General features: G+C 37.3%; 4 protein-coding genes across 18 annotated transcripts; 3 read left to right on the top strand and 1 right to left on the bottom strand.

Annotated features, from left to right (window-relative positions):
• The first annotated feature begins 19,017 nt into the window (after window positions 1–19,017).
• LOC104896153 (heat shock protein 90-5, chloroplastic) lies at window positions 19,018–27,232 on the top strand. Of its 2 annotated transcripts, none has more exons than XM_010682863.4 (19): window positions 19,018–19,408; window positions 19,868–19,941; window positions 20,562–20,687; window positions 20,784–20,877; window positions 21,003–21,086; window positions 21,182–21,325; window positions 21,660–21,776; window positions 22,616–22,660; window positions 22,736–22,810; window positions 22,944–23,048; window positions 23,143–23,283; window positions 24,386–24,478; window positions 24,612–24,689; window positions 24,782–25,036; window positions 25,357–25,459; window positions 25,576–25,750; window positions 25,836–25,941; window positions 26,481–26,570; window positions 26,689–27,232. In XM_010682863.4, exons 1-19 carry the CDS (start codon window positions 19,139–19,141, stop codon window positions 26,887–26,889), a joined length of 2,376 nt encoding a protein of 791 aa, XP_010681165.1. In that variant the 5' UTR covers window positions 19,018–19,138; the 3' UTR covers window positions 26,890–27,232. The 2 variants fall into 2 exon arrangements, with proteins under 2 accessions (XP_010681165.1, XP_010681164.1); XM_010682862.4 differs by having other exon boundaries at window positions 22,733–22,810.
• Window positions 27,233–36,660: 9,428 nt separating this feature from the next.
• LOC104896154 (DNA-directed RNA polymerase 1B, mitochondrial) lies at window positions 36,661–48,823 on the top strand. The gene is made up of 19 exons (XM_010682864.4): window positions 36,661–37,772; window positions 38,687–38,887; window positions 38,990–39,123; window positions 39,226–39,295; window positions 39,430–39,488; window positions 39,841–39,958; window positions 40,078–40,191; window positions 40,272–40,403; window positions 40,501–40,917; window positions 41,830–41,880; window positions 42,833–42,903; window positions 43,426–43,510; window positions 44,272–44,424; window positions 45,337–45,411; window positions 45,951–46,040; window positions 46,132–46,179; window positions 46,336–46,450; window positions 46,542–46,645; window positions 47,854–48,823. The coding sequence occupies exons 1-19, from the start codon at window positions 36,960–36,962 to the stop codon at window positions 47,962–47,964; spliced, it is 2,961 nt and encodes a 986-aa protein (XP_010681166.1). The 5' UTR covers window positions 36,661–36,959; the 3' UTR covers window positions 47,965–48,823.
• A 9,760-nt stretch (window positions 48,824–58,583) lies between these two features.
• On the bottom strand, window positions 58,584–67,432 carry LOC104896155 (putative pentatricopeptide repeat-containing protein At1g68930). 13 transcript variants are annotated; one of them, XM_057395605.1, is made up of 4 exons: window positions 64,732–67,432; window positions 61,857–63,419; window positions 59,160–59,654; window positions 58,584–59,062 (listed from the first exon to the last, which is right to left on the bottom strand). In XM_057395605.1, exon 1 carries the CDS (start codon window positions 67,325–67,327, stop codon window positions 65,096–65,098), a length of 2,232 nt encoding a protein of 743 aa, XP_057251588.1. In that variant the 5' UTR covers window positions 67,328–67,432; the 3' UTR covers window positions 58,584–59,062; window positions 59,160–59,654; window positions 61,857–63,419; window positions 64,732–65,095. The 13 variants fall into 13 exon arrangements, with proteins under 13 accessions (XP_057251588.1, XP_057251590.1, XP_057251586.1 ...); XM_057395607.1 differs by having other exon boundaries at window positions 59,568–59,654; XM_057395603.1 differs by having other exon boundaries at window positions 58,584–59,654.
• Window positions 60,072–63,413, top strand: LOC104896157 (putative U-box domain-containing protein 42). 2 transcript variants are annotated; one of them, XM_019250263.2, is made up of 3 exons: window positions 60,072–61,088; window positions 61,361–61,670; window positions 61,822–63,413. In XM_019250263.2, the coding sequence occupies exons 1-3, from the start codon at window positions 60,072–60,074 to the stop codon at window positions 63,411–63,413; spliced, it is 2,919 nt and encodes a 972-aa protein (XP_019105808.2). The 2 variants fall into 2 exon arrangements, with proteins under 2 accessions (XP_019105808.2, XP_057251585.1); XM_057395602.1 differs by having other exon boundaries at window positions 61,819–63,413.
• Window positions 67,433–72,089: the final 4,657 nt, after the last annotated feature.

Raw genomic sequence — 72,089 nt, 5'->3', positions numbered from 1 at the left:
AGTACCACCATGTACTCCAACTCATACAATTCTAACACTTCAGATGTGCACAAGTCTAAAACTTATTGTTATTCACTTTTCACTTTAAGTATTAATATTTATTTATTGTTGAAACTTACAAAAACAAGACAGCCAACACAACAAGCATCATGAATACACAAAATTCCAATCTTTATCTTAGGATTAAATGTTGTGATGTGATCAAACAACTTAATTAATCCAAGAATAATCCCTTTCATTAATTATGATGTTAATAACCATCCAACCTTTAATTGTTGACTTAAATCAACAACCAACCAACCTGTCAATAGGTGAATACCCAACTTTACTAAACAAGGCCCAGGGTCCTTATGAAGTAAATAATATACTAAATCCAAGGGAACAACATGATACATTTCATGATCTAATAACAATACATTTATTAATCCCTTGTGTGAATTAATAAAATTAACATTCCCAACCCACATGCTTGTATCAATCATCCATACAAACATAAAATACTTCATCATAGGCAACATGCTTCACATAATGGTATAAAACATGCAACTTCACTTAAATATAAGACATATGAACTATAAAAAGTTCCCTACACATGATGCTATATCGATCCTAACCTTAGGACATGATACTAGTCTAATAACACATAGGTATGTACATACCTTCTGTAGACAATTTGAGATGTCACTTTCTCAACCTTTTAAAACACTCAAAGTAAAGTCTCCGCCTACCAATTATCAAAACATCCAAGTATTAATACTCTAATAAAACTACAGCAACTTTAAAATAATTTACACTCTCTTAAAAAGTGTTTTAAAACTCTTTTAAGCCTTAAAACTTCAACCTATAATATCTCTTGATATAGTACAACCATACTAGTCAATTAAAACCCTTAAAACCATTACTTTTAACATTTAAAATCCACCATAAGTATACTAATAAAAGTTCCAGCAAGATTATAACTTCCTTAAAACTCTTTAAGCTTACTTTAACGTAGTTCTAAAGATTAAATTACTCAATTTTCATAAACTATAATATAGTACTATAGTTCTAACTCTTAAGAACATTAGAAAAATTCATGCTTTCATGCTTAAAAACCTAATTTGAACATATATATTAAATCTAAAATTTATTTACTCCACTGAACTAAATATATAATCTGAAATTAATATTAATATAGCTAAAGATACAAACTTTAATTATGAAACCAACAAAAACAATATTTAAAACATCAAAAGTAATCATTAAAATAATATCGAGGAAGAAGAGAGAAATAAACCAAAAAGAAGAGAGGGAAGGACACGATCGAGAGAGGACGAGGAGTGGCAGTGTTGGCGGCGGCCAGCTACTGCTGGCGATGGTCCGGCGAGGTGCTGCCGAGGAGGAGAAAGCTAAGAGAAGGAGAAAGAAAGAAAACGGGTGGAGGAAGAGGAGAGTGAGTCGTGTGTGAGGGGAGAGAGGAGAAAAGTTAGTAGCTTTGTTTGATGTGGTAAAATTTGTGAGGTAGGAGGGTATTTATAGGTTCCCATTAGAGTCCAATAGAAAAGAATGGGCTTGTTGGGTTAGTTTAGTGAAAGATTAACATATGAAAAGGCTACAAAAGTTTGGACTTCTCTAACCCAATATTAACTTCATTTCTACTACTACAACTCAACTTTTTTAAAATCATTGTTGACTCTCAAAATCCACCTTTAATATAATTTAAATACTTTAACCATTTAAAACATTAAATAATCATTGACTTTAAAATAATCAATACTCAAGAAATTAATTATTTAGATACTAAAACATTTATAAATATAATTTATAAAATTCATAAAATTGTGGGGATTATAGTCTACCCCTATTAAAAAAAATTCATCCTGAAACTTAGCTTGACACGAAAACCCTCACAGTTTCAAAATTTTGACTCAAATCTTTTATTTGGAAATACTTGTGTCACAACGTGTGCACACTTTACCAATTCTAAAACCACTTGTGTCACTTCATGGACATAATTTCCGAAGCGGAGAATCAATTTATTTTTGCACCAACATGGGCAAATCGCCAAAATATGCATAGAAATGTATAAAAATACAATAAAATAAGGCAAAAGGCGCAAAATTTTATCACATTCTATCCCCCTTAAAGAAAACGAGTTACGCCCTCGTAACTCACCTCAATGAACAATTTTGGATACTTCTTCTTCATTTAATCTTCGGCTTCCCACGTTGCCTCTGCATACTCATGGTTAGACCAAAATACTTTCACGATATTCACATGCTTATTGCATGTACTATGTACCTTTCTATCCAAGAGTTTCACAGGTCTTTCCTCATACGTGAGGCTACCATGTATTTGAACTCTTTCGGGATCCATGAATTGTGGGGATCTCTTAAGTTGAGAAATGTGAAATACATCATGCATCTTCTCAAATTACATTGGTAAAACCAACTTATAAGCTACCTTCCTAACTCTTTACAAAATCTCATATGGGCCAACGTGCTTGGCATTTAATTTGCACTTCTTACCCAATATCATTACTCCTTTTGTCGGTGACACCTTCAAGAACACCTTATCACCAACAGCGTTCCACTTTCCTTCGCTTCAGGTCAGCATAGCTTTTCTACCTATCTTGGGCAGCTTGAATTCTAGCTTCAATCAACTTGACATTCTTGACAGTTTCCTCAATTAATTCAATCCCCAATACTACATTCTCAATGAAATTGTAACAGCCCGGATTTCCCGACTAGCTTACAACGGATTAAGCACAGCGAAAGAGACACTAGTCGAGGTAACCCGGACTATTACCATCACACTCACCGAACTACATCGGAGAGTGTGGAACTCAATTCCCAACTCTATTCAAATAAATTAACTATTATAACTACGCTCTGATTCTCAGACTTTATTCCCAAAAATTTCTACAGAAAATCCGGCAGAGTTTCCTTTGAAAATAGGACAACGCTAAAGCGAAAAATGATTTAAACCTGTTTGCAAATTCAATTTATAAAATATTTCCAAATCCCAAAGCTCAACAATCTCAACGCTTTCGCGGAGCAACAATCAATAGAGAATCAGGAGCACTAACGACTCTTGAATGGAAAGAATATTAAATAATAAACGACTAACTATTACAAAGTCAAACGTCCTCACTTCGAAAGCAACTATAATACTGCTCCAGCTTGTATTAGCTTCAACTTGCAAAGGTTAACTTTCGGCTTCAACCTGAAACATTTAGTAAAACTGCCACCCACCAAGTGACAGGCCACAGAAATGACAAAACAACATATACACATCAGCAAAGCTGAGTACTAACCCGTAAACAAGAGTAACACATGCTTTGGTGGTTTTTACTTGAAAATGACTCTCACACAATCAACATAAGTTCAACAATCACACAAAGTATCATACCATACTTAGCAGCAATATTCTTGTTGAACATATATATTACATTTCTAAATCCGACGTTCCATAATACATCATCAATCATATAGTAACAAACACAATAAGATGACTCTCAACAATGACATGTTTCTATATTCTCATTTAATCAACCTTTCAACTCAGTTACTATATTTTCACAAAATCAGATCGTTTGGCATGAACGCGAGTGGAGAGGGTACCACAGTACCAGCTGTCTCCAAACTATTGAGGGTCGTCACCCTGCCTTTTATTGTTCTGCTTGCAAGACTTAACCGGACATGTCCTATAACGCTAGGAATTCGCCCTTCCTGGAAGGCAACAGCTAGGGACTCTACCCGCCCTAACTCGGGGTGCCTGTTCATGCCTCACTTTCATATTTATAAAATAAGATATTTGATGATTCATACTTAAATCCTCAATACTCATAACATAACACCATAATCGACCTTATCTGGTCTTAACTCATATCTGAATCATTTCCTCATTATCATACCAAATCATATTTTAAGAAACATAGTATTTTCGAAAAACTCCAATGTGAACAAAAAGAATACTTTTATTATAATCCAATAGCAATTCACAACTAACTCATAGAGATGCATCTATAATCATGGGCATTACTATAAACGATATATGATATCTAATATTCATATAACGCACACAGGAGCATTTAAATATATATTGCTGAACATAAAGGTTACATCCACTCTATAACAATTATGCGAAACCTCCAAGCATGATGACTTGATTTCCCATATCATCTTGAATTATATATGTCTACATAGCCATCCTCCAACAACCACCTCAAAATAACATCGATAATCAGTAACCTAAATTAGACTAATCTAAACTATAAAAACGTAATCGTAACTAATTCCCAATTCACAAATTATCAACCTTTAACATTCTAATTTCCTTAATCCTTAATTAATATCTATAACTTCGATGATATTAGCTACATCGACTTGCATCCCAATTCATAATCACAATTCTAAATTATATAACTAAACAAACTAAACATAACTCACAACCTTACCTAAATTAAGCACATTATTCTGCTACCAACAATTATATTGAGAATATAAAGCTAGCTCGACTCGTAAATAAACCTCAATAAACTGATTTCTATCTTGCACTCAAATCCTTAACCAATCGAATAACAATTCCAACATTATAATCTCCTTCATAATTCCGAATGATACTCTATTCCAAAATCATCCTCCAATAATCAAGACTATTAAAGTAATTAGCAACTTGTATCCAACCTAGTGATTTCCCCCATAGATAACCATAATCATTTAACATATAACTCTTATAAATACATATTTCAAATCGATACATATATGCTTTTCAATTCTAATAATTACCATCATAAACACAACTGGAAGTAATTAATCATGTCAACAAATATCCACAACAATATTACTAAGTCTCTCAGTTAGAATTAACTGACGAGAGTTAACCAAAATCACACGACTCAAGTTTCATCGATCATAGGTTGATTATACGGTTTTTTCACCAAATACTCCTGACAAAAAATTTATTCACCAAATACCCCAGGTTTTTTCAAAATTCACCATATACGGTATATCCCCGACTTTTAACAAAATTCACCATATACCCCAAATCTTTTAAAAAATTACCCAAAATACCCTTTTGACTAACGGATGTTAGTATTCCGTTAACTAATTAACTAATTAACTATAAAAACCCTAAATAAACCTAACTAAACCCTAAATTCTCCTTAACCCAACCCCTACCCCCCATCCCTACCCCCAAACCCTAAACCCACCAGCCCCACCACCCAACCCCAGCCCCACCCCCTCCCCTCTCCCTCCCCGGCAACGCAGACCCTATTTCCGGCAGCCCCCCTCCCTAACCCAACCCAACCCCAAACCCTAGACCCACCAGCCCCACCACCTAGCACCACCCCATTTCCAGCAGCCCCCGTGACCCCCATTTTCGGCAGCCCTCGTGACCCCTTTTCCGGCATCCCCCTTGCTTCCTTCGCGCCTCCGCTCCCCCTCCTTCCCTCGCGCCTCCCCTTCCCCATCCCTCGCGCCTCCCCTTCCCCGTCCCTCGCGCCTCCCTTCCCCCTCCTTCCCACGCGCTTTCCCTCCCCCCCTTCCCCGTCCCTCGCGAATAAACTGTTGTCGGAATTTGGGTGGGGAAAAAAGAAATCTGGTCGGAATTTGGGTGGGGAGAACTTCGAACAATCTCGCCGGCGAGCATGAGGGAGGGGGAGGGGAGGCGCGAGCAAGGTAAGGGGGCTGCCGGAAAAGGGGTCACGGGGGCTGCCGGAAATGGGGTGGTGCTGGGGTTGGGTGGTAGGGCTGGTGGGTCTAGGGTTTGGGTTGGATTGGTTTTGGGAGAGTTTAGGGTTTAGTTAGGTTTAATTAGGTTAATTAGGCTGACTTAGGACTAATTAGGTTGACTTAGAGCTAATTAAGTTGACTAATGGCAAACTTGTAAATACAGGCTAACGGAGCACTAACGTCCGTTAATAGTAAGGGTATCTGGTGAATTTTGTTAAAAGTTGGGGGTATATGGTGAATTTTGAAAAAAGTTGGGGTATTTGGTGAATAAATTTTTTTGTCAGGGGTATTTGGTGAAAAAACCGTTGATTATAAGTAACAAGATATAATCCAAGTTATACCATTAGCTGAGTTCTTATTAACATAATCAGTAATAAAACCAAGTACAGATCATACTCATGGTCATACATAGCGAGTTTATCTCATTAAAACAATTTCATTATCTAAGTGGGACTTCTTCAAAGTAATTCATAACTTACTTTGATTTATGTAGTTAAACACACACACACACTAATTCACTTTAGTGAATCACTAGTCAAATAAGCCGACTTTATTATTTTATTCCGTTTAAAGTTATCAAACTAAAATACTTTATTAACCACATCTTCATTAATCGAATCCATAGTTGATAAAACTAATTCAAGTACTCTTTACATTACTAATAAGGACTAATTAATTCTCTTTCTAACTTAATATGAGAAAACTAATTAAATTAACTCAATCAGATCTCTTAAATAAAATTGTCTCACGAGTCTAATTACATTTCTTTGATAAGGAGACAATAACACTAATATATTCGACTAAACTAGCAAATTCCGTTAGTCGAATTAGTGTGTGTGTTTAACTACATAAATCAAAGCAAGTGTTGTAAAAATAGGGGTGCAGAGGCACTAATAAGAATGTCTCACGAGTCTAATTACATTTCAGGTTATAAAGAGTCAATCAAACTAACTTACTCATTTAGTACTCCCCAATATAACGAGGATAAAAATTAGTGGTAAAATTATTTAACAAAAATATCTTGGAACTTATAACGTTATTTCCTAGATTTCAGTTCTAATAAACTCAACTGCAAACCACATACATAAATGCAACACCCACCTAACATGGCTTCTCTTTACTCATTTCAAGAAGAATTGATTTAAAAGAATTATTTGTAGGCAAAATTGATGTACTTTACTAAGGCTACAAAACCCAACGATACCATAAACTGATTTTATACTCCAAAGAATCAAATTAGTACTTAGGTACTCTTAGAATTGACAACAACAACAGCACAACAACAGTACACCACCAAGCATTAAAACAACAACAACATATCTTCCTCGTCATCAACAACCACAACAACAACCAAGACAACACTTACAACCACTAGGAGTAATACCAACAGTATCAAAAACAACAATAATACAACAAAGACATAACAATAATTCACAACTAAGCACAAGAAAGTGGGAAAGTACCTCTGGTACTTTGTACAACCGACACCCGACGGTAGAACCACCAACATCAGCACCCAACGAAGGAGAGAGAAGGAACAACGACGTCAGCAACAACAATTCCGACAGCAGCTACGGCGAGGCACACCGCGCATCAACGGCGAGGGAACAACGAGCAGGGGAGGCCGACGAGAAGGCACGCAAATAGAGAAGAGAGAGTGTTTCGAGGGAGGAGAGAGAAAACGCGAGCAAAGGTGGGGAAAAGGTTCGGCGAACAACAACTCCGGCAGCATCACCGGCGAGGAGGAAGGAAGGGGAAGAGAGAGAATTTAGGGATTTGGGGTTTTTGGGTTTCCTCTTCAATTGAGGGTTTGAGGATTTTGGGGTTTTTGAATTTGATAACAATGGATGTTTGGCACCTCAAGTTTCATCCTTTTTGTTGGCTTGAGTACAGAAAGACACGAAGAGAGGGAGGAACGAGGAAGCAGGAGCTGTAACTTGGGTTCCTTGAACATAAGACACGAGAGGAGAGAGAAAATGAGGGAGATGAGTTTGGGGTTTAATCTTCTTGACCGACAAAACAAATAGGACAAAGGTTTGGTTTTGGGTTTCTATTTTGGGCAAAATACAACTAAACTAATTCACATAAAACTCGATATATGAATTACTAATAATAATAATAATAATACAAATAGTCTCATATAATTAAATAAATAAATATATTGCAAACACGATAATATAAAAATCACACTACACAACTCTGAAATAAAATAATATTTTCATAACATAATTAACTTAATAAATATAATTAGCATTTAAATAAAGACTCTTAAAAACAGGGCTATTACAGAAATGATTCCAATAAATGGGACTTGTACACTTTCTTCCAAACAACGCCTCAAATGGAGCCATCTTGATGCTTTCACAGTAGCTATTATTATATGAAAATTCGATCAAATCTAAGTGATCTTCCCAACTTCCTTTGTAATCAATCGCGCACACTCTCAACATGTCTTCCATAATTTGATTGGTCCTTTTAGTCTGACCATTGGTTGTAAGATGAAACACAGTACTCATCTTCAATGTTGTTCCAAGTATCAACTAGACCTTTTGCCGAAATTTTGGGAGGAATCTCGAATCAAGATTTGAAATAATGTCCTTCGGGACTCCATGCAGTCTCACCACATGCTTGATATGAGTCTTGACAAGTTGCTTCTTCTTCCATGTTTCTTTGATCGGAATGAACACAACAGATTTAGTTAGACGGTCCATGATAACCCAAATAGTATCATTGCCATTTCTCATCTTTGGCAAAGCAATCACAAAGTCCATTGATATTGAATCCCACTTCCATCCAGGGACTTCTAATGATTGAACCTTCCCCATTGGTCTCTTATGATCGATCTTTACTTTCTGACATGTCGGACACTTTGACACAAACTCCACGACTTCACGCTTCATATTCAGCCACCAATAAATCTCCTTAAGATCCTTATAAAGCTTACCACCACCAGGGTGCACAGAATATGGAGTATTGTGCGCTTCTTCCGTAAGCTTCTTGTTAAGCTCTTCTGACTTCTATGGTATACACCACCTTCCACTTCCACCTTCCACCTTCCACCTTCCTTTAAATCTCAAGCTTCCATCATCATGAACCTTAAAATCAACTTCCTTCCCTTGCTTCATCTTCTAATTAATCTTATCTAGGTGCTCATCTCCAACTTGACTCTCTTTGATCTCATCGAAAATCGACGATCCCAACTATAAATCACTCAATCTTGCTTCAATCTCTTCAAGATTCAAATTTTATGGGCTAAGCCTTTGCATATCTCGATATAACTCATCAGGAACTACCAATGCATTCACGCTATGGCTCAACTTCCCACTCAAAGGATTAGCGACTACATTCGCCTTCCCCTTATGGTACTGAATATCTAGGTCATAGTCCTTAATCAATTACAACCATCTTCTTTGCCTCATATTGAGATCTTTCTGGGTGAAATAACGTTAGACTCTTATAGCCAGTAAAGATCTTGCAAGTCGCTCCATACAGATTATGTCTCCAAATTTTAAATGCAAACACAATAGCTGCGAGCTCTAGGTCCTGGGTAGGATATTCGACTCATACGTTTCAACTAAAGCAATGTATATGCGACCACCTTCCCATTTTGCTGCAGAACACACCCCTCTTCATTCTTCGAATCATCACTATACACCTTGAATCCTTCATTTCTGTAAGGGAGGGTTAAAACAGGTTTGGGGGTTAGAAGCTCCTTCAAAGACTAAAAGGCTTCCTCACACTTCTCACTCTACTTAAATTTTGACTCTTTCTTCATTAGATTAGTCATCAGCCTTGTTATTTTCGAGAAATCTTTCACAAATCTCCTATAGTAGCTAGCTAATCCCATAAAACTTCTTATATCCGACACACTCTTCGGTGTAGGCCACTGAATAACAGCTTGAATCTTTGGAGGATCTATATAAACTCCTTCCTTAGATACATAACCCCAAAATGCTACTTTCACTAGTAGAAAAAGGACGATTTGCGTCCCTCAAGTGCGTCACACTTCAATGGAAACGGCGTAAAAACTAAATTTATGTCGCATGCTTGCTTGGGTACGACGCAAAACAACAACGCACAAGCACTACGTACGAGTGATGTGCATCGCACCCTCATTACATGCTACGCATATGGACCATACGCGTCGCACATTATGAGGGTGTGACGCACATAGCTGCATCCCGGTGAAAAGGAATGAGGCCATATCTGCGTCGTACGTGAAGATGGAGCATCGCAAAAGATGGATTTGCGTCGGACCCCTAGGCCCATCTAACGCAAACCACTTGGGCCCAAGTCTTATTTTCATCCAAATAATGGCATTATTTTCGATCCCTAGGCCCGCCTCACTTTTTTTAAACCCTAGCTACAACATTTCTAGCGCCTTTCCCTCACACTTTATTCTAGCGCCTCTCTCTCTCTCATGTCTCTCTCCATTCTCTCAGATCAAATCGCTCATTCGCCTTCTCTATCAACTCTCATATCTCATCTCTCTCAACTCTCATCAATCAGAACACCAACAACCATGACACAACAACTCTCATCAACTCAACACCGAAGATTTCTCAGTAATTTTCCTGTAACACAGAGGAGGAGGAGGAGACGCACGTGCAACAAAATTGAGGATCAATTTTCCGGTGAGAAATTTCTCGGTCTCCCTTTCTTCTCTCGTTTTCTCTCCTCCAACTCCGGTAATTCTCTTTGTTTATTTGCCATTTTACAAGATCTAATTACTCCAAAATCGACAATGTCGACAAGAAGATTGAAGAACACATCAAAATCTCTCTCGTCGGTGAAGATTGAAGAACGGCGTCGACGTGAATTTTTTGGGTTCTTCATGTGTTAGATCTGATTTTTATTTTTAGGTTCAATTTTTTTCATTTTGTTTTATTGTATTTTGAATCTGGGCGCTTTTTTTATTTCGTTTATTGTATTTCATTTTTTCCTACGTTTTTTGTGTTAGATCTGATTTTTTTCTAGGTTCAATCTTTTACATTTCGTTTTATTGTATTCTATTTTTGTGTGTTAGATCTGCTTCTATTTCAAACATTATTTGTTCTTGTGTATTTCGTTCTTTGTAGTTCGTTCATTTGAATAACATATTTGCAAACTATTTAGTGTAAACCATAGGTATTTATTTTTTTAATGAAAAATTGAACATTTGCGTCACATTATATTACTTGATCCGATGCATAAGACATCATTTGCGAATTAATCTTGCTTGGGCTTGCTGGCTATTGCTGGGGAATTATATGCGGGGGAAGGGTAAGGTGCGTCGCATGTTGACCGGGATCCAACGCAAATAGCCAATCATCTGCGTTGTTTCCTTGTTCAACGCAGATCTGTATCACTAATTTGCTTCGAGACCTGTGTCGTCGTACCTATGTCTGACGCAAATGGTGTTCCTAAATCTGACGCAAATTAACAATTTTGTACTAGTGTTTATACTATCGGAACTCATGCTTAGAAAACTTTGCATAAAATTGGTTCTTCCTAAGCGTCTCCAAAACTATCCTCAAATGTTCATCATGCTCTTCTTTGCTCTTTGAATAGATCAAAATATCATCAATGAACACTACGACAAATTTATTTAAAAACTCGTGGAATATCCTATTCATCAAGTCCATGAATATAGCCGAAGCATTGGTCAATCCAAACGACATCACTGTAAACTCATAATGACCATAAAAAGTCCTAAATGCAATCTTTGGTATGTCCTTATTATCAGCTACCTTCAATTGGTGATACCCCGAACGCAAATCGATCTTCGAGAACACACTTGCCCCATTTAGCTAATTGAACAGGTCATATATCCTAGGCAAATGATACTTATTCTTAATTGTCACATTGTTCAACCCCCTATAATCAATACATAACCTAATACTTCCATCTTTCTTCTTCACAAACAGCACAGGAGCTCCCCAAGGTGACACACTAGGCCTGATATAACCCTACTCCAACAATTAGTGTGTGTCTTCAACTCACTCATCTCATGAGGTGCCATTTTACGATGCTTTAGAAATAGGTACAGTATTAGGAACTAAGTCTATGGTGAACTCAATGGCTCTCTTAGGTGGCATACCAGAAATTTCGCTTGGAAACATATCCATAAACTCATTCACAATCTCTACATCCTCAATCCTTAACTCAACCTCTTTGCTCACATCTTACACCCCTTCGTTGTTAACTTCTTCACTTGAATTACGGAACTCTCAGGTTTCCCAAATCGTCGGTATGAAGTTAACTTTCTTAAAGGGCTTTTCAATACTACCTTCTAAGCTTCACAATATATCTTGGCCTTAAAGAAACCTAATCAGTTCGCCCCAAAATAACGTATAGGTATCCTAGATTGAACTCTATGATATTAGACGGAAAACACACACTCTTCTATCTTCAAAGGTAAGTCTCTACACATCTTAGTACACCTTATAACCTCTCCAGTAGGTATACTTATGGTTGAGTCAATCACTTGGAAATCTACTAACCCCAAACTCTTTATGATGGGTGAAGAAATAAATGAATAGGTCGCTCCAGAATCAAATGACGCTTTAACTAGAACGGAGTTAATAGAATAAGTACCAGAAACTACATCTGTAGAATTTTCAGCTTCACTGCGACTAATCACAAACAGCTTCCTCGGAGCTTTGCTTTGGTTGTTGTTGTTCTCATTAGCAGGCTTTTTATAGGTTCCTTGACCATTCTGCGGTACTATAGGCTTCGACCCTTGGTTGTTCGCTTGATTGATCCTAGAACTTCCTTGACTACCATTCCCATTACCATTCCGTTCTTTCTTCTATTTGGTGAAACACTCATGCCCCTTCTTCTCTGGCAGTAATGATAGGTCACTAGTTCTCCTTTAATTTTTAGTCCTTACCATGATTATTGTTACACCTCTTGCAATTATAACATCTCTCAAAATGGCCCTTACCATTAAAACCTTGGCCATTCCTTCCTTGGGAATTTTCATTCCCATTCCTATTCCTCTTAAAATTTCTATGATTTCCAGCAGCATTGAAATCTTTCCTTTTCTCAACCTACCACAACATTCTTCTTATTACGCCTTGATTGAAGTCCATAAATATGGGCACCTCTCCCATAAACAATATCTAGGGATGCAAAGGTCTGATCACCTCCTAATCCCAATTGAATCTCTTTAGTCAGCCCTTGCTCAAACCTCTAAGCTTTCAGTTCTTCGGTCGCTACAACCTCAGGTGCAAATCATTACAATGCTATGAACTTATTCTCAGAATTGGTCATACTCCTCATCCTAATGTTTATGAACTCTTGAGCCTTTTGCTTCCTCATAAAAGCAGGGTAAAACTTTCCTCTCAATGCAGTAGTAAAGGAATCCCAATTATAACCTTCCAAAACACTAATCATATTCCCATTTTCCTACTTCAACCACAAATCGGCTTCATTCTTCAAGTACAACACAACTTGACCCACTTTCATCGCCTCATGGTAATTCACAGCCCCAAATATCTTATCGAACTCTCTAATCTAGCTTTCTAAGAATGTAGGGTCAGCTTGCCCCTTAAAGGATGGCGACTTAATCTTAGCTTACCTTTCGAACATATCCCCCGTAGGATCATGACGCTCTGTCTCTTGAGTCAGTTACTCAGCCAAAAGGCAAATAAGCTAAAGTTGTAACGTTGTTCGACATTCTACTTCGTGACCCGAAATTTAACATAAGTATACTTTAGGTTTCGATCCACAACTACTTGGCATTTACTACGAAGGCATCAAATAGATTTGATCATACAAGATCGCATCAGAATAAAATTCTATGGAATTATGATAGTGCTAAGTTCATCATTATAAACCATAAACAATCATATTTTCACTTATATATAATCATTCAGATCAATAATCACACTAGGATCAAATGAAATCAATTACCATTCTCTATTTTAAAGAATACATTTTCCCATAAAACATAGAGAATTACCAAAGTATTATCACTTGTGTGATAACGTATCGGCTTACTCAGAATTTGGCTGCAGAAATTAATACAAAGCTTTGGAAACATAATTAAACTTAGTCAACACAAAATCAATTCAAAAACCAAACCAAAGTCAAACCATTAACACATCCAAACCAAAAGTACTTAAGTAATAAAAAAAAATCTAAAACACAAGCTCTCCAACTGATTCCCATAAACCAATTAATGCACAATCTTCAAACCTGGAATGGTCTATGCTTTATTGATCTTAAATGACTGCTCACCAAATGGGTCATTATAGGATCAATAAGGCACAACTATGATCGACACACAAAAAAGCATGTAATCAGCAAAGCTAAGTACTTAAATAATAAATAAAACATATAACCTAACATGATACTAATAATAAGCATTAAATCATAGATAAATAATAATATAACAAAATATCAGACTCACTATACTGAACTTGACTCCACAAAACCAATAAATTAATTATTGATAAATTGAATAGTCAATGGATAGAGTTGTCCAACCAACCATGTCTTCAATATAGAAGATGAAGTATTGGCACGACTCGGTACTTCTGCGACCAACGATATCGAGTTACTAATTAAATAAAATTGGACATACTGATCAATCTGGCACCAACAAATGTAAAGGGCTAACACCATGTACTCCAACTCATACTAGTCCAACACTTCAGACGTGCACAAGTCTAAAGCTTATTGATATTCACTTTTCACTTTTCACTTTAAGTATTATTATTTTATTTGTTGTTGAAACTCATAAAAATAAGACAAATACAAGTCTAAAGCTTATTGATATCTACTTTTCACTTTACGAATTAATATTTTATTTGTTGTTGAAACTCACAAAAATAAGACAAATAACATAAATATATGGATACACATAATTCCAATTTTTATCTTAGGATTAACTGTTGTGATCATACAACTCAATTAATCTAAGAATAATCCCGTTCATTAATTATCACGTTAATAATCATCCAACCTTTATTTATTGACTTAAATCAACAAACAACCAACATGTCAATAGGTGAATATCCAATTTTACTAAACAAGGCCCACGGTCCTTATAAAGTAAATAATATAATAAAACGAAAGGAACAACATGATACATTTCATGGCCCAATAACAATACATTTATTAATCTGTCATGTGAATTAATAAAATAAACATCCCGAACCCACATGCTTGCATCAATCATCCATACGAACATGCAATACTTCATCATAGGCAACATGCTTCACACAATAGTATAAAACATGCAAATTCACTTAAGTATAAGCCACATATGAACTATAAAAAGTTCCATACACATGATGCTATATCGATCCTAACCTTAAGACATGATACTAGTCTAATAACACATAAGTATGTACGTACCTTGTGTAGACAATATGAGAGGTCACTTTCTCAACCTTAGAAATCATCACTCAAAGTAAAGTCTTCGCCTACCAATTATCAAGACATCCAAGTATTTACACTCTAATAAAATTACAACAACTTTAAAATACTTTACACTCTCGTAAAAAGTGTTTTAAAACTCTTTTAAGCCTTAAAACATAAACCTTTAATATCCCTTGATATAGTACTACCATAATAGTCAATTAAAACCCTTAAAATCATTACTTTTAAAATTGAAAATCCACCATTAGTATACTAATAACAATTCCAGCAAGATATAACTTCCATTAGTAGAATAAATGCTTATTGCTGCGGTCATTAAGTGGCCTATTGCGGCAGTTTTGGCCGCACAACGATTAAGGGTTCATCAATAGGTAATTAATATATTCCCGCGGTTTTTAACCGCAGCCATATTTTAACATATATTGTTGCGGTTTCTAGCAAAAACTCCAACAATATATTTATTTTATATTAGCAAAATTGAGTATATTGTTGCAGTTTCTAGGGAAAATTGCAGCAATATACTTTATTTTATAATAAATAATAAGCATATTGCTGCGGTTCCTAGCCAAAACCGCAGCAATAGGTAGAGGTGTAGGTGAAAAAAAATTATTTTCACTTTGCCATTAAATTCGAAAGATGAACAAAATTTAGAAAAATAACATAAATTTATAAACATTCAACAAAATCTAACTGCAAAACATAAAAATTTTAAAAAAAAATGAAGACAAACTTAACACTACATCATAAAGCTTAACATTGATTCTAACACATAAACAAAAAAATGAAGAGGCAAACTTAACATTGCATCAGAAAAAAAACGAAAACCCAGATCTGAAATAATCAAAAAAATGAAAAATAAACAAAACTGAAACAATCGAAAAACGAAAAAAAAAGGATCTGAAACAAATGAAATAAAAAAAGAATGAGAAAAGATAAAAATAAATGAAAGGTGTCTTCGAGTCTTTGATCTTCGAGTCTTCGATATGAAATCTTCGAGCTTATGATAACGACAAAATGAAGAAATCTTTGAGTTTCAGAACGAGTCTTTGATCTGAAAGGAGGAAGCATGATCGACGAAGACTGATGAAGAACGATGGGATTGAAGAACGGCGAAGAAGCACGACTGATGGAGAGCAACAAAGAAGAACGACGAAGAACGACCGCCATTCTACACAAAGAAAATTTGATGGAGAGCAACGATTGAGGAGAGAGGACAGAGATCGCGTGAGAGGCTTGGTTTAGGGTTTAGTGAGGGAGGTGAGGAGTGAGGGAGAAGTGAGAGTAGGGATTGGTTTAGGGTTTGTTTTTTATGAGAGTGTGGGAGATGTAGGAGTGACTGAGGGAGCGCGCCTTATGTTAGATTTATTAGGGTTTTGTTTATATTCCTATTATTTCTTTAAAAAAACCGCAAAAATAGATTCAAATATAATATATTAATCTATTGCTGCGGTTTTTTAAGAAACCGCAGCAATATATTTGGTTAAATCATTTTGGTTGACATCTATTACTGCGGTTTTCGCCCACAACCGCAGTAATAGGTTAATTTTCGATTTTACTTTTTGTTTTACGTGGTTCATTGCTGCATATGGGTAAAACCGCAGCAATTTAGGCGTAGCAATAAGCAATTATTCTACTAGTGTTCTTTAAAACTCTTTTAAACTTACTTTAATGTAGTTCTAATGATTAAAGTACTCAATTTTCATATATTATAATATAGGTTTATAGTTCTAACTCTTAAAAACACTAAAAATCCATGCTTTCATGCTTAAAACCCTAATTTAAACATATATATTAAATCTGAAATTTATTTACTCCACTGAACTAATAATATAATCTGAATTGAATATTAAAATGGCTAAATATTCATAAAACTGTGGGGGGTTACGATTGGACCTAAAGTATGGGTATCACCAGATCAGGGTGATCAGGAAAGAGGATGTGCCCAAGACTGCATTTAGAACTTGTGACAGACATTATAAGTTCTTAGTGATGCCTTTTGACCTCACTAAGACTCCAACCACATTCCGAGCACTTATGAATGAAGTATTTAAGCCTTTTCTTAGAAAGTATGTACTAGTGTTTTTTGATGACATACTAATACACATCCAAGGGGAGCATGAGCATTTAAAGCACTTACAGTAAGTCTTGGAGGTGTTACAACAACACCAAATCTATGTTAATGGCAAGAAGCTAAGTGCGAATTTGAGCAGCCAGAAATAACTTATTACTTATAGGCCATGTCATTAGTGCAGTAGGCGTGGCAGTGATATGAGTAAAATTTAAGCTATGTTACACTGGCTTATTCCAATTTCCAGCTAACTTGAAGGAACTCAGAGGGTTTCTTGGCCTCACAGGCTATTATAGAAAGTTCATAGCAGGTTGTGCACATGCAGCTGGCTAGACCTTTGACTCATTAGTTGAAGAAGGATCAACTTGAGTGGACTTCTAACGCCACTACAACTTTTAAACACTTGCAGCAGTCTATATATGACCAGGGCCCCAATTCTGCAGCTGCCAAAAAATTCCATACCCCTCACAGATGCTTCAAGCTTTATACTAGAGGAGGTGCTCAGTCAAAAGAATCATCCCACAGCTTTTTATAGTAAACTCTTATGTCCTAGGGGCAGGATAAGATCCATTTATGAGAAAGAGCTTATGGCCATTGTGCTAGCAGTTAAAAAGTGGAGGCACTATCTCTTGGACAGGAATTTTGTGATTATACAGACCAATAAAGTCTGAGGTTTTTGATGGAGCAAAGGGAGGTGGGATCTGAAAATAAAAAATGGCCTTATAAATTGATGGGCTGTGAGTTTGACATTACCAACAAATTAAAGTAGTTAATGCTCTCTCTGGGGAATTTGTGGGGACTGTAGAGCTTAACACTCTCCTTACTTTTGCCACCATGAACTGGTTAGACATATAGGCTTAAATACAAGCAAATCCTTTAATCAATAGGCTAGCTAAAGACAACCTCTCATAGGGACTTTCATTGCCGAAGGGGTACTCCCTGGCAGGGTGTAGTCAAATACAAAGGCAGGTGGGTGCTTCCTAGATTTAGCCTAGTAGTCTAGTATTTGCTCATGGAATACCATAACTCAACAGTTTGGGGACATTCTAGCGAATTCAAATCCTATTAAAGGTTGTGTGGGGAATGGTTTTGACCAGGATTAAGGACAAATGTCGTTAGGTTTGTGGTTTCCTGCCTAGTTTGCCAACAATAGAAGGCCTCCACCTTGAGCCCAGTGTGCCTACTTCAACCCCTGTCTATTCCTGACCTAGTGTGGGAGGATATTTCTATGGACTTCATAGAAGGATGCCTAAGTCTATAACATAAACACTATCTTAGTGGTAGTAGATCGTTTAACTTAGTATATTCACTTCTTGGGCATGTAGCATCCTTTTACAACAAACCCACTCTATAACCTTGTTAGTTATGAAAAAGGTAGTTAGGGATATCAAGTCCAACTGTACTATTTTTCCTTTATGTTTGATTTTATCCGATTAGAATTTTTCAAATGTAAAGTTTTAAATGAGGCAATAGGATCCGTTCAAGGGGGAGTATTATAATATTCTATGTAAACAGTAAACGGATAAATACAGTGTTGTATTTTGCCGCCCAAAATTAGACGTTTTACTGCGCACTACAGTGGTATGTTATATTACCAAATGAATTGCTCACCCGATACTATATATATCACAATTCATAAGAGAAAATAAAATACACAACTACAATAACATTCTCTCTCAATCTTGCTTAAAATCTCTCCAAATCACATCCCACAAATTGTCCAACATGAAGTACGAGTATAACGATAACGTTGTTGGCGACGTGGGAAGCATCTACGCCTTACAATTCCCACACGCAACGGTCCAAAAACTACCCCCCTCGTTCCTCCCCAAAATTGGCAATTTGCATTTCCCTCTTCATTCTTCAATCAATCTTTTCATTTCTAGAACCCTCCACGGCTCCACCCTCTCCCTAAAACCCTCACAAAGAAAGAGGGTTTTTCACTTCTCTCACTTATCTTCTCAGTCTCACTCTCTCTCCTCCAATGGCGCCTGTTCTCAGTAGGAGCATGACATCCGCTTCTTTGGCTTCACTTCCCTCTTCTTCATTTACCCTCAAAAACACCCATAACAAAGTTCTGAATTTGAGCAGTACCTTTTGCCCTCATAATAAGTTGTCCAGAAATTGTCCTAAATTTAGCATTTCTAAGAAAAATCAGAGAAAACCCAGTAAATTATCTGTTCGTTGTGATGCAGCTGTTGCTGAACAAGAGGCTCCTGAGGCTTCTGGGGAGAAATTTGAGTATCAGGCTGAGGTGGGTAATGGGTTCTCTTTCTTTTTCTTCATTTGTTTCCTTGATTTTTCGTTCTTGGGTTTTCGAGTTTTGTAGAAATTTTGCGTCTTTACTTAGTTGCTGGAAAATTTTAGAGTCTCATTACTCTCATATTTAAAAAAAAGGTGTGGTTTTTTTGCTTATGTTATTTGGTTGTTGTTAGGTTTATTATTGGTAGAATTTGAAGCAAAGATAAGGTTGTGGAAATTTCTGATGAAGGATATTGAATGAATTTGAATTGAGTATTATTGAACTTATGTTTTTGCTATTGAGAGTTGTTGGTGTTGTTGAATGTCAGGTGAGGAGGCTTATTATTGGTAGAATGCAAAGCTAGAATAAGATTGTGTGGAATTTTTGATGGAGGATTTTGAATGAATTTGAATTGAGTACATTTGAGCTTATGTTTTTATCACTGAGAGTTGCTGGCGTTGTTGAATGCAGGTGAGTAGGTTGATGGATTTGATCGTTCACAGTTTATACAGTCATAAGGAAGTGTTTCTTAGAGAAATTGTCAGGTTTGTTTCTTTTCATTTTTTCGTAGAGTAGCATGATGGATTTTGCTTATTTGGATTAAGTTTGTTGGAGTTTGTAAAATTATGTTACTAATAAAACCAGTATAAGTATGAGCCGCACCATGGTTGTGTTGTTTGCCAAAAATAATGGGTAGGCCTACTTGACCAAAAAAATATCATACACCATGTGTACCATGAGACCATGAGTATTGTTAACCCAAGATTTTTTTTTTTTTTGGTCATTGCTCATTTGAAATTATCCGAATGAGCAAAGTGTACTAAAAAAGTAGAAATCTAAACGAGTAAATGAGCAAAAATTGGACTTAGGTGTACTATGCACACAGACACAGTACACCCGGTGTATGATGAATGAACTCCCTACTTGACATAATTAAGAGTTTTGTGATTTTTATTTTAGAAAATTGTTTAACATGTCTCTGAACTTCTGTGAGAGGGATGCTACAGCTGCTCTGTCATTGGTATATATTATTGTAGCTCAAGTTTAGTCTCTATGCATATATTATTTGCATTTCCTGACAAATGTTTAGGGACTATCATTTTGCATCTTTGGGGAAGAAGAAAATTATTTGATAATTCTTATTACTTTTGATATTTGTATTCAGTAATGCTAGTGATGCGCTGGACAAGCTGAGATTCTTAAGTGTGACTGAGCCTGCGCTGCTCGGGGAAGCAGGAGAACTTGTAATACGCATCAAACCTGATCCAGACAATGGGACGATCACTATCACGTATGTGTTCATGATGTTTATAGGGCTTGACTTTATTAGTGATTCTAACTTCTAATGGTTTGAATTGATTCTGAGTATATTCACCTCAATCTTCAGGGATACTGGTATTGGAATGACAAAAGAGGAGCTTATTGATTGCTTGGGAACTATTGCACAGAGTGGCACCTCAAAGTTCTTAAAGGCGTTGAAGGTACTTGAAACCTTTCTTGTGATATATGTGTTCATTTTAACTGACCTGTATGTGGCAAAAAAAAAAAAGAAAAAAAAGAATCTTCTTTTCATAAGCTATGCTATAAAATTTATATTCATGTGCAGGAAAACCAAGATCTTGGTTCTGACAATAGTCTAATTGGACAATTTGGTGTTGGATTTTACTCCGCTTTTCTGGTTGCCGAGAGGGTACTGTGATCTTTTAAACGTTATTCCTTTCTACTTGCATCCTGAAGTTTATGTAGGAGACAGCTTAGTAATCTAGAATCTGTACTACTTACCAGGTGGTTGTGTCTACAAAGAGCCCTAGGTCTGACAAGCAGTATGTTTGGGAAGCTTTAGCTGACAGTAGCTCATATGTGATCAAGGAAGAAACTGACCCTGAGAAGCTCCTGAAGCGCGGCACAGAAATCACTTTGTATCTAAGGGTATAGTTCATATCTACTTCTTGAACCCATGTGTACAACAATTTTTGTTGAGGGATTGGATTGAAATCCTTTCATATTTTTCCCATTTTGATCTGTGTGCCTTGGCATTTCCTACTATGACTTCTGCATATTGCTGGGTAATGTAGAAATGTCAAAGCTAGTTGTGTATGCCTGGAAGCTTCTAGACTAGAATATTTCTTATATATTGCTTAATCAACCCTTTGAAGTTTTGCATATATTCGTTTTCTATTGTGTCTCTTATGTTTGAGGAAGCTCATATGTCTTCTTGCTCATCTAAATTCTGATACCTTTTGATTTTACAATTCCCTTTCAGCCTGATGACAAGTATGAATTCTCAGACCCTGCCAGAATTCAGAATTTGGTGAAGAATTATTCACAATTTGTTTCTTTCCCCATCTACACATGGCAAGAGAAATCAAGAACTGTTGAGGTAAGAAGCTTCTCCGTTTGCATGTAGCAGTTCCCATATCGAGGTTCTATCATGAGAAACATGTATTAAAGGGCTACATGATTCTTATGTAACATCTGTGTTTTGAGTTCTGAAGGATCTAGATGTTTGTGTTCTGGATAAGGTTGGATTTTGGATTGAGTTCAATTAGTTGACACCGCTACCATTAAAGTATTTATTTGTTTTACAGCATCAGGGGAACACTCTGCTATTCATTACTTTCCCTAAAACTAAGTTGCACTTGAAGAAAATTATGTAACTAAGTTGCATATCGAGGTTCTATCATGAGAAACATGTAATAAATGGCTACATGATTCTTATGTAATATCTGGTGTTTTGAGTTCTGAAGGATCTAGATGTTTGTGTTCTGGATAAGGTTGGATTTTGGATTGAGTTCTATTAATTGACACCGCTACCATTAAAGTAATTATTTGTTTTACGGCATCAGGCGAACACTCTGCTATTCGTTACTTTCCCTAAAACTAAGTTGCACTTGAAGAAAATTATCTAACTGTTCTGGCTAGCAATTACAGCGTACTATAATTAGTTTTCCTTCTATAGCTGGTCCTATTCTGCTTTAATTAAATTTTGAGTTCTCTGTGCTCTTGTTCAACTTTGTTTTTCGTCTATGGGGTTGTCTAGACATCTAGTTAATCACTGTACTGGATGAGTCAGCTTGTCTCTAATTAGTATAATCTGAGTACTCAGATGAAGAAGCTAATCACTAAGACACCAATATCTTATTGCATTGGAAGAACAATTTTACACTTGTTTTGAAGAAAATTCAGTATAATGTGATTTGAGTTTTTGTGACCTTGCAGGTCGAAGAGGAAGAAGAACCAAAAGAGGGAGAAGAGAAACCAGAGGTAGGTTTTATTCCAGTCTTGAAGCTTCTAGTTGTCAGGGTGATAGATTTGATACAGTGTTTATTCTTCTAGCAGGGTGAGAAGAAGAAAAAGTCTGTCACTGAGAAATATTGGGACTGGGAGTTGGCCAATGAGACCAAGCCGATATGGGTGAGCTTTTTCAACTAGCAATCTGGCATTCATAGATAGTTGTTACAGTTCATCACAGATACTTTTGGAATGCTAACTATCATGGTACTAAGATAAATGGCTTGACATGACGTGGTTTGATACTATGTTGTAGATGCGAAGCGCTAAAGATGTAACGAAGGATGAGTACTATGCATTCTACAAGCAGACTTTCAATGAGTTCCTGGACCCACTTACACATACCCACTTCACGACAGAGGTATGATGCAATTAGCGTTTCCTTTCTTATGTTGTGCTTCAATTGTGTTGATTGAAGCATTGGTTTAATCTTGACATGACTGGACATTTTTCAGGGAGAAGTGGAGTTTCGTAGTGTGCTCTATATCCCTGGGATGGCACCTATGAATAACGAAGATGTAATAAGTCCAAAGACAAAGAACATACGGCTGTATGTAAAGCGTGTATTTATTTCTGATGATTTTGATGGTGAACTGGTTGGTACCCCCCACTTCTTTCCTTATTCCTTGCCAGTCTCAAGTTATTTTTCAAATTGCTAACTAAGCAAGAATGACCCTCTCTGGATTGTACAATATGGTGATAAGAAAATCCATTGGATTGTGTGTCTATCTATTCATGCTAAATGTTGCACTTGAATCCTTGTAAGTTTAATCAGCATGGTAACAGTTCTGTTAGTTGTCTGATTGCATTTCTAAAATTATATATTTGCTGTAATATACTTCCTTCATTTCTTTTCGATTTACAGACGACGTACTTTGGCACATTTTACATACTTCAGTTTGATGTTTCACATAACGAAATATATATAGTCATAGGGGATTTTGTTGGATTTGTCTCGGCATATAATTTCTATGTGTACGTGACTAAAGATATTAATGATCAATGTTCTGCATTGGTAAGCGTGAAAATCAAATTATGTAAATGAAGAAAAAACAGAGGTAGCATTTGGTATTAGAAAACATAGAGTGGGCTAACAAATGCAAAAGACAGGTGGAGTGGTTTTTTGACGCACTACTAGGCCCCTATGTTTTCATGTTAATGTTTGGTGTTGAAAAAAGTAGGTCTAATTTAATAACTAATTGTTAGCAGGAACCAAGAGTTTGTAAATGAAGGGATGGCCCTGAAGTAGAAATTGGAAGATAGCTACTGATTTAGTCCTCACCAGCAAAATTGTTCTTTAAAGAATAAATGCTAAATTGGAGAGTTTTAATTGATGGATGCACTTATATTTTCTGGTGCCAGGATATGTATGGGTATTGTGCTGCGGCTTTGATTGTTGCTTACTAATTTAATCGGTTGCTGAAATGGCTGTATACTTTTGTTTATTGTTTAGTGCAAATCTTTCACTAAATGACCAAGTTTGACAGCTGAACGAATTCCTGTGTTTGATGCCAATAGGCTAGTCTGAGTAACATAGGGAGTTGTACTTGTGGATTTTTAATCTATGAGAAATGAAGTCTCAAGCAATGCTCAATGTCTTGTCAAACATGGTAGCTAGTAATATTTTCAAGAATTATATGCATATAGGGGACATGATAAATACTTTTTCTTGACTGCCAACTTATATTTGCTTTGCAGTTCCCTCGATATTTGAGTTTCGTAAGGGGTGTGGTGGATTCAGATGACCTTCCTCTTAACGTTTCCCGAGAAATTCTTCAAGAGAGCAGAATTGTAAGGCCTACTTCTCTATTTTATTGCATGATTGTTTTTTGGTTCTTGTTAATTCTGTATGTTTGTAGCATTTAATTAGTCTTTCTAGTTAATGTACTGTCATTGATCTGAACTTGGTTTTGCTGTAATGCAGGTAAGGATTATGAGAAAGAGACTAGTGAGAAAGACATTTGACATGATTCAAGAGTTGTCAGAGGGTGAAAATAAAGAGGTGAGTTGTACAGTTGTACTCCCATTGCGGTGTTTTCCCTTTTGTTAACTTGAAAGCTCTCTCACATTAACTCATTTGCAAACTTGCTTTAGGACTACAAAAAATTTTGGGAGAATTTTGGGAAGTTTATAAAATTGGGATGTATTGAGGACACTGGAAATCACAAACGCATCACACCTCTTTTGCGATTCAACTCATCGAAAAGTGAGGAAGACTTAATAAGCTTAGATGACTACGTTGAAAACATGGGTGAGAACCAAAATGCTATCTACTACTTGGCAACAGACAGCCTCAAAAGTGCAAAGACTGCTCCGTTTTTGGAGAAGTTAATACAAAAGGATATTGAGGTATGTGTTTGTTGTGTTTTATAGCTACTTTATTGTATTTGCGGTCCAATTTTTTAGGGTAGTTAATTGGTTGGCTCCATTTGCTTATTTTATCTAATGGAAATTGATGGTAATATAAATCTGTATGTGATCTGCTGGAGAAGAAGCTATATTATAGAGTATAACAATGATATATTGGTGAAACAGGACTGCAAATAGTTTAGAAAGGATGATACTTCTTCTAGCTTGTTGGATGAAGCTATTTCCACTTGATTGTTTGATTAGGATTATATGATGCTCAAATTGTGTAGCAATGTTCTCATTAGTGACCACTGTTACAGGTTCTATTCTTAGTTGAACCTATAGATGAGGTTGCTATCCAAAACCTTCAGACCTACAAAGAAAAGAAGTTTGTTGATATCAGCAAGGAAGACCTGGAACTTGGTTAGACTGCTTTTTCCAGACCTAATTTTGCTGAATTCTTTTCATATTGTGGGCAGGCTGTTTATTCCTACTTAATAAGGTCAAAGATTTCCTAACAATATAAAATATTCCTTTAGGTGATGAGGATGAAGTAAAGGAACGGGAGACTAAACAGGAATATACTCTTCTGTGTGATTGGATGAAGCAACAACTTGGTGATAAGGTGGCAAAGGTCCAAATCTCGAAACGTCTTGCTTCATCCCCATGTGTGCTTGTTTCTGGGAAGTTTGGCTGGTCAGCGAACATGGAAAGGTAATACTGATTATAACACGTCTTATGCTCAAGCTGTGCAATATTTTGTGCTTTGGGTTTGATTGTATGTGTTGTCCTCCTTTAGGTTGATGAAAGCACAGACTCTTGGAGACACTTCAAGCTTGGAGTTCATGAGGGGGAGAAGAATAATGGAGATCAATGCTGATCACCCCATTGTTAAAGATCTCCATGTAAGTTTATTCAGTTGAGTAAGCTCGAGGGGAATGAAAGAAAAAATAACGGAACATATTATTAGTTATAATCATATTGGTAGCTCAAACATCAAATTTGACTTTTGTCCCTCTGGCTATCCTCCCCTCTTCATTCGTTGTGGTGATGTTTGGGGACGATATGAGAACTGGCATCACTATTTTTCAAATTCATGTCCTAAAAGCTGGAAGTTGGCCAAGGGGGCATTTCTATCATTGTATTTCTTGACACATACCATATTTGAGGGTTATCGTTACGTGTGATCTTACATTTGTAATGCCTCTGTCCAATATCAAAGCTGGCTTACCAGAAAAAGGATGTCTCCGCTTGAATTTGGGACCCACATCTACCACCCTTTTCTAAATCTCTCTAAATCTTTTCCGCCCTTAATCTCTGTGCCCTAGCTCAACGTCAACTCTGAGCCAGAACAGAGGGTGTTATGACTAGGTGAGAAGGGGTAGTGGGGCATGCTAAACTTTTATGACTGACTGATGATTGATTACGTATTTGGTGAATGCAGGCTGCCTGCAAGAACGAACCGGACAGCACCGAGGCCAAAAGAGCTGTAGACCTCTTGTATGAAACAGCACTTGTATCCAGTGGTTTCACGGTGAGTCACAAAATAATGTTACAAATCAAAAGTAATATAAGTAAAAAGAAATTTCTGGATTGAAACTCGCAATATGAGTAATCTTGACATCATAACTTGTTGTTTATGATGATTGCAGCCTGACAGCCCCGCCGACTTGGGAAACAAGATTTATGAAATGATGACAATGGCCCTTGGAGGAAGATGGGGTAGGTTAGATGAAGGAACCAACGTATCAGAAGACAATTCATCAGAATCTGGTGCAACTGAAGAAACTTCAGATGCCCAAGTGGTTGAGCCCTCCGAAGTCATTACTGAAAATGACCCATGGCAAGATTGATTATAGTAGTCATTGTTTAGTAGACTTTGACATTTTTGCCTCAGATTTTTACTTATTTTGTGGGGAGATACCTTCCATAGAATTGTATGGAAGTTGAAGGGATAGCTAGACATGGTAGTATGGTGCATTGTTGTCTGCCTTTTGGAGGGGATTGATTGTTGGCCCCATATATTGGTCAGATTTCGAAAAAGAAAAATAACTTACTAGGTTAGGGGACGGAATAATCAAGATTGTTATTGTAGATGCCTAGTGTATGATAGTTTATGAAAGCATCATATATTTGAGGTCTGATCGATGCTTTGTTTGTTTTATAATATGTTACAAACTTAGTATTTTAAGACAACTGATGCTATTTTGTGAGGAGATATGTCAATATAAAGCATCTAGGTAATTTTACTCTGAGTAAGTCTAATATTAAAAAAAAAATAAATTCAATAGTGATTATAGGTTAATTTCTTAAAGTAACGAGTTTAATTTATTTAGTCATTATATCTATGTTTATATAAAAATTAGATCTTTTTTTTTATTAATTTTTTTTACTCAATATATATGAATAACGGGCTCCATCTCTAGATTAATGTGTTTCGTAATATATAATGATGCATTGTTAATTATGAAGAAAATGAAAATTTGGTTAACTAAGCTAGTTTTGCACAACTTTTTTTTTTTTTTTTTTTTGAGGGGTAGTTTTGCACAACTTCTATGGTGAGAGAGGGAAGACAGGAGGAGGTGGGTATGAATATTTTTCTTGATTTTCTTTGTCATTTTTCTTATTCTTCATAGCTCGCTCATGAGTCATAACTCATGAGTATGAAGTTCACTCGTGAATATGAAGTGATGATAGAGTTTGTTCTTTGAAATTTGTTAGGCAACCTTTTTTTTTAATTGACATGGTGTTGTGTCACATGCCTAATCAGATGTAAGAATATTGTTGTAAACTTACATTGATAGTAGATCGATGATAATCATGGAGTCTTGTAGAAGTAGACCTGGCAATCGGACCAATCGGATCGGATTCGGACCGGACCAATTCAGATCGGACCGTTTTCGGATCAAGTTACATTCGGACTGGGATCGGACCGGATCGAACCGTTTCGGATTGGGTCATCGTTCAGACTATTATTTCGGATCAGAATCGGACCGGACCAATTCAGATCGGGCCGTTTTCGGATCAAGTTACATTCGGACCAGGATCGGAGCGGATCGAATCGTTCCGGATTGGGTCATCGTTCGGACTATTATTTCGGATCGAAATCGGACTATGGTGGAATGAATGGAATACTTATGGCAATGATATTTTTTCATATAAAAAAACGGGTATTTCGGATCAAAGCCTAATCGTAACCAATAATTTCGGATCGGTTTACCTTCGGGTCGGATCGGTTTCGGATCGAGTAAGATTATATCGGATCATTCGGATTTCGGATGAGTTTCGGATCAAGATTATTTCGGACCGGATCGGGACCGTTTCGGATTCGGATCAAGGTTCGGACCGTCTCGTTCGGACCCAGATCGGACCACGGATCGGATATTTCGGACCGGATTTTCGGATCAGGACCAACTTTGCCAGGTCTATGTAGAAGCAATTCCTTTTCAAAATGTACAAGCTTCTCGTTCCAAGCTCGACATATGTGTAATTAATAAGAGGCAAATAAGGCCTATAGTGATTCAAAGTGCAAAAAAATAACAACTGGTATATATAGAATTTATGGTTCACCAAATACTCCTGAATTTTCACGACGTTCATCGGGTATTTTTGCACTTTTAAAAATACACCTGGTATCCTTCAATTTCATATTAATACACTCAGATGCTCTTAATGACTAATACCAGTTAATTCTGTTAATCGTCGTTAGTCATTAACCCTTATGTTGTTGTTTTCAATCCTAATTAGCCACTAAGCGAATCCTAATCATTATCCCTAACCTTAACCACCCTCCCCACCCCTCGAAGCCCCCCTGGCAACCTAGTAGGTCGCCTACCCTCGCGCGCCCCCTTTCGATTTCGGAATAGCCACTCCCAACCCCCGCCCCCCCTTTTTTGTCATTTTTCATCTTTTCCCTTGTTTTTTGAGAAAGAGAAATTAACATCAACAATGGAGGAGATAGGAGATGTTTGCATCCACGGTGTAAGGGGGGCTGTTCGCGAAAATTCATCAACGAGGGGAAGGGAGGCTGTTTACATAAATTCATCGACCGGGGGAGGGGGGCTATTCGCGGAAATCGAAGGGGGGAAGGCGAGGGTGGGGGAGGGGGGCTGTTGTGGTAGGGAGGCCGGTTAGTGTTAAGGTTAGTTTAGTGGTTAAGTTAGTGGTTAATTAGGGTTGAAAACAACAAAATAAGGGTTAATTACTAACGGCGGTTAATGACGTAAGGGCATCTGGTGTATTGTTATGAAACTGAGGGGTACCAAGTGTATTTTCAAAAGTGCGAGGGTACCCGGTGAATGTTTGGAAACAACTTCTCTTTTCCCTTATTATTGTTGTTGTTGGTCACATGGTTCCCATTTGGTGCCTGATTATTTAAATTGGTTGGTGGTTTGGAGTAATTGGAGTTTCCTGACCCATTGTATGCATTTCCATCATTCCCATTTCTATTCCTAGGCTTGTCTTCATGACTCCCTTTCTTTTGACCATTGGGGTTAACTTTATTCTTTTAGTAACACTCATACGCTCTATTCTCCAATTTTCCACATTCACGACACTCCACCTTATTACCCTCGCAATCTTTCCCAAGATGGTTGTTTGGGCACTTCTTACACCTATACACACGCTCAGGTCTGCAGTTGTTGGTGTTATTGTTGCGGTTATTGTTATTGTGGTGAGTGTTGTTGTTGTTGTTGGGTCCCTTACCGAAGTTTCTTTGGGAGGTTTGGTTGTTCTGGTTCCCATGACGTTTCTTTTCAAATCTTTGAACCTAGGGGTTTGGATTCTCCTTTCGCTTCTCACCTTGTTTACCTCCTTTCTCTCGTTTCCTTATGTTATATAAATGGGAAACTTTATGGTCCAACGAGGTGAAAGTATCTCCCCCTAGTCTCCCTTGCAGGTCAAGAGTGATCCCTAATTCAAAGCGTGAGGCCTTATCTTCCTCAGTAGGGGAAATTTTAGGAGCAAATCTCATCAGCTCAATGAATTTGCAGTAATATTCCTCAATAGACATGCTCCCTTGTTCTAGCATCATAAACTCTTGAGCTTTTTTGAGGTATGGTGGGTAGTACTTATCCCTTAGGGTTTTCTTGAAAGCTTCCCACCCAAAGTCAGGTTGTTTTAGGAGGTTGTCCTTAGCTTGAGTCCACCAAAAGTGGGCATTTCCTTGTAAGTAATAGCTTGCTAAGGGCACAGTCTTGTCATATGGACATGTGAGGGTAAAGAATAACTTATCAAACTCCCCAACCCAATTTTCCAATTCTTTGGGCCCCCATTTCCCATTCAGTACTGGTGGGTTCCTACGAGCAACCTTTTCAGACAAGTCCCCATCCCGATTATGACCTTGGGCTAGGTTATCTGTAATTTGCACTAGGTCACGTATCAATTACTCGACATTCAGAGGGGTCTCAGACGCACCTCCCGAATAAACCATTCTGCACTGAAAATAACACAACGCCTATCTCAGTGACATACACATATTCACTTAACCATTACACATTTGCATGTTCATACAATACGTTTTTATTGCGAATAAACATTAATTCTAATATAAACATCTCAAACAAGACGTTACATCCAATAATAAAAGAATGCAAATATTGTATTATTATTGAAAGGGGAAAATTTATTATTTCAAAGGAAACATAATATAACTAAATAAAGGAATAAAACAATGCTAACTTACTACTTGGCATGCAAGCCTTATTAAAACCGAATTAAATAAAAAAATAATATTTTAATCCTAATTATATTTTCAGAGGAAACTAAGGACTATAATGGTGAGCTTTGTCATTTGACTCAGGATTTTCTATTCCTTCTTCCATGTCACCTTCGTCCTCAACAGGCTCGTCATCCTCTATAGGTTCATCTTCCTCCAGGGGTTCTTCCTCTTCTATGGGTTATTGCTCTTCCTCAATCGGATCCCCTTCAGCATTACTCATCTTCATTACGATCTCCCTCTTCCTCATTTCCTACGTCCTGTACAGATGCAACATGATCTTCCTCAATCACTGCGATAAATGTCCTATTATTCCCTTCATCATCGAAAATGTAGGTAATAGTCCTAAGGTTTGACGCTACGTGGTAGTCCTCATGTATGAATTCATCCTCAAACGTTCGGTACCTTGCTCTTTTTACAGCTCTAGATGGCGCTTGTGGCTCAAGCTTAAGTCCTGGGTTCTCATAATTCCCATATACAGCCTTAGTTCCGAAGCTTTCCCCCACATGATAGGTTCCTCGAACTGAAGGTGATGAGCTAGAGGGTTCACAACCTCTTTTTTCACAGATTCTCCACTCATTTTCACAGTATTTGAGGTCGGTAATGAAATGATCAAGTGGAAGGTGTATGAGGCTATTCAGGAGTTCTTTGAGGAAGGTAAATTACCTTCTACTATTAATTGCACCTTGGTAACTCTGATTCCTAAAATTACTCATCCTAACTCTATTAAAGATTTTAGGCCAATTGCTTGTTGCACTGTCCTATACAAGCTAATTGCTAAAACTTTTACCATGAGAATGCAAGCAGTTGTAGGTAATGTTGTGGATTTAGCTCAAGCTGGATTTATTCTTAATAGAACTATATCTGATAACATCCTACTTGCTACTGAATTGATTAAGGGATACTCCACTAAGCATGTTAGTCCTAGATGTATGATAAAAATTGACTTAAGAAAGGCTTATGACTAAGAAGAATGCCCTTTTCTTAATGTCATGCTTGCTGAATTGGTTTCCCCTCCCCCCAAATTTGTGAACTGGATCATGACTTGTGTTACTATTGTTTCTTATTCCGTGCTCATTCATAGGTTCCGAGTCCTCCATTCAAAGCTCAGAAGGGACTTAGGCAGGGAGATCCTCCCTCTCCCTTCCTTTTTGTCATTTGTATGGAATACCTCTCCAGATACTTGGGTCATTTAAAGACAATCCCTGATTTCAATTTTCATCCAAGATGTGAAGGTGGGTGTTACACATCTTATGTTTGTTGATGATCTCTTGATGTTTGCAAGAGGTGATAGTAGTTCTATTCAGTTAATCTATGGCTTCAGGCTTGGAATCTAATCTGGACAAAGAGCAATGTTTTTTGCTGGAATTTCCTCTGATGATATTCACACTTTACAACATTGCATGCAAATGCCTACTGGTACACTCCCTTTTAAATATTTAGGAGTTCCTTTGGCTTCTAGGAAGTTGTTCTACAATGAGTGCAAATCCTTGCTAGCTATGAATTAAAACTTAAACTGCTAAGAAACTATCTTATGCAGGAAGAGCTCAATTAGTGGCTACTATGCTCCATGGTATCCAGCTATACTGGTGCCAAATTTTCATTTTTTCTAAGAAGCGTCTAAGGGATATTTAAGCAGCTTGCATAAACTATTTATGGACTGGTATGGATGCTATGTCTAGAAAAAAATCCTATTGCTTGGGATACTCTTTGCAACAAAAAGTCTAGTGGAGGTTACGTGCTTTAGCTAACAAACAAGACAGATTGTGGATTAGGTGGTTACATGCTTACTATATTAAGCACTATGATGTGTGGAGCCTGTCCATACGTCAAAGACTCTCTTGGGCAATGAGGAAGATTATAACTGCCAGAGATCTAGTGACTGATTCTAATATACTCTTCAGCAATATATTCATAATAATAGATTCTCTATTAAAAAACACTATTGGTATCTGAAAGGTGACTCTCCAGTAATGCCTTGGAGAAGAATTGTTTGCAAAAGCAAAGCTAGTCCAAAAGCTTTGTTCATCACCTGGCTTATGTTACATGGAAGATTCACTACAAATACTAGATTGGCTCAATGGGGGTTTGGAGATAACCGATACCGTGTTCTTTGTACTAGCAATAGAGAAACTCAAGATCATCTATTTTCAACTGCAATTACAGTGCAGAAGTTTAGAATTTGTGTCTTCAGTATATAGGAATAAACAGATCAAGGCAAAAGGCTACAGAGGTGGATTTAGCTGCAAGGTTCAGCAGGAGAGTTGGTGCAACAGGCCGACTATATAATATGATGTTTGTGGAATGTAAGGGTGCTTATCGAGTGAGCCGAGCCCGAATAGCACTAGGCTCGGCTCGAGCTCGTTTAACTTTTCATGGGCTCGGCTTGGCTCGTGAGCTCCCAAGCTCGGCTCGAGCTCGTGATTAGAATTTACGGTCCGAGCTCGGCTCGTGTGCTTGTTTAGGCTCGGCTCGTGAACTCGTTTAGGCTCATTTAGAATTTGTTTTCTTTTTCTTTTTGATTGTTTTTACCTTTTCTTTTTATCTTTCTTCTATTATATACCTTAGTTAATATCTTAAAAGAAATACTTAATATAATTTTTAATATATATATAAATAATTTTTTAATATACAAACAATTTTTTAATCTAAACTATTTTTAATATAAAATATTTTTTTAATATAAAATATTTTTTTTTAGTATAAACTAATAATCGAGTTGTTCACGAGCTTTATGAGCCGAGCTTTGCCTAGTTTGACTCGCCTCGTTAAGTCTCGAGTCGAGCCCAAGCTCGAGTGGAGCTTTGACTGAGCTGAGCCCGAGCTGCTCGCGAGCTTGTCAGGCTCATTATCACCCCTAGTGGAATGTGTGTATCACATTTGGATTCAGAGAAGTAGGAAGATTTGATGACAAAATTCTACCTGCTCATCATCTATTTAAAAATATTGTTTTTAGTGTAGCTTGTCATTGCAATCAGTCCCTTCATGCCAGGGTGTTGCATTAGGTAGCTTTGTTGTTGTTAGATGGTTGTTGTCTGGTTGTTAGTGTAGTCTCTGAGCCTGTTCAGAGTTGTAGTTTGGTTTCTTGCCTTGGTTGTCTTCTCCTCAAATCCTTCCTAGAAGGTGGGGGGAAGTTGACATTACTAAGCTTGATTCCTTTGTTGGTTTAGGTTGTATTCCAAACCTTTTTTTGGTTTTCAATAAAGACTTTGAATTGACAAAAAAAAAGGTTTATATTGCTCCAAAGTTAAATCTGTTGAGGTACCAAATCTTTTTCTTAATGTGTAAAATCAAAATATCCCCGATGGATTCATGTAGGACAAAACTTGAGCAAACTTTTTTATATAACACAAACTGAGAATAAAATTCACTGCAAAAACTGGACTGTATCTGCAAATCTATGTTGATATGCATATATGTAATCTATACAAAAGTATTTTTTTCTTACCTAAGTTTAGATGCATACCAATTAACAGCACAAAAGTTGGTATGCATCTATTTAAAATATTTGAAAACACAAAAAGTTGTTGTATATCCTATATCAGTTTATAAAAAAAAATTGCATATCAATTGTGACAATAAGAATAAGGTTTGTGCAGCAGTCAATCTTGTATAGTAGCAGTGAAAACAAAAACTTACATCTACCTTCTTCATCTTCCATGCATTAAAACCTCTCACACCCACCCACTATTCTGCATCCCCTTCAAAAAACTCCATTGGATCATCATCAACTTGTCATCCAAATAGTCTACTGTGACATTTTTTGGTAGCAGCCCAACCTTTCTAATCTCAACTTCTCATGGTGAGGGTTCTAGTAGTTGTTCCCCCCTTTCACTTGTAAAAAATCAACCATCACATATTGTAGTTGTAGCCATGTGAACTTTAACAGCTCAGGTTCAAAGAATTCATATGATGATTGAAAATTTTCAATCAAATTATTAATGTTCTTAGGAAGAGGTCTATACTGCAATGATTGCATGGCATTAGAAAAATATAGGTCTAGAATGTTTAGATTAGGGGATCGAGGGCTTACATATCAGTTGGATGTTGAAGCCATTCCTTGGGGTTGCTGTCATGAAAGTTGCATCAGTTGGACTACTGTGTGTCGTTGCATTATCCTGTTCGATAAAAATATCTTTTGGAATATGAGCAAGTCATTTCCTCATGATTACTAGTATGACTTGGTTAACTATGACATTTTGATGACCACTTGGGTGATTTTCTTTATTGGTTTGGTCTCAATAGTGCCTGCAACTCTGTTTTTTGCTTGTTTTTTTTTGCTGCAGTCCTAATGATAAATACCAAATTTGCCATCATGGATTAGCTCACTTTCTTTGTCATACAATGGCCTTAAAGTGACAACCATAAACACAACCTTGATCTTGAACCTCTTTAACTGCGTGCATTTGTGTGGATCATCTTTCCTGGGTAGTAAGTAGAACCTTCTCATGTGTGGTTTTAAATAAAGCCATTCTTTCATCAATGTGAATCACATTCTCCATGGGTTCAAACACCGCTGGTTCAGTTGCAGTAGCTGGTATGATGTGGGAAAGAACCCACTTCATCCTTGCAGGCTTCTGTGCCTCTATGAGGGTTGGATGGTGGTCGGTAGTGTGAGATCTAAGCTTCCCCTTAAGTAGCTTGCATATAGTGCTTGGAGGAACCTTAAGGTATCCTGCAAATGACCTCACAATTAACATGTAGCTTAGGGGACAAGACTGAAGCCATTACTCATCATAATTTTTGGGCTTTCTTCCAGAATTGCCTTTTTTCTTTGAGCTCACATCTAGTGGAACACCTTGATCTTTTCATTTTTGTGCACATTTTCAAATTATGTGAATAATGGTTCTATGAATACCAAAATCTCTTGATAGTTTTCTTTGTGTGCCATGAGGTAATTTTTCACCATTTTGTAGTTGAAGGAGTTTATCCACTAAGAGCTTTCTTTTCTTTGGAGTTAATTATGCTTTTAGTGTTAGCCCACTTACTCTTACCTCTGTTGTTTCTTGTGTTGCATATTTGCTGCCACATCATCTAAATCAGAGGTCTCATCAAGCAAAGCATGACATTCCTCTAATAATTGATCAACACTGAAAAACCCATCATCTTGATGATTCTGCATTTTACCCCTACCAGATCTGGAAATGAAGAAGATGATTTTTTTCTTTTTCTTTTTTGCTGATTTAGGAATGGTAGTGAACAAACTAAGTGTTGTATGTTTTGCGTAATTAGGGAGGTTAATTTTTTGGTTTACAAATTCATCTTAATTGTTGTTGATTTTCGTGGTTGGTGAACATTAATGGCTGCCTCTTTTGCATCGGTGTTTATATAGCGATATTAACTTAATGAATAAGTGTGTAATGGTGGCTTAAACTTAATTTTTGGAGGTAAACTTTCCCTCCATAATTATTTGAGAGATTAGTGCATTTTCATATGTCAAGAAGTGGGTCAGTTTTGGAGGGAAGTTGCCCTCTATTTTTCCCACGCAGCTTTCCTGCTTTTTGGGGGATAATTGAACTTTTGGGTGGGATGATGTTTTGAAGGGAAATCATCCCTCCCACCAAAACAACAGTACTGACCCACGAAAAACAAAAGGACACGTGGGTCAACTACTTTTGTTTTCCTCTCAAAATTTTGGTGGTCCCAAAATCTCCCTCCAATTACACCTTTACTTTTGGTCCCCACCACTTAATTAATTCTCTCTCCAATACTTTAATCATCACTTAAGAAAAAGTGTCTCAAAATCCGCAATTTAAAAAGTGTCGTTTGTATTATGAAACGGAGAAAGTATTAAACATTAAAAAAGAACTAATATGGATCTAGTCATTGGGCCTTGTGCTCAATACCCACTTCAAGTTGACTACATGGGGTGGCTTTACAAACTTCTATGAAAATAATCGGGTCGGATATATTTTCATTGTGAACAAACAAACTAAAGCTTTCCACCAAAACCATACTAAAATCTCCCCTCAAAAAAAAGAAAAACCATACTAAAATCTTAGGGACTTAGGTTTAAGCAGGGTTTTGGCGGCTATCCGTCTTAACGCCGGCCTTTTTTCTTCACCTCATCTCTCTTCTTCACACCAGTTACACCTGCATTACCTCTGGTTTTTCTTACTTCAATCACAACAAACAAGTTTTACCTTTTTATTTTTTTTTTCCTGGGGTGTTATATCTACAACTTCTGCTGGATCTTTGAAACCATCTATGATGTGGAGAAAAGTCTCAAAATTTGAGATTTTGAGGAAGATTAAAACCTCAGTAGAGCTAAAACCCTCCTCTTATTTCACAAGATGGAATGAATTATCACAAGATTCAACCAAAATTAGGGATTTTTTAGTGCAAAATAATGTAAAACCCAGGTTTCCATTGGTGGGTTTTGGGCGAATTGGAGAGTTATCATCTCAAAAGAGTGAAATGGGAAGTTCTAATTTTATGTTTTCTGCAAACCCTTTTGGTAGTTGTGGGTTTTGTAATCAATCTATGTGTTACTATGGAACTGCTGCAGAAGCTATAGCTACTGCATCCTCTGAGGAAGATGATGAAGTTCGTGAATTGGTTGAGGAAATCAACAAATTGGAGAGAGAAAAGTCCCAAACTGTAAGGCGAAAGGAGCCGCCGAGCAATTTGATTGCTGGGATGCTGCCAGGGAGGTACAATACTCTTAGGAAGAGGCAGATTAAGATAGAGACTGAAGCTTGGAACGAGGCGGCGAAAGAGTATCAGGAGTTGTTATCTGATATGTGTGAGCAAAAGCTTGCCCCTAATTTGCCATATATGAAGTCATTGTTCTTGGGTTGGTTTGAGCCTTTGAAGGATGCAATTAAGGCTGAACAGGATTTGACTAAGTCAGGTAAGAATAAGGCGGTTTATGCTCCGTGTTTCGATCAATTGCCTGCGGATATGATGGCTGTTATCGTGATGCATAAGTTGATGGCTCTGTTGATGACTGGTAGTGGAAATGGTAGTGCCACTGTGGTCCAAGCCGCGTCTCAAATTGGTGAAGCTATTGAACAGGAGGTAATGCTCAGCTTGTAGTTCTTAATGTAATTTTATTCATAATCCTCGTACATTGTTGTATACTTTCAAATTGGATTTGGGGGGTTGGGGAATGTTATTATCTGAAGTGCTTAACTGTTTCTTTGACTATATACCAAGGATGCAAGTGTAGTTCCTAAAGTAAGACTTTGCCTGATAAACAATTGCATAAGACTTTGGCGGATGTATACATGTTTTCTCTGTAAACCAAACAGAGTCTAAGTGTGTAGACTATTGGGTTCTCTGAAATGTGATAACGGCAGCTGTGACGTTTGCGAGTGAAAGTGACTGACTCTACTGTACTTTGTATATTGAATTGGATTGTTCAAGATCTTTTGATATACATAACAGCAGCTTTACTGATGTACACTGCCAATTACTTACCAATAGGACGTTATGTGTCCTTACTGAAGCAGAAGTTGGGTATCTCTAAAATAGTCTCAATCATTGTTTGTCAAAGTTCGATGCTGCCCGACACTTTGGCTTCTTTACTATATTGGGCCTTGTTGCTTCTACAAGTGGTGTCTTTACTGGGAAGGCTCTTCTATGTTATTTGTCAAGCTGAGTTGTCTCCTCTTACTGTAGTTTGCTTATGTCCTGTTGCTAACTTACTCTGTTCCATCTTGCTACACTTACGCACACTAGACATTTCCAAGCATGTATGCCGATCCAAAATCACTTTCCTTGGACTAATTAAATGCTCTAGTGTTTCTTTTGAATAATTAAGTACTTTAATTTTAGTATTATGTTGTGATATATAATGGAACTATGACACATTATCCGTTCAGCTCTTACTGGGTTATTTTAATAACTCCTTTTTTTGGGGAGGGGGTCTGTGTGACTTGTGAGTATGTGACTTAAGTAAATCTAGCTACTTAATTTGATGCCTTTATCAGGCTAAAATTCGAAGATTCTTGGAAAAATCAAAGAGAAAACCTTTAAATAGCAACAGCGATGAGGATGATGCAGCAAAAGCTCAAAAGAGGCTTGCAAAGAAGGTGACAAGTTTGATAAAGAAGCAAAAAGGTCAGCAAGTTCGGGAAATAGTGAAGGGACAAGATGATTCCAAACCTTGGGGTCAGGACAACCAAGTAAAGGTTTGTAATTCCTCTTACAGACTTTTGGTAGCGGTTGAAGACTGGTCTTCAGTACTATGCTTTCTATTTATTGTGCTGTATGTTTTTGCTTTTCTTGTCCAGGTTGGCTGCAGATTGATTCAACTACTGACAGAAACAGCGTATATACAACCTCCAGTTGATCAATTAGCAGATGGTCCACCTGACATTCGTCCTGCATTCATCCACACCCAACAAACTGTTTGTAAAGACTCACAGTAAGATCTAGTTTTAAAGCTTTCCTACAAAGATACCTTGCCCCAGGATAAAGGAAAAAAGACAATCCATTAAGATCTTGTTTTGGGTTTTCTACTGAACAGAAAAGGAATCCGCAGGAGATATGGAGTTATAAAATGTGATCCTTTGGTGCGCAAGGGTTTAGAAAAGACTGTGAGTACATTTTTTTTTTCAAGTGGTCGCTTTGCCATTCTGTTCATGCTGTTATATGACATGCAGGACTAGCACATATTTTCCATTTTTGTGCTCGATAATGATTGAATTTCTTTATTGCGACTGTTTATCAGGCCAGGCATATGGTGATTCCTTACATGCCAATGTTGGTTCCTCCATTGAACTGGGAAGGGTATGATTTTCTATGTATCATCTTCTACCTTATTTGATTAGCAAAACACCCCCCAACCCCCTCCATTTCACCTTTCTTATAATCTTGTACCCTTTTGACTCTTCTGCATTGCTTTTCTGATGATGCCATGACGGGACCATTATTGGTCAGCTAATAAGCCAGGAGTCATGTGCAAGATGAGGGATGCTTGCTCTTCAAGCCTCTCGGAAGATAACTAATCTACATTATTGCTGTCATCCTAAAGGAGTTCATAAAGAATGTCGATTGATATCTTCATTATGAAACGTGCATTCTTGATTTGTCTTCTAGTCATACATTTTAGTCAACATTTTGGAACCTTGTGCTCTGTTAGGTATAACAAAGGAGCACATCTGTTTCTTCCATCTTATATCATGCGAACTCATGGAGCCAAGCAGCAAAGAGAAGCCCTTAGAAGGGCTGGAAAGGACAATTTAAGTACCGTTTTTGAGGTTTGTGTAGTGTTGATTTGTTGGTTGATATTAACTTGGGATTCTTTTTTCTTGTTTTCTGCCATCTTTCATATCTCTTTATGTAAAAATGTAATTACTGTTTTTCTCTCTCTGATCAGGCTCTTGATACACTTGGTAACACCAAATGGAGGGTCAACAAAAAAGTGCTTAGTATCATAGACAGGATATGGGCTACTGGAGGCCGCCTTGCTGACTTAGTTGACCGTGAAGATGTATGTTGGTCTGGAAAGCAGTTCTTTTTTCGTGGAGGGGTGGTTTGATTTCATGATTGCTAATTTTTACAATGTTGCAGGTTCCTTTTCCAGAGGAACCAGATACAGATGATGCAGCAGAAATTAAGAAATGGAAGTGGAAGATTAAAGCTGTCAAGAAAGATAATGCAGAAAGACACTCACAACGTTGTGATACAGAACTTAAGCTAGCTGTGAGATACTTCTTTTGCTATCATCCTTTCACCTGCTAGATATTAACATAGGTCAGTTACTTGGGTATTTATGCCTTTTATCTTGTGGTGGAAGTAGGTGGCCAGAAAGATGAAGGATGAGGAGGGATTCTACTATCCACACAACCTGGATTTCCGTGGTCGTGCATACCCCATGCACTCTCATTTGAATCATCTTGGTTCTGATTTATGTCGGGGAATCCTAGAGTTCGCAGAGGGGCGTCCTCTTGGAAAGACAGGACTTTGCTGGCTCAAAATTCATCTGGCAAATTTATATGCTGGTGGTGTTGATAAATTGTCCTATGAGGGTCGGATAGCATTTTCGGAGGATCGTCTAGATGATATATTTGATTCCGCAGATAGGCCTTTGGAAGGAAGACGCTGGTGGTTGAGTGCAGAAGACCCTTTTCAGTGCCTAGCTGCGTGCATAAATCTTACTGAAGCATTAAGAAGCTCGTCTCCAGAGGAATATTTATCACATATTCCTATTCATCAGGTGCTTCATGTTATATAGTTTACTTCATGTTATGTAGATGCACATTAAGGTTAAGTGCACAGATAATAAGATATGAAGGGAGTAATACAGAAGTAGTTAATCAGAGCATACACTGGTAATGACTTTCCTATGAATCCTCCACTATTTTGTCTCTTCAAGCTACTCTCAAAAACTATATCTAAAAGCACCCAACAACGATAAAACTCTTTAAAGAGCTCTCCATCATATAGTTTACTATGTAATGGTCCCCATGTCAATTGATGAAAGTCATTCTTTTGTGCCATGTGTCACCAATTGATTGGTTGGGTCAATGGAGAGCCATTTTTCATTTCTCCCAAATGGTATCTTCTCCAAGAGACACTTTTCAAAGTGTCTCCATGGAGATACACTCAAGACACACCCGAGAGCCCCATTGTTGGGTAAGAAGTAGCTCTCTATTTTCTCTCTCCTTAGAGAGCTAGTTAGAGAGCCATTTCAAGAGCCCCATTGTACATGCTCTTATAGAACTCTTGAATCATGTTTTTTTTAATTAAAACAATAAAAATAAAAATTGGAGTGACAAAAAGCTTCAGTGCCCTTCTCGCTACTGTCTCTGTATATCATCAATGTTATATGTGATGTAAGAGTTAGCTGTGTTGGCTATCCGCATATTTATAGGCATTATTCTCCAACTTTTGGACTCTGCCGTATTTGTTATCTGCAAATTCCCATCAATCTGTATTACTGTTTATATAGTACGTGGGTCATTTGTGAAGTATCTTGTGATGTCATAGATGCATATATGGTCATTGCTATTTCAAATGCATGCAATTTCTGTTCGTTTTTTGTTCTTGGATTGTTGCTAGCTTTTTAGTTCCAGTGAATATCAGCTGACATCCTCTTTTTCTTTGTCGTGGTTTTCTTTTTCACAAGGATGGTTCTTGTAATGGTTTACAACACTACGCTGCCCTTGGAAGAGACAAGGTATTGTGCCTTCTGTTTCGTTGTCTGTATTTCTTGTTCAGATTCTGGTATTTTGTAAGATGTGGATCAAGGAAAAAATCGCGGATGAGGTTGCGATCGTGGTAACGTTTGTGCTGTCACAGAAGCAGTTTGTAACGGATGAATGGAACGGATAGCGGCTGACGCTGCACATTAATATGTTCTAACCTTATCGCATTGATTTAGCTTATGAAGCATTATTACAACATAATATAATCACATCTACCAGAACATCCATGTTCGATTAGCTATATAATTGATTCATAAAATATTTTTGGCCAATGTTTGAAAACAACTGATGTAACGGGGATAAAAACGTTCTGACGCAGCGAGTTCGCGTTACAGAACGGACAACCCGGCGAGAAGTATGTGATCTTTATTATGGCGTTCTGAAACAGGATTTCGCGGAACGACAAATCCAAAATCCGTTAGAGAACAGGAGAGTTTTTATTTCCATGATGTGGATACATCTTTCACAAACTATAGACGATTTCAGTGCTTAATCATGAAAAGAAATCTGGAGTTTGATTTATCTTTGTAGCTCAGGTGCAAACAAAATGAGCTTTTTTTGCTATGTTGTGTAGATGTTTTGCACTTACTGTTTTAACACGGAATGTTCTGGTTGATTTTTTGAGAGTTCAGATGCTGTCATGAATAATTTGCATTTCTTCAATTTATATTAAGACTTCGTAATTCTAAAAAATATAGTAGGTAAAACTAGAAGGTAGAATTTCTAGCATAAACATTCTTCACCTAAGTTATGTGCCCCAACTCCAGGTGACAGACTGCCATAATTTGGCTGCTTGACCTAGGTAGGCAACTGATGTGTGCCTTCATTATTCACTTTGTTGTAAGCAATTTGACATGCAGTAACTACAATACCTGCAATCCTGGTGTGATCGTTTTTACTTATTGATTATAATTATCTGTTCAGCTGGGAGCAGAGGCTGTGAATCTTGTCGCAGGGAATAAACCAGCTGATGTTTACTCTGGGATTGCTACGAGGTAAGCAAACAACTCTTATAAACAACTGCATTTTGTGAACCTGAGAAACACAAGCAAAAAGTTGCGGGTTAATTTTTCCAAAAAATGGCCCTGACTACAACAAAATGGTTAAAGATAAAAAGGATTCTAATGGAATGAATGTGTTACTATACAGCATGGGGTGCTATCTAGATTTAAGAGATGCTGTAAGTGCAGGACAATGGATTACTTGTGAGCTGTGTCTTCTATCTTGCTAGACATATAATTGTTCTTTTTTTGGTTGGGGATGACAGATCATTATTACAAGAAAAAGAGAAGGCAAAGATTTTGGTCTTAGGGCTTGTACAGTTGTGCTTCATTTGCAGCGAAAAAATAATGTGACTTTTTCTGTTCATACTTTAGATGTTAAATGAAAATACGTACACATCTGATCTCAGTCCTCACCTTATAAGATTGATGACCTTTGATTCTCATTTCTTTTGTAAGATCATATAGAAGTGGCACGATTATTCTCATCATTGCCACTCAATTTCTTACATGCAGAGTTCTTGAAATAATGCGTATTGATGCTCAGAAAGATCCTTCAACTGAACCTAATGCACTCCGTGCAAAGATTTTGTTAGATCAGGTATCTCGTTCCTCTACTCTGTCTGACCGTTAGGTTTTGCGATGATCTTTTTATTTATGTGAAGCATAGGTTCGGTTATTATAGTTTAATAGAAACTTTTCTGCGTTATACTACCTCCGATTTTGTAGTTGCTACACTTTGACTGGAAATTTTTGACTAATGCCAAAATTAAGACCTGATATTTTTGATTTATTCATTTATTTTATGTAACATGTTGGATCAATCTTTTAGGTTTAAACTTTAAACTATTTACTTATTTTATGTAGAACTTATTTTATGTATACTTCCCCCGTTTTAAAATACTTGTCACGGTTTGACTTTTCCACTATATACACTTTCCTTTGACTGTGTTTTGTCAAATTTTATGTAAGGCAAAATATTCTCATGTGATATATTTTGGACTCGTCTTGACATATACTTTCGTAATTTCAATGTATAATTTTTACTTATAGGGAACTAGAGTTATTAATGGTTTAAGTATGCTTTGGCAAGCTTGTTGAGAGAAGTGTGTCAAGTATTTTGAAACAAAGGAAGTAGTTTCAAAAAGCTCTTCTAGTTTTTAGTAATGTATAATTGAGAAATATAAAAGGTCAAAATTGTGTGTTGACGAGCGTGAATGTCAAAAGTGGTGCAACTAAAAATATGAAGGGTTTCTTTAATTTTTTTTTTTGGAGTTGATAGTTTGTGCTCTGTTCTTTCTTTCGATTTCAATAGTTGATAACTGGGAATAACTCGTAGTTGAATATGATGCAAAAACCTAGGTGGACAGGAAGCTGGTCAAGCAAACTGTAATGACTTCGGTGTATGGTGTCACTTACATTGGTGCTCGTGATCAAATTAAAAGGAGGCTGAAAGAACGTGATGCCATTGCAGATGACAATGAGTTGTTTGCTGCAGCATGTTATGCTGCTAAAGTAAGAAAATGCAATCTTTTGTATGCTTGTGTTGTATGTTGCTTATCTTATAAGTTCTTATCAAGGGAAGGCATCTTGTCATCAATCAACTAATTTGTATACGGGAATATAGTGTCAGTGTGTCTCATTTATTCATCACTCGATCTCTTCATGAGATGTGCGTTTCTGGTGCTAATGTAAATCCAACTCTGGAAGGGGCAAGGGGAAGTTGAGATGCTCTTAACTCTCAATCAAATAATTTGTATACGGGAATATAGTGTCAGTGTGTCTCATTTATTCATCACTCGATCTCTTCATGAGATGTGCGTTTCTGGTGCTACTGTAAATCCAACTTTGGAAGGGGTAAGGGGAAGTCGAGATGCTCTTAATTCTCAATCTTGAAGCAATGTAGCCTGCAATGTGAACTAGTCTTAGAATTTGAAATGCATTCTGCTTTCTTGGCCTCTTGTTGCTCTTTATTTGTTGTTCAAGTGTTGACTTTCTGTGAGATATATTAAGCATCATAGATAAAGATGCCGTATACTGCTTATACAACATTAACCTTAGGCATCCAGTGTTGAAGCTGGTTTGAAGGCGATTAAGATGTCTTGTTTGAAAATTGATGAAAATGTCGAAGGGCGATGTAATTTGTTTGTTTCTGTGCAATACAACTATTCAGAGGGTGTAGTTTTCTAAAGAAAATTGAGAAGTGAAGAAATAATGAAAGTGAGGCCATCCGTGAGTGAATAGCAAAGTGGACATGAAAAGCATTGTAGTTGACGACTTACTATGTGGATGGACTCTCATTCTAGTTTTCGTAGTCTGCATATACAATTTGCTCACCCATTAAATGCTAATTGACACTGATTTTTTTTTTCCCAACTTCAAATCCTTTTTCACGTTGGTTTTGCTTTCAATATTTGGCATGAGCAGACTACCATGACTGCACTGGAAGAGATGTTTGAAGCAGCAAGAGGCATAATGGGTTGGCTTGGTGACTGTGCAAAGGTTTGCGGTCTCTTACCTACCTCTACTTGTCTGCTACAATGTCATAGCCAAGAACGTTGGCTAGAGATTCTTTGTAACACCACTAGGCCTGGCTCTAACTCTACTGTTGTTAACCCTTTTTGATTATTTGGTATAAAAACAAATGTGGTTTTGGGCCTTTTTGGCTGCAAGTTTGATTTCTATTACTGAAAACTCATAATTTCTTTGCTTATAAAAAGTTTTTATTCGTTGAATAAGATTTTGTATAGACTATCAACAAGTGTGGACGTACTGGAAGGAATTATTTGGTATAAAAACAAATGTGGTTTTGGGCGTTTTTGGCTGGAAGTTTGATTTCTATTACTGAAAACTCGTAATTTCTTTGCTTATAAGAAGCTTTTATTCGTTGAATAAGATTTTGTATAGACTATCAACAAGTGTGGACGTAATGGAAGGAATTATTAATCAGCCTGTGTTGAATTTTGTTGTTATGTACTGTTATGGAGCTGGTAATTCAAAATCCTCTAATGGCAGTCTATTTGAATTTGTCTGTAATACAGATCATAGCATCTGAAAACCAGCCTGTGCAATGGACAACACCCCTTGGACTCCCTGTTGTTCAACCTTATCGCAATCAGGGAAGACGCCTTGTAATATACTAAGCCTCTCACTTTTGGCTTGTACTTGTGCTGGAGATTTGTCTTTCTTTTCCCGTTTGACATGCAGTTAAAATGATTGCAGATCAAGACCTCTCTTCAGGTTCTGACCCTTCGCAGTGAAACTGATAAGGTAAGGACCCACTTATAGAAGGAATATATAGTCCTTGCAGGCTAATGTAGTTTCCTGTAATAGTGTTTATTTTCAGCAATACTGCTAGCAGTAGTGTCAAGTGTGCTCTAAATTTGGTGCAATGATGAGATTATAGTTTTATTTTTATCATGCCAGATCATGGTTAAGCGTCAGAGAACAGCATTTCCTCCAAATTTTGTTCACTCTCTTGATGGCTCCCACATGATGATGACTGCCATTGCTTGCAAACAGGCTGGCTTGAATTTTGCAGGTTTTTTTTTGGTACTATTGACTTCTTCTGCGTTCTGCCTTAAGTGAATTCTTTTGTATCTATTTAATGCGTCGTTCACTTTTTTCTGTAGGAGTTCATGATTCATACTGGACACATGCATGTAATGTTGATGAAATGAACCGGATATTGAGGGAGAAGTTTGTTGAACTGTATGAACAACCTATACTCGAAAATGTAAGTAACCAACATTTTTTGTGGATAGAGTAATAAGTTGCACTATGCTGATATTTTAAACTTCTTTGAGACCACCATCATATACTTCCTTTGTTTTGATTTAGTTGTAACATGGGGGAGACACATTAATTATGGTGAGGGGAGAGAGAAAGAGAGATAAAATAGAGACCTATGTGATGAGGAGAGAGGTAGAGAAAGAGTATCCAAAAGAGTATTGTTGCAACTAAACCGAAACAACCAATATTAGGAAGTTGCAACTAAAAGTGAATGGAGGTCCTGGAGGAAGTAAGTAGTATATCACCATATCCTAATCGATTGGTTGTAAACATTCTTGTATAGTTGTATATGTAGTACCCCACAGTCCACAATGCAAGTTTGAACTAAAAGCATGATCGATTTTAAAATACAGTGTTTTTTTAATCACTAATAGTTGTCATGGATTTTACTTCAAACTCTAACTATGTTAATACTACATATTTAAAAATGTGCACTTCCAAACTAACTATGATATACTACATACAGAATAGAATTTTTAGGAATATATTCAAAGTTTCAATTTTTATATATATAAAAAAGTTCATATGAGAACATTTTTTATATAAAAACATGAGAATTATATAATTTTTAGTCAATATATAATGTTTTTGAGAAACATCACAAAGTAATCTTTTTTCCTGAAAATGAGATCCTTTTGATGATTGTCGCCACAAGGAAAATTATTGTTACAGTTTAGCCAGTTGGATTACGTATTGGTTAAACAGAATTATTGCACTGTTCTAACACTTCTTATATGTGAACATGAGAACAATAAAATGGTAATCCATTTTAGTGAAAATGTAATCCTTTTTTAAGATATTACATGGTAATGCTTTTTCTTTAGAATATAACCCTTTGGGAAGATTGGCCCACTCTAGCCAAAATGGATTACATATTGGTTAAAAAGGATCAGACAAAGTATTCTCACGTTCTCATACGAGGATTGTTCTCACGTTAACCTAACCCTATATATATAATCATGATGGTGAGTGCCCTTTTTTTTTTTTTTTACTGGATCTGAGTTTTCCCATATAGATAGGGGTCTATGTGCAAACCTGAGATAAGGTTTTGGACGTATGGACCCCTTGGATCGCAATTTAGATTGAGCTGTGGTTCATTGCACTTGTCTCAAAATAACACAAGGAATATATATATATATATTGTATATGCAGTTGTTGAAAAGCTTTCAAGATTCTTTCCCGGCGCTGGAATTTCCTCCTCTTCCTGAACGTGGAGATTTCGACTTACGAGAGGTTTTGGAGTCTCCTTACTTCTTCAATTAGTCTGGCGACAGGAATTCCTGATTGATTTATAGTATTATATAGCCTTCACCTGATCATACACGACACGAACAACATGAATAAATAGAATCTCTCGGTATTCATGGTTTGTTAAAGGAGGAGATGATTGGATTCACACCCTACCAAAACAGAAACGGAGCTGGCAAACAGGTTGAGTCTTTGGATGGTGTCAATCTCACCTCCAAAATTCCCAAAAGCCACGCCTTATTTAGTCAGGCACATTATGGGAATGGCCATCGAGGTTGGTCACACTTTTTAGCAATTGATTACTAAGCGAGCAATCGTCTCATGAAAAAATTTCTCTTTGATCCAAGCTGCTCCCTATATGAATTATTGGCTGGAAACCTGCTTCATCAAAATATAAGTGAGAGAGAGAGAGCTCCTCAGCGGGAGAATGGGAAGAGTTCTTGAATCTTGATGGCAGTTGCACTAACCAGATCTAGAGCAGCTGTTTTAGCATCAGCATGCGCAGCGACAAGATGACGATGTTGAAAATTCATCTTCAGGTGGGGATTTTTTTTTTTATACTGATTACTTATTTATCGGAGAGTATCCAGAATAAAAAGCGAGCAACTCCATGGATGGATTGCTGCTCGCATAGAGTTATATACGCCTAACTACATAGTGCCGTCTGATGTACATGTGTTGTAGAAACAAAAAGTTTCCGATACAGAAGTCGAGTGTTTTAGGATGTTGAGTTCTCTCAATGTTAATCAATTTTGTTTCGATCCATGTATTGTGATATTACTTGTACAGTGTAAGAACAAATAAATCAATTGGTTGCTGACTTGTTATTGAAGCTAAAACAAATCAAATGACTTCAAGACATTATTACCTTGTACATCTTCCTTGTTAAATTCTGTTAGAGCGTGGCCGTTCATGATCTAAAAAAACATGTCATTCCTCGCATAACTTTCTTTCTCATCTTATAAAAGTTGATTGTACTTCATGACTATATAACACTTGGGAATAGATGAGGTATATCAAAATTTAATTGAGATGTACAACAATATCACCTTTAGGAGTATACATCATGGGCAACAATGCTATAAGCCTATAACCCCCACGGAAAGGGGAATTGAGGATCCATCTAATTTGCAAATTCATTAGTAAAAACAGATTAAGTTCTGATAAATTTTGTTTATAAAGATTGAGTTCCAGGCCAGAATGAAAACAAGTAAGTTTTGGGATAAGTTGAGTACATAATTGAGAATTGAGATAAGTTGACGCTCTGGGCTCAATTTAGGACTAATAAGTTTTGATAAATTCAGATAAGTATAACATTTTCAAATAGTTTCATTTGACTTATGAATTAAGATCTATTAACAAGGTAAAAATTCGCATGCCACTTACTCCTTTTTTTTGCTTTTTATTCTCCCTCCTCCTGGTCTCCTTTCCGCAGTCTTCATCATTGCTTGTCTTCCCAACACTACCACCACCACTATGGCCAATATAGGATCAAAATTTAGTGCTGTATGCCTTTATCTGAAATAACTATGGCCAGATTACTTACAGATCAACAAAACGTAAAACAATGAAATATACTATGACAGTTTTTGAAACAATAACTCAGATAATCATGTTAAAGTAGACCATGATAAACAAATAGGGGTCTAATTTGGATGGATCGAATTGGACTTTGCCAAATCTAAGTTCAACCTAAAGTTTTTTGGACTTGAGAAATTAAGTCTATATCTGATACGAACTTTTTTGAGTCCAATTCAGGCCAGTCCAGTTCAAAACTTTTTTTTTTGAGTCCAAATCCAATCAAGTTCAAATTATATGATTTTTTTTTTACCTCAAGTAAATTCAAACCGTTTTCTCATGATTGAAATTTGAAAAATTATGAATTTTTTCCTTGGATAATACAAAATTGGGTTTTAATTCCCAAAATATGCCCAAAAAAACTAAAATTCCCTGCGTACCGTCCACGTAGGACGGCACGCGAGAATTTTTTTTTTTTAGTAAAACCGCTACTTGCAGTAGCGGTTTACAAGTGCCGAGAATTTTTTTTTTTTTTTTTTTGTAAACCGCTACTCCGAGTAGCGGTTTATTATGAAAACTGATATCTGCTTACCATATTTTGCGCAGGTAAACCGCTACTCAGAGTAGCGGTTTATTTTAAAATTAAACGCTACTTTGAGTAGCGGTTTCCGTGAGTTAAAACAAAAAAAAAATAATTTTCTCGCGTGCCGTCCTACGTGGACGGTACGCAGGGAATTTTAATTTTTTTGGGCATATTTTGGGAATTAAAATCCACTTTTGCATTATTTAAGGAAAAAATTCGAAAAATTATAAACTCATTATTCCAAAATTAATTTTGAAAGCAAAATGGAGTATGAATATGTTAAACTAATAACATTATTCCATATATATATCAAAAAAATAATAATAACATTATTCCATATAAGTAATTATATCCATTTCAAAGAGTTTGAAAGTCTATAATAACATGCACATTGCAAAATTGAAGACTCGAGTCCTGAAATAACGAGAAAAAAGATTTCTTGACAATATGCAATATCTAAGCTAAGCACCCATCTGCATTAGTCCATACACATGCACACAACAACCCATCTAGGGCAACTTTGGACTATTTAGGGTTGGAGATTTAGTTAACAAGAAGGTAAGTAGGGTACCAGGATAAGACATTCAACTACTTAGGGTTGATGATTTAAGTAGTAAGAGAGTAACTTTGGATTGATATGTATATGCTAAAAAATATTTGGACCAGATCATGAATTCGTAACTACATCCAATCTCCCGACTCCAGAAGCTGAAGTAGCGGCTGGTTATGCCGCATATCTCACTGAATAACTTGATTGAATGAGAAACGCATCAACACCAGTTATTGCAAACAACCTTTTCTGATGCGGTCGATAACGTCAAATGAATTAGGGGAAGATACATGACACAACATATTCATTAGCATCTGATTCAAAGTATCTCGTATTCTCCCTTCCTCGATCCGCTGGTCATAAGTTATCAGTTGTCCTTGAGAAGGGGGTTTCCTAGGGCAGGCGTAACCTGAATCCGTTTCGTATATATAGAATATCATATTAGGTACTTTTGCTTTTAATGTAGTAGATTTTTTCAATTTCATTGCAACTTTATTATTCAGCTAGTCTCGCGTGAAAGTTTCTGTTCCTTTTTTCCTATCTCAAAGTCCAGTAGCCTAGGGGAAGGCTCGACAGAAAGGTACGAGCGGTCAGTGGAGTCATCATCTTTCAACCAGTCCAACCAATACCCGAAAAGAGTTGGTCTTTCAAAAGTATCCTAGTAAGTAAGGTATGCAAAAATATCCTCGTTTGCGAGTTTTATTTTACGGAATTTTGCGAAATGTAGTAGTACAATACGTTTTCTGATTTTTGCAGTCTAGTCTAATCTAGTAAGTTTGGATGGGGATTGATTGAACTCTGAATTGTGTGCAATCCACTTACACCCTTATAAACAAACATTGGATGAAAGCTTGAATCTTAAAAATATAATTGAAATGTGTATTTCTAAAACAAAGTGAAGTCAAAATCTAATAGTTCTCACAAATCTTAATTGTCCAACTTTTGATGATTCTCGATTGGACAACCAAGATTTGTGAGAACTATTAGATTGGCATTGACGTGTGAGAAATAGGTAACGTAGTAGATATACAGAGGAAGTACAAGATAATCAACTAATTATGAATTTCGTTTTTTTTTAAAAAAAATTAATGATTTATTTAACCAAAATAACCTTAAAGTAACTTTATTTATTATAAATAGTCATGAAAGTTATTCTCAGCGACGTTTCTTGATCTTTTCTAACAAATTAAAGTCACAATTTTGTTACAAATAAATGTCATTTTGGAAAGAAATTTCCGCATTCTAGGATCTTTACGGAAATTTGCTAATTGCTATAAGTGATAGTGATTCAAGAGATTACACCACTAAATAAAGGGTCATCTTGTACAATTCTCCAAACAGAAAATTACTCGTCTTTAAGCATACGATATAATCCATCTTTTCTTTCTTTTTATTTATTAAATCACTCCTTTTCATCTTTTGTCTTCCTAACTTTAAGTATTTTATGTAACCATTTAACGGTACAATTATCTAACTACATAATTTTTACCTATTTTAGGAACTTTTTTTTGTTTGCATTTTTTCACTATATACCCCTGACAAATTTTTTTTACACCATATACCCTCGCAAGTTTCCAAATTCACCATGTATCCTTCGTTTTTCAAAAAATACATTCACTTAATGACTAATGGCGTGAACATCCGTTAGTCATTTAACCCCTAATCCTCCTAACCCTAATTAACTAATCTAAACCTAATCCAAACCCTAACCATAATCCTAACCCTAATCTCTAATATAATACCGTAACCCTAACCACTTAACCACCACATACCCTTCCCACACCCCTTACTCCTTACCCCATCCCCCTGCCCCACCAACCCCAAAGCCCCCTTCCCCTGTTGAATCGCGCAACCCCTTCCCCTACAGTAGCGCAACTCCCCTCCCCTTCCCTTCCCCCGCAACCGTCGCACCCCTGAAATGAAAAAAAAATCGAAAAACAATTACGCGACTCCAATGAAAGGAGAGGGGGTTGTGCAATCCAACAGGGGAAGGAGAGGGTGAGGGGGGTTGCCTTATTTGAGAGGAAGGGGAGGAGGAAGGCGGGTTGCACGATTGCTGGGGAAGGGGATGGGGGCTGGGGGGGGGGTTCAGGGGTGGTAGGGGGGCTGCTGGGGTTTGGGGGGGGGGGAAGGGTAAGGGGTAGGGGTGGGGGAGGGTGGTTAGGCTTAAGCTTAGGGTTAGAATATTAGATTAGGGGTTATAGTTAAGATTTGGCTTAGATTTAGGTTAGTTAATTAGGATTAGAGCAAGGATTAGAGGTTAATGACTAACAATGTTAGTATTAGATAACATTATATGTAAAAGGATAGAATAGTCTGTAACTAGTCATAGGCCTGTATAAAACACTATATATATTGAATGTCAGGTTAACCTACTCAAGGTTAACACAATTATTAACCACACTTGTACATGGTATCACAGCCTAGGTTTTTTTTCCGAAATAATTTTTTTCCCTCTCCGAAAATAAATTTTTTCCTTTCCTCATGGATCTCTCGGCCAATTATTATGCCTCTTTGGCTGGCCCACCGCAGCAGCCACCGGCGTCGACCTCCGATCCGTCATTGCCTCCGCCGGCGGCCACCTCTGCTGTTCTGTCGCATCTTGCGTCGTTTTATCAGACGCCCAGCGCAGCCAACTTCACGCTGCCATACTCGACTGCTGCCAGCGCAGCCACCCACGGCCTCTCGCAGGCCTACCTTGCTGCCACGACTACAGCGCCGCACCGCCCCGCCTCTGGTTCCCCAAGACGCCCCTGCGATACTCGACGTCCGAGGTATTCACCACCTCCACGTCCTCTCCTTCGTCTCGCACTCCTCTGCGGTTTCCGCCTGGTTTCTCCTAGTCTGCTTTGCCGTACACCAACGTCACATCGCCTATGGTAGGGCCATCTAACCCAGCATCAGTAGCCTTCTCTCTTCCGAATTTATCGGTGCCTAATCTTACGAACTTGTGGTAACCATTTCTTTATCTTCTCCTGAGGATTATCTTTTATGGAAGAGACAAATAACTTGCCTGCTGCTTTCTCATCAATTACTTGGCATTGTTGATGGTAATGCTATTATTCCTCCTGCTACTGTACTTGATGAATCTGGTAATACTGTTCCTAATGTTCACTTTTATGAATAACTGCGTATTGATCAGCAAGTAAAATCATGGATTTTTGCTACTTTATCTCGTGATGTTTTTGTGGATGTTCATGATTTGCACACCTCTGTTGATATTTGGAATAAATTACAGTCTAGATTTATGCATGCCAGTATGGCTCGTTCTATGGAGTTAAAGGGACGTTTGACTCGTATTAAAAAGACTGATTCTCAGACTATGGATGGTTATTTAAGGAAAATAAAGGTTATTGCTGATTCTCTTGCTGCTATACAATGCCCTGTGTCAAATCAGGATTTAGTTCAGTATACGTTTATTGGTCTGGATCATGACTCTGAATATGATCACATTGTTACTACCTTGTTGCATTATCCATTCCCTATTAGTTTTGATGATCTACGGCCTAAATTGCTCCTGCATGAACAAAGATTGAAAAATTCGAGGGATGGATCTGATTCCTCCTTTCATCATGCCTTGGTGTTCAATCTACTGGTTCTGGATCAAGTTCCTCCACCAAGTCTAACTCTGGAGGGAGGAATCCGGGAAAAATAATAGGAATCGTGGGGGTAATAATAATCGTGGTGGTAACAATAATCAGAATGCTCGAGGTAATAATGGTGGGAATGGGGGAAATGATACTTCTCGTGGCTCTGGAAACAACAACAACAACAATTCTAATCAGGGATGCTCTAATGGTATGAGTAAATATTCTAACTTGTCATCCTATAGTATGCCTTGCCTAGATTATATTACTAATGATTTGTCGTCTGCAGGGAGTAATCCATCAAGTAGCAATGTAACCTATACCCCTACTTCCGATACTTGTGGTTTATGTTGGTTTCCAGGTCATCAAGCTGCCTATTGTCATCAACGCTTCAATTCCAGCTTTGTTCCCTCTTCCTCTGTAAGTGTCACTCGAGCCTTAGATTGTCTGTTGGTGGTGAAGCTAATGATTCAGTCTGGTACCCGGATTCGGGAGCTGCTTCTCACATGACTCCTCAGGATGGTACATTTTCTGCTAAAACTTCTTATACTGGATCTAGTCCTGTTATAGTTGGTAACGGTACCTTACTTCTTATTAAAAGTACTGGAACTTTAACCTTAAAAACTACAAGTCGTCCCCTCCAGTTGTCATATGTCTGTCATGTTCCTACTTTAAAACATAATTTATTATCGGTTAACAAGTTGTGTCATGAAAATGATTGTGTTGTAAGTTTTGATAAAAATTCTGTTTATGTTAAGGACCAGATAACGGGGGAGGTTCTGCTTCAGGGAACCAGTAAGCAAGGTGTCTACCCTCTTCAGCCCAGCATTGTCCCTCCTGAGCCTTTGGTTCCTGCTTTTCTAGCCACTAAGGAGTCGGGTGATATTTGGCATGCTTGTCTGGGGCTATAGGATCCTTATGTTCAAATAAATATATATCACACGTACCTCTAAGTTTCATGATGATTGTGTTGGGTGTAAGCTAGGAAAGATTCATCGTTTACTTTTTGATTCAGTTGAACATATTTCTACATATCCTTTATATAAAATCCACAGTGATCTTTGACAATCTTCTGTTTTGTCAAATCAATTATTTCGTTATTATGTTGTGTTTGTTGATGATTTTTCGCGCTATTCATGGATTTATCCTTTACGTCGAAAATCGAAAGCTTATTCTAAATTCCTTATGTTTCAAAAGATGGTTGAACCTTTTTAATTGCAAAATTAAAATATTTCAAAGTGATGGAGGACGGAAATTTGACAATTCCCCTCTTCTCCAACATTTTTATGACAATGGCATAATTTTCCAAAAATCTTGTCCCCATACTCCAGCTCAAAACGGTGTTGCAGAACGCAAACTATTATTTCATCGTCATATCATTGAAATGGCTCGTACTATGATTATTCATTCTGACTTTCCTGCTGAATTTTGGGTTGATGCATCATATACTGCCCACTTACACTATCAATAGATTACCCAGCTTGGTTTTAGGGGGTGTTTCTCCTTTTGAAAAATTATTTCATCGTCCCCCTTCCTATCAATTTTTGAAAACATATGGATGTGAATGCTTTCCGTTGTTTCTGAACTCTAAAAATCACAAACTGCAACCTAAGTCTAAAACCCGTGTTTTTATTGGATATGAATTGGATTATAAAGGGTATCGTTGCTTTGATCCTAACCAAGAAAGTGTTCACTAGTCGTCATGTTTGTTTTCATGAACATAAGTTTCCTTATCGCACTCTAGTGAGTCCTCAGTCTCCAATGTCTTACACCTCTCCTATGGTCTTAGATTGCTCCTGGAGTCCCACCAATGTTGCCTGTGAGTCTACCCCTGTCGTGACCTCACCCTATTGCCCTCGCAGCATTGCTGATCCTGTCGTCGCCTCCGCGTCTGCTGGGCCAGCTGACCCTTCGAGGCTCGCTGGCTCGTCCGTCCACCCGCCCGCACACATGCTCCAACGCACGCTGCCTCTCCAGCTGCGAGGCTCGTCTGCTGCGTCCGCTGGCTAGGCAGCAGCCTCTCCAGCGCACGCTGGTACGCTCGCCAGCCCACACGAGACTGCTGACTGGGCATCAGCGTCTCCCGCCCTCGATGGCCCGTCTCTCGCGGCCTCTTCGTCGCATGCTGGGTCGACAACTTCGTCCCATGCGTCACCCATCCAGCCTACTCCCCCTCCCTCACCATCTCCTATTATGTCCCCCTACCCTTCTTCTCCCAGTCCGTCTTCTCGTGTTGGCAATCACCATCCCATGGTCACCCGGTTAAAAGTTGGTGTGTCTAAGCGTCGTGTCTTAATGAACTTAGACACTGAAATTGTCGAGTCTGAACCAACTAATTTTAAACAAGCTTCTAAAAACTCACGTTGGCGTCAAGCTATGTTGGATGAATATAATGCTTTGATTAAAAATGACACATGGGAGTCGGTACCTCGCAACTATGATAAGAATTTACTTGGTTGTAAGTGGGTGTATCAGATTAAATATAATTCTGATGGTTCTGTGGAGCGGTTCAAAGCCGGACTTGTTGTTTTTGGCAATCATCAGCAGACAGATATTGATCATTTTGAAACCTTTAGTCCTCTTGTCAAACCTACTACTGTTCGCTTGGTTCTCACTATTGTTGTTTCTCTTAAATAGTCTATTCGTCAATTAGATGTCAAAAATGCTTTTCTACATGGATTTCTTAATGAAGAGGTTTATATGCGTCAACCTCCGGGTTTCATTCATTCATCTAAACCTACTCATATTTGTCGTCTCCGAAAGTCCATTTATGGTTTGAAACAAGCTCCTCGAGTTTGGTTCTCTAAGTTCAGTAATTTCCTATTATCTATTGGTTTCAAGTGCAGTAGTTGTGACACTTCTACGTTCACTCTTAAATATCATGGTCATCTCATTATCCTTCTCTTATATGTTGATGACATTGTTCTTACTGGTAGTAGTCCTCCTCTTGTTGTCAAATTTACTTCTGTTCTTTCTTCTCAATTTGCTATGAAGGATTTAGGGGATCTTTATTACTTTTTAGGTGTCCAGGTTGTGCGTACTCCCTCTGGTTGTATCACCCCGTAATAAGGATAAGTGGATGTATTTTTTAAAACGTTAGGGATATATGGTGAATTTGAAAACTTGCAAGGGTAAAAATTTGTCAGGGGTATATGGTGAAAAAGCCGATTTGTTTAACTAATTGACAATGTGATGATATGAGTGAAAAAGTACTCCTATCCCATAACAAGAATTTTTTTTTATTTTCTCCTAGTACTATCTTTTTTTCTTGCCTAGAAGTATTACCCATCTATTATATCAGAGTGATTATATAGTAGATTAATAATAGCCACCGAGGGTGTATAAATGACAGGAAGGAAGAAAATGTACAATTCATACTTTCACTAAAGAGTTCTACAATATAATCTCAGAAACATGATTAGAAATTTTAGTCATGTCAATATTTTCAACGGATTTTGGCTCTCCAATGAGTCTATTTGCTGTCACCATTATAAAGTTTGCTTCAATGAGTAATTTTTGACAATTGCAGTCTTGCAGATGTGTGAAATACTCCAGCAATTTCACTTGACAATAAGTCACCTTTCTTGAATAGTTAAATACACTAATTTATCATTAATCAAAACTTGCTTATGCACTTCTGCTCTTGGATCCAACCATATCAAATGAATCCAACCAAGTGATGGCAACTCGAACATTACAAATATAAATTGGCTTATACAAATCAATCGATCACGATCATGACAATATATTTAAAGGGAAAGAGCTTAAAACAAGTAGAAAGTCAAAGCTGTGCTTATCAGATCTCCTTGCACAGTGTAAGCATCCAAGTCTGGCAAAACTATCCTGCTACACTAAATGTAATCTACCCATTATTTCCTGTCAATTAACGACTAACTTGACCCGAATCTTCGATGAGTTGAGACACAACAGAAGGAAGCTAGGTTAGGGGGCTTCTAAAGCAGCCAATCACTTGTCCACCATGCAAACAACCATAGTTACCAAGAGACAACCAGTCCGCGGTTGACTTTGCTCTAAATTACGAACTTAGGCTAAACTTGGCAAAACCAATCCATATTTATTTAACTCGACCTAAAGCTGAACTGCATATGAAGTTACATGATCCAAATAAAAGCCAAACATAATCTGATTCAGACAACCTGTTTGCACCACTAATTGAGGCCCTAGATGCCAAGAAGGCAAGAACTACTTGCATTTACATAACAGAAGTGCAAACAGTATGCCTAAGGCCGAAGGGTAATGTTCAAAATAACAGATTCTGCTGATGCAAGGCATACATTTAGACCAAGCAAGGGGTGATATATTAAACAATATCTTACATGATAAGAGGTGAGTCTATGATGAGATTAGCTGACATGTTTATATGATACACGGTGACTTTAACTGGCCTAATTATTTTTATAAACCAATCTATTAATGAGAAGTTTCCTTACATCAAGTAGTTTTACCTTGATCTTTCTCTGATCGAAGTAAAGTGCAGAACCAGAAACATATCACAAAGAAGTCTACAGGCAACAAAACAAGCCCACTCCTGGACCATCTTAACTAGGATATGAATAAGTCAAATGTTCAAGAAAATTGCAAAGCGAGTGCCAGCAAGTTAATTTATTAAGAATTTTGTAATTAAGCTGGAAAGCAACAATATTTGACCAATTCATGAACAACTATTTGCTGACCTTTAAGAAGCATCTCCATGAACAAGAGCCAGGTATAGCATTGTACGACTGAGGACTTAGACTCCGATACAGGAAGCTGATAGACGCCATGTCAACAAGCAACCCCCATGAATTTTTGGTATGAGTTTATGCTGGCCCTTTCCTCTGTAATATTAAATTTAAGTATGTTTCTTTATCTATCCTGCAATTTACAGATACATTTAAGGCACTCTAATTGAGATGCTAAGATGAAGGAAGGTCACAGAGGGAAAAAAATGATACGAGAGTGAAGGAATAACTGAAGTCTACTGATACCCTGGAGAAAACTAGCTCCTCTCTCTTTGTGGGTTCAGTGTGTCTATATATCTAGAGAACTCCTTTATTATTTCTTTTTTCTTCTTTTTATTTTTGACAGGAAGAAAGCATCAGAACTTTCATTGCACAAATTTTCAGAAGAACATTATAATTGTGTTTAGTAGAGTAGTAGAGATATTTCTGAAAGCACAATTTATGGTGTAATTAGAATGATCAGCACTAGGCACTAAGTTAGACATATACAAGTCAGAGAAGCATCAGAGATGATCATGGAAGGCAATAGCATACAAGAAAGTTTAAGTACTAAAGGAAGAGGGGAGGGGGATTTATTTGAATATTTTGAAATAGTAGGCATTGTAACAGAAGTTAATACAGCTGAAACAGGAGCATACCAGAGGATAGTGCAGAAAAAAATGACAACACATAAAGGCTCCGTTTGGTTGCACAAACATTATTTTCCATAATTCCGGGAAGGGAATCTGTTTTTCCATTTTGAAAAAAGAGGGTCAAATTTCTGTCATTATTCACCTCATCCTAATTCCAAACAAAAGAATGACATATACCTTTACCGTTGATGTATCCATATTTTTCATATTATAGCAAGCCGAAAAATACTCAATGAGGGATATAGGTGGTAAAGAAGAGATACCAATGTCTGTGATCATTACATTTACCAAGAATGAAAAAGGTCAATAAAATCATACATATATAATGTAACTTTTTATTTTTTTCCTCCATGCGCGCAGTTTGATGGAAGCGTGAAGCATGTCGCAAGTGTTGTCAAACAACTGCTGGCATCACTTTCAGAAATAACAGCATCTGTTCCAAGTGCAAAGATAGAACAGAGCAACTTCCTAGCAATTGGAAGCTATTTCTACCGTACTTCTTCAGCCATCATGGAGCTCCAGACTTCAGAGAGCAGCCCAGCTAATGAAAATGAGATACTGCGATCTCTATCTCAAAACACTGATTTGGCAAAAGGCATCTTAGGAGAATTTCAACAAAATGGACAGACGATTATGGATCATGAAGTGAGGAACATAATAAAACGACTAGAAGAAATTATTAATGATATGGGTCATGACTTAAGTTTAATACCACCATCAGCATTCCAGAATGAAGTGTATGCAAAAAACACAATCCGCTCACTCTCAGAGGAGATGAAAAATGTTTGTTTTGAGATCATTCCAGTTCAAAAAACCAAGAACAAGAAAAAGAAAATAAAGCCATTATCTCCAGTAGAGCAACCAAAGGTAGAGTCAATAACATTAGAATCAGATCTCTACTCCATCAGCATGGAGGTCTCCACAGGACACTCCCAAGTGTCAGATATTCCACCAGTAGCAGAAGCCCTTAGAAGTACAAGTGAAAGCAGCCAAAGACCCCGTGGAAACATGAGTAACAGATTATCAAAAAGTGTGACAGAAGGTGCTCAACATATGGAGCCTATGTACAAAAGTTTCATATGTCAACTAACAAATCAGGTCATGGATGACCCGGTGACCATCAGTAGTGGTGTGACCTATGAGAGAAGCGCAATCACCGAGTATTTTGAAAATTGCGGAAATTCAGAAGAAGTTAACTGTCCTATCACTCAGGAGAAGCTCCAAAGCAGGAATATGAGTCCCAACCTAGCTTTAAGAAACATTATACATGAGTGGAGAGACAGAAATGATTCTGCACGACTTAAAGTCATCCGTGCAGCTTTGTCCATAGGCAGTACCGAGAGTATGATACTTGAAGCGTTGAAGGATTTGCAGAACATCTGCCAAAGGAGTCCCAAGAAAAAGAAAGAAGTCTTCAACATGGGAATTGTACCATTGATTGTTAGGCTCCTGGAGTTAAGAGATAGATCAGTGAGATGTACTGCATTAGAGATGATACGACAACTAGTCGAGGAAGATGACGCAAAGGTTTGTCCCCCCTCTCTCTTCCCCTTTCCCCTGATAAGGTAATTTTCAATTTATTATCCATTAAAAACTAAAATTTTCAAGCAAAATGGAGTACTAGCCTGGCTGAAATTGGAGAGTAGCAGAAAGTGGATAGAGAAAAGAAATCATCCCATAAAAGACTAGTGAACAGAGGAATATATATCAGATAAATAGAAAGATACCCCCAAATGAATGCTCAAATTCTTTATTAAGACTATCTGTTCTTCATCTGGCTAATACAATCGCATAAGCAGGAACAATTTGCGAGGACACCAGTTATATCTACAACAATCAAAATGCTGTCCAGCAGCTACCAACCAATAAGACACGCTGCACTGTTACTCCTGATTGAGTTTTCCAAGTCTAGATCTCTCGCAGAGAAAATAGGTTGTGTCACAGGAGGAACTCTGGTTCTGATCCAAACCAAATACAACAGATTCATAGATACCTTTGCTTCAGAGGCAGCAGATCAAGTTTTGAAAAATATGGAGCAGTGTACTAAAAACATCAAGTTCATGGCAGAAAATGGATATCTAGAACCGCTTCTTAACAATTTGATTGAAGGTAAAGCCAAAAGTTACTGCTAATTATTTTTATTCACTATTGTTTTGCATAACTATGGAGGTCAACCTTTCTGTGCAAAGGGAACTCACCTTGAAATAGTCATAAATTCAAATAAAATAATCTAAACCCTTATAATTCTCCAAACTAGCAGGATCTGAGGAGAGGAAGTTGGAAATGATGAATTACCTTGGTGAAATAATACTTGAAGATGACAGCAAGACTTATGTGGCAGAGAGGACTTCTCCTGTACTCATCCAAATGCTGCACGATGGAAATCCCTCGACTAGAAAAGCTGTCTTTAAAGCCCTTGTTCAAATATCCTCATACTCTGCTAGTGGTAAATTATTAGTCGAAGCTGGAATTGTAGGAACTATGGTCCAAGAAATGTTTACCAAGAAGATATATAGTGAACCAGTAGATTCACTCAAAGAAGCTTCAGCAATACTAGCAAATATCCTTGAATCTGGAATTGGGTTTGAGAACCTGATTGTCAATAGTCAAGGCCACACCCTGGTGTCAGACTATGTTGTATTCAACATTATTTACATGATTAAGAGTTCCACCCCAGATGATCTGAGCCTCAATCTTATCAGAATCCTCTACTGCATGGCAAAATCTAAGAAGTCAGAGAATCCAGTTGTATCTGCTGTCAAGGAAAATGAAGCAAGCTACACACTTGTTGAGCTCATCAACAACCCAAGTGATGAAATTGTGATTGCAGCTATTAAACTTCTAACTCTACTCTCATCACACATAGGGCATTTGCTAATTGACAGACTTTGCAAGACAAACGGCCAACCTGAGGGCCTCATCCAAAGCCCTTCCAACCCTAGCCAGATCACTGAAAGGCAAGCTCTATCAATCTCTTTTCTGGCCAAACTTCCTCATCAGAACCTCACTCTTAATGTGGCCTTGACCAGTAAGAACACAATCCCTGGAATCTTACAATCAATAAATCAACTTCAAAGAAGTGGAACACAACAAAACCGATATGCCTGTATGTACTTCGAGGGGCTAGTGGGTGTACTAGTCAGATTCACTGCAACATTATATGACCCTCAAATGTTGTTCCTAGCCATAAATCACAATTTCACTGCAGTATTAACTAATTTGCTTATGGAAACATCAAGAGATGAGGTTCAAACCTTAGCCGCCACAGGCTTAGAGAAACTCTCAACACAATCAACACGTCTCTCAAAGCCACCACAAAGAAAGCAAAAGAAGTTCTTTAACCTATTCTACCTGCCCAGGTTTTTAACTTTCAGGTCATCAAGGAAAGCCAAAGTAGAACTTTGTGTAGTTCATAGAGGTGTTTGCACCGAACAAACTACATTTTGCTTGATTGAAGCAGGTACAATTGAGAGACTCTTAACATGCCTGGATCACCAAAATGTCGAGGTGGCTGATGCTGCATTATCAGCACTATCTACATTACTGGATGATAAGGTTGATGTAGAACAGAGTGTGAACATGCTGGATAAGATGAATGCCACACAGCGGGTATTAAAAGCGGTGAGATATCACAAGAACGAAATTCTGTGGCAAAAAGCATTTTGGATGATTGAGAGGTTCTTAGTGAAAGGTGGGCAAAGATCTCTATCTCTTGTATCGCAGGATAAGTTGTTTTATATAACGGTGGTGACTGCTTTCCATCATGGGGATGCATACACAAGGCAGATGGCAGAAAACATTCTTCGGTACCTGGATAAGATGCCAAGTCTCACTGGCACTTTCACCACCTAATTTTTACTGTCAAGGATATGGTATTAGAGTGGTTTGAGTAGGCTGATCCTAATTAAAATGAATGAAGAAAAGAAATAAAAAATTCTGGAAAAGAAATTTGTACAGACTTGAGAGACTTGTAGAAATGGATGTTTATTGCTCTGTATGCATACAGGATATTACATTATTACTACTCGAGTTGAAGTGTAACATGCCAAAATCCTAGCTTAATTTTCACTGTAAGAAAGGGATTCTTATTTCCCTTGGAAAATTCCATCTGAAATATCCAAGCTTGCTGAATATAATCAAGATGGAACTAAGACCGTTATCTTATTATAATTATACAACATTTTAGCCAAAAGGCAGTCATTATAAAACTATTATGCTATCAACAGAGTTTTAGGTAACCACATGCATTTCCGAGTTTCTAAGCGCCATAGCATCAGACACGTTTGCTAAGAATCCACAAGCTCTTAACCTAGGTGAATCTACATTAATCCGACATGACTACTTTTTACCTGTACAATGGTGAAAACTTGTGTTCAAAGTTTATGAAGTTAGACCTCAAAAGTGTAAGTGTTGCAAATATTATGGAACGTTGAAAGTATGTGTTTAAAGTTTCATCTGAAACAGATTGCAAACATGAGTGGGAAAATAAGACATCTATGTTAGTTGTCACAAGTAGAGTCACTTCAGGCTGACTTAACTTACGAAACAAGACATTAAAAGCAAAGAAGCCACAGGAAGAAAAGGAGATTCAGATGAAACAACAGATTAAGCTAATGCCTTCTTTAATTCAACGCATGATTTCCACTAATCATATTGATAATTGACTTGCTAGTCTCCGTTTCTTGCAATCTGTCCATATATGTTTAAAGCGGGAAAAAGAAGACATTATTCGGATAGTACTTCGTCCACTCCAAAATTACTGGAACACTTACCTTTTTTAGTAGTTCTTTAATTAATGCAACACCTTTACACATAAAAAAAAAGATATACCCACACATGGGACCACTTATACTAAACAACTTTTCTCGCTCCTTAATTCAACATAAATATTAACACAATACCCCACTTCCAACTCCCTTTTACTCCTGGCCAAAGGCATGTGTTGCAAAAATTTTAGAGCGGACGAAGTATGTAGTAGTAAACCACCATAATATATGGTATCAAGTAAGGTGTATGTTTCTGAAGTCTAAACACTATCACGACTTATGACACTCTAATGGTTTTTGAACAAAGCGCATACTATATATACTTGATAAAGAAAATGGAGAAGGCACCAACCGAAAACATGAAATAAAAAAGTATTGAAGGCACAAGAAGGATAAAGGCTCACTTGTCCATTGATGTCTCTGGCCCCTTTTCAGGGTTATATCCCAGTTTAGCAAGCAGCGCCATGAGTAACAGCGTAGGTAAGAGCAAAATTCAAACACTCATTGCCAAATCACTCTGAACAGAAGCTATTAGATTGATGCATCTCCAACCTGCTCCAAACTTCCCTCAGCTGCAAGTAAAATGGCATTTGGTTCGTTTTACTTTAATAAAGTCTTCAGACTGTCCACTGAACCAGACTGTTCATTTACCTTTTCCTCATTTTACAGGCCCTAAGTTGCAAAGACTTTGCAATCAAGATGTGCAGAAGAATGTGAAATGCTCCAGATCCACACTACCGTCATTTGATAATAGTGTTCACCAAGAGATCACCAAAAATCTCCACAAGAACAAGTTCCATTTTTGAATAAATGAAACCGAACAGAATCTCTCACAAGTATTTCTCTCTGCGTAATTTTAGATATGAATTTCGTTGCAGTGTGGCAATCACTACAAACCCTAAGATTCTTAACCACTCGTATTGGGAGGCCGGTTGGTACAAACATCAAGCCAAAAACAATTGCGAGTCTCTCACTGTGATGCGTCACTATTCGTATTTTCTCGGAATCCTCAACATCATGAAGAACTGAGCTCAGATCAGGTTTATAACCTGCCTCAACCATCTTCAGGTTCAACTCTTCAAGCTTGGCATATATCTGGTCTAAATATGGGCTGGACTGATCGTCCGCAGAGAAAATATGTACTTTATTCTTATACTTAATCCAACTATAACCAGGTTCCTTCTTAACGCCTTTATCTCTCATTCCCTTCCTCAACTGAGCAACATGCTCCCATTTTCCTTCAGCAGCGTAGATGCTGGAAAGTAAGACATAGGCTGCAGGGTGTTGAGGGTTAAGTTCAAATAAAGAATCGGCAGCCCATTTTGCAATTTCCATGTTACCATAAACTCTACATGAACTCAGGAGTGTACCCCAAGCAATTGCATCAGGGATGTAAGGCATTCCAGAAATAAAACTCTTGGCTTCCTCTAACCTCCCTGCACGACTGAAAAGATCAATCATGCAAGTATAGTGATCAGGAGTTGCAACTATACCATGTTTTTCCATCATCAATTCAAAATACATCTTTCCTTCCTTTACTAGACCTGCTCTGCTGCATGCTGAAAGAACAGCGACTAAAGTAGCTTCATCAGGTTTAAGCCCATGAGAAAGCATTTCCTCAAATAAATTCATTGTTTCATGGGCCTTTCCAAATTGGGCATACGCAGACATCAACGCAGTCCAAGAAATCTCATCCCTGACATTCATCTCTCTAAACAACTTCAAGGAATCTTCAATAATTCCACATCTTCCATACAAGGTAATGAGGGCATTAGAAACAGCAATAGAGGATAACAAGCCAGACACTAAAGCTTGATTGTGAAATTGGATACCCTCATCCAAACTGGCTAAATCAGCACACGAGCTAACGACACTTCCTAAGGTAATGTCATCTGGTTCAATTGAATTCTTGTGCATCTCGAGGAAAGTTCTAATAGCTTCTTGAGATAGTCCACTCTGACAATAACCCACTAGCATTGCAGTCCATGAGACAGTATTTTTGTGGGTCATTCTCTTAAAAACTGTCTTTGCATAGTTTATGCAATTACATTTGCAGTACATGTCAATGAGAGCACTACCAACAAAAACGTTCCCTTGATATCCTGTTCTTGTTATATAAGCATGAAGTTCCTTTCCTTCTTTCAAGATCCCTACTCTCCCACAAGCAGTCAAGGCACTTCCAAAAGTGAAATGGTCCATGGAAAAATCTTGCTCTCGCATCTTTCTCATCACAATAACAGCTTCCCGGTCAAATCCATTTTGAGTTAACCCTGTAATCATAGTTGTCCATGTAATTGAATCTTTATCCGGCATACTATCCAACAAACGCCACGACTCCTCAAACATTCCGGGACGTGAAAACCCTCCAATCATAGTGTTATACATCACCAAGTTTCTTTCGGGTGCTTCCTCAAAAACCTGCTGTGCATCACCTACAAATCCTAACTTGGAATACATATCCACCAATGGATTCGCCACAAACATAAAGTACAGGAATCCACACTTTACAATCTGCCCATGAAGCTGCCTGCCCAAATCAACACAATCCATATTCGACGATAATATAAGCATTGTCGAAAAAGTTATCCGATTTAGGTGCATATTACCCTCCTCTAACATGGTCCTATAAGCCTCCACAGCATCACCATATCGCCCGCAGTTAACATAACCTGAAATAAACGCATTCCATGTAATCCCATCTTTGGTGGGAATAGAACCAAACACTTCAAGCATTTCGACAAGACGAGCCGACTTGGAGTAAGCTGAGAGAAGAATGTTCCATGAGAAAGAATTTGGTTGGGGCATTTGATCAAACACATGGCGTGCATAAACTAAATTTCCAAAGTAGGTGTAGGTGCTCATAAGATTGTTTGATAGAAAAGTGTCTCGGTGATTATGGGTCTTGATGATGAAGCAATGAAGCTTCTTTGCAAGTTTTAAATTCTGGGTTCCGCAGCATTTTTTGAGGAGTAAAGAGTAGAAATTGGAAATTGAGGACATGGTCTTTTCACCGTTAGATGTGGCGGGGAGAAATTACAACGGCTCTCAAATTTATAATCACTAGCCGTATGCACGTTTTGCGTGCGGTGATATTTTTGTTGTCCCGATCTTCTTCACTAAGTTAAATAACTGGAGAGTCCAGTGTTTGAATTAGAAGAGGACACATGGCAGTAAATAAAATGAAAAGCTTAGATTTTTTTGGCTCTAATTTGTACTTGTTTTAACGTAAACCTCAATTGCTTTTACTTTGTTTTGGCGTACTTTTTCCTTCTCTCTTACTCATGTTCCTGCAATTAATTGCATATTGTATATGCCTTTTCAGCATTTCACAAACTTTTAACTTATTCTTTTCATCTATTGGTGCTTTCAAAGTAGTGACGTATAAGCAAAGCAAGAATAAATCAATTGTACGGTATTCAAATTTATACATTAATTTACTTCTCTGTATTCATCACCACTCTACAATAAAATTATTCAAAATACTTCTTTATGCATCACCAATTACATAATAAGTATAATCAATTTACATAAGGAAGTGCATCACTTGCTCTTCACTAACATCCGATTCAGTTTAATGGTCACCTGTAAAAAAGATTAAAAGACATATTAATATCATTAGAAAGAAACATAGAAAAAATTTAGTTTCGAACCTATAATAACATCATATCTATTAAAGTTGGATAGTAAGAATATCTCAAAGTGATTAATTTTGTTTACATCTCAGGCAATGAATGACTTATCATTCTACAAGAGGATTTACATCAATAGATAGGTAACATTGACGAGTAAGCACTAAGACAAAGGCTACAGAAAACCGTCAATTTTATGCCAACACCAGAGATGGAGTTTGAAATTTAAGAAATTGCATATGCCTTTTACGACGAGTATGGTGGAAGAAATGGGTTTGGCGTGCATAGAGAATACATATATGTGAGCAAAAAAGACGGAGTTTTGACTTCACGAATGTTTACATGCCACAAAGAGGGACAACGTGGATAAGCGAGACTACTTAACAAAAGAACCCAGGGCAGAGACAAGAATACAAGCTAAGGCACGTATGCTTATCTCTCTTAATCAAAAAGTGGGTAAGTACAAGATTACTGATTTTGTGGCTTAACATAATCATCCTTTGCAACCACTAGAATACGAACACATGATTAATTCTCATCGAGGAATATCTGATTCACAAGCATCACAAATTGACAAAGCATATGAATCTTGGCTAACATTAAAAGCTTCTCATGAGTTTATGGCTAAGCAAGCTCGTGGCATAGATAGTCTTGGATATACTAGACTAGACTAGAAGAATTACCTTCGAACAAAAAGGCAACAATCATTCTAATTTGGAGAAGTTGGCACTCTGCTCATATATTTCAAAGAAAAGCAAATGAGGAACCATTTTTTTTTTTGGTAAAAATGTAAGCTTATATTACCAAAAAGAGATCCAAAAACAGGGCATACCAATATTACAACCTACAGTGAGCTAGTACAGAACACTAGCAGCACAACAAAACTACATTGCATCAGACCTTAAACCATTAATTGTTGCAGCCAACATCTTTCCTCATTGGACCATTTAACATCGACACATGACTAAATTCTAATTCTAACAACATTCTAGATATCTTTCATGACCCGATCATGCCTTTTCACTGCTTCATGTCATAGAGCTTGATTCCTGCACCTCCAGTTATGATACACAAGGACAACCAAAATAACATAGCTTACCTTCTGCTTTTTCTTTTTGTCTAAACTTTCTTCCTCATCTCTTCCAACTAGTATAGAGATGCTCATGAGTGTACTTATTCAAGCCAATCCAACTCATAATTCCCGACATATAATGCTACTGACAGGGCATCTGAAACAGGGGGGAGCATGATTTAGATCTTGTCAGCATAGTAAGCACTGGTCATCAGGGCATAGACCAACCTTATGCATTCTATCCTTGGTCTCTTCAATTTACCTAGCATGGCCATCTAGAAGATGAATGAATATTTAGGTTGATTAAAGCTATTCCACACCCAATGGTGCCACCCCACTTTCTGATGTTGCCCCTTCAACCATTTATATCCTTCCTTCAATGAATATTTTTAGAGATTCTTCTTTATATGTATATGTTTATTTTTTTGCGTTAGATCTCAAGACGTCAAAGCAACTATAATGTAACTGGAACCAATGCAAAATTAGATAAGAAAGCTCTATTTACCAAAAGATACATAGAGTTGTGCCCTCAGATGGTCAAATTAGTGAATCGAGCATGTGAGTCTCATGAAACATATGCTTTTATGTCAAAGGTTTGTGAAATGTTTAGAGAAACCATAGAGAATATGCTAGCAAAAAGACCTTGTTTAGGTGGAGAAGGTGTCAATGGATGCTAAGTTTCAATGTCAAAGGGAAGTGAGAATACTACAAAAGAAACTACAAGAGAAGAAACTCAGAATGCCGAAGTAGCTCATAATACAGAAGAAGCTCAAAATGCAGAAGATGTAATTGATTACCATGGGGCAATAAGGCATAAAGAAGAAAGATTGCTCCTACAAGGGTAAAAGACGTCCAAAAACTTGGCTTGAGAAAGCTAAAAAGAGAAATAGAAGTACCTCAACACTGAAGAAAAAAAAATCTTACACAAAAAGTAGAAAGTGCCAACAACCCAACATTGAAGACAACAATGGTCAAACCCCAAATCAAAAGATAACCCAGGTTAAAACTCCAATTCAAAAGACAACCAATACAAAGACACCCACGGTAAAAAATTTCTACGATTTACATCAATTACATACTTCAAATTATCTATCACATTTCCTCTTTATTATCATTCTTGACATGCGTCTAACTTTTTTGTAGGAAGCACCAACATACCAACTCAACAATGTAAATGAGCCTAACAAGTTTGATGCCACAATGTGTTACACGTTTACAGACTTGCTTAATGTAGGTATTGGTTCATTTCATTAATATTTTTAGTTACAAATAAATTGATTCTTTAACATGTCTTTTACTATTTAGGTGCCATTGGATGAGGATTCACTTGAACTAATGCTGACCTAGCAAGAAAACGATGAAGTAAGTTCCACAGGTTATTGATATGATCATAAATAATTTATTGTATGCTCAGTTACCCACATACATACACATTTTTACATGTGAAATTTCCACTTTTATGACAGGAAACAACATTTGGTTTGGCAATCGACATTTTGTGCAAAGTTGAAAGAAATATTGGAATTTGGTTAATTGGATGTATATTTTGGATGAAGATATTGATGATTACAAGAATTTTATACTCAAGTATATGTTATTTACAGACATCAATTGTGGTAAAAGAAAAAATAGGCAAAATCAATTTTAGATTCTTCTTCCATTGAAATAAAGATGGATTCATGATATGAAAAGAAGCAAAAAACGGACCCGAAGTTTAAAGCATCTCGTTATAGTGTTTTTTGTTTAGCTAGCTTTGTTCCTCTTCCAAAATTATATCTAGAGCTATTGAGATTAAAAGAGGATGAAATCGAAGAGGAGATGAGACCATGGTGAAGCTTTGACCGCTTTTTCGACAGAGTTATTAGTGGACGGTGAGCTTAGATTTATGTAACTCCGACCACGGTGAAGCTTCGGTAGATTTATGTAACTTCGACCTCTTTTCCAAGCTCTTCGACCAGGCATTTCAGTTTTACAATTAATGTTTACCTGTGAAAGTGATAAGTAGTTAGACTAGGGGGAGCCGGGGAGGGATTAAAGTTGTAGAGAAAAAAAAGTTAAAACATCTTGGCCCTTCATTCTTTTAGTAGCCACGTATTTTCATCTAATTCAAGCACTGGACTCTCCAATTATTTAACTTACTGGAGAAAATCCAAGCACATAATTTTGACTTATTCTAGATATTCAGTCATATAATAACATAAAATCGGTTGGTTGATTATACTTTTAATTGCATAATTATCATAGACACGTATAATTTCACCCACTTTAAGTGTAGTTTTAAGAATGATTACTTTTATTTTTGATTCAAAAAGTTACATTGATTTGCATTATTTTTAGTGGTCGTTTGGTATACAAGAAATTTTGTAGGCAATAGAAAATTTCATGATTTTCTGATTTGAGTAGAAGTTTGGTTGACATGAAGTGGGGAAAATGGGGACAATGAAAATTCAAGGGAATTTGAAATTCTCACAAAATGTAGTAATTGATTTACCTGTCCTCCCCTTGGTCACTGATGTTATGGTGTTATATATCTAGTACCCCCCCCCCGATCTGAGTTGAATTGCGTGCTAATGATGCTCATAGGAGCCCTTTTATACTAATATTTTCCGTCTAGTTTTGGTTTTATGTTTTATGATAGTTGCAGGTTTTAGGAAATTATTTCCCTATTTTATGTCATTCTATGATGCCATAGTGGATTAGAAGAGTTAGAAGGCACGTATATGAGTTTATGAGGCCCAAAGCTGCTTCATAAAGCCTTTGGGTAAGAAGAGAATTGAAGACTTTACGTCAAATGCCAAGAAAGGTACATTTGGAGGGTCGCCCGATCTCATTAAGCGACATTCGCCAGATCGAGCGATGGTTTTTTGTCATTCTCCCTCTTCTCTTGGGCACGATCTGGTGTTGCTCGCCTGGTCGTAAATCGCTAAGGGCCCCCCGGTCTCATCGAGCGCCTTGTTTTGCTGATCCATTGAAGATTTTTATTGCCGAGGATCCGCCCGCCGATCCGGTAGGTGGCACGGAGGCCTAAATTCGGACTTTTTATTTCCTAGTTAATTCGTTT

The sequence above is a fragment of the Beta vulgaris genome, chromosome 6 (assembly GCF_026745355.1).
Source record: "Beta vulgaris subsp. vulgaris cultivar EL10 chromosome 6, EL10.2, whole genome shotgun sequence".
In the NCBI taxonomy this organism is placed as follows: domain Eukaryota; kingdom Viridiplantae; phylum Streptophyta; class Magnoliopsida; order Caryophyllales; family Amaranthaceae; genus Beta; species Beta vulgaris.
Note: the sequence above shows the minus strand (reverse complement) of the source record. Positions and strands in the feature narration are given on the sequence as shown.

Bases quoted from the DNA above. Each gene is read 5' to 3' on its own strand.
- LOC104896154 (XM_010682864.4), top strand. From the start codon at position 36,960: ATGATGTGGAGAAAAGTCTCAAAATTTGAGATTTTGAGGAAGATTAAA. The intron at 41,881-42,832 runs GTATTGTGCCTT...TTATCTGTTCAG, and splicing joins CTGCCCTTGGAAGAGACAAG to CTGGGAGCAGAGGCTGTGAA. The intron at 43,511-44,271 runs GTATCTCGTTCC...GCAAAAACCTAG, and splicing joins CAAAGATTTTGTTAGATCAG to GTGGACAGGAAGCTGGTCAA.
- LOC104896155 (XM_057395603.1), bottom strand. From the start codon at position 67,327: ATGTCCTCAATTTCCAATTTCTACTCTTTACTCCTCAAAAAATGCTGC.
- LOC104896153 (XM_010682862.4), top strand. From the start codon at position 19,139: ATGGCGCCTGTTCTCAGTAGGAGCATGACATCCGCTTCTTTGGCTTCA. The intron at 25,037-25,356 runs GTATGTGTTTGT...CCACTGTTACAG, and splicing joins TAATACAAAAGGATATTGAG to GTTCTATTCTTAGTTGAACC. The intron at 26,571-26,688 runs GTGAGTCACAAA...TGATGATTGCAG, and splicing joins TTGTATCCAGTGGTTTCACG to CCTGACAGCCCCGCCGACTT.
- LOC104896157 (XM_057395602.1), top strand. From the start codon at position 60,072: ATGGAGCTCCAGACTTCAGAGAGCAGCCCAGCTAATGAAAATGAGATA. The intron at 61,089-61,360 runs GTTTGTCCCCCC...TCGCATAAGCAG, and splicing joins TCGAGGAAGATGACGCAAAG to GAACAATTTGCGAGGACACC. The intron at 61,671-61,818 runs GTAAAGCCAAAA...TCTCCAAACTAG, and splicing joins TCTTAACAATTTGATTGAAG to CAGGATCTGAGGAGAGGAAG.